Below are 72089 nucleotides of genomic sequence, written 5' to 3'. Positions count from 1 at the left end.
GTAAACATAGCAGAAGGCAGAATGAGGTACCCAGATCTGTGAAATGGAAAGCCAAAGTGAACTGTCAGTGTCCATACACAGAGGTTAAGAGGCTGACTTATACAATGTCCTACAGTAGTCAGATATGAGATGAGCAGTGCCAGTCTCTTACCTGTGTCTCACTGGAAGTACAGCATGATGATGTTGTTTCGGTTGTCAATATCTTCTTCCTCTGCCTCCTCTTCCTCACTGTCCACAGGCTCCACAGCTGCCACAAGATTATCATCAGGCCCATCCTCCTTCAGAAAAGGCACCTGGCATCGCAAAGCCAGGTTGTGCAACTTGCAGCATGCCACGATTATCTGACACAGCTGTCGGTGAGTAGTATAGGGAGCCACCTGTTAGATGGAGGCACCGGAATCTGGCCTTCAGGAGGCCGAATGTCTGCTCAATAATACGCCTAGTTTGCCCATGTGCCTCATTGTAGCATTCCTCTGCCCTTGTCCTGGCCTTCCTCACTGGGTCAGTAGCCATGAGAGGCCTTGGTAACCAGAGTCACCTGCAAATGTTGAGGGAAATCTGTTAGACACACACTAACCCTTAGGGACTACCCCATACCCAGACACCTATTCATATTGTGTGGGGACCTTGGGCTCACCTACTAGCCACACACAGTGCCTCTGGAGTTGGCCCATCACATAAGGGATGCTGCCATTCCTAAAAATGTAAGCGTCATGCACAGAGCCATTATACTTGGCATTCACATGGAAGATGTACTGGTCCGCCAAACACACCATCTGCACATTCATAGAATGGTAGCATTTTCAATTTCTGTACACCTGTTCGTTTCTGCAGGGGGGGGGAACAAAAGCCACATGTGTACCATCAATGGCACCAATTATGTTGGGGATAAGTCCCAGGGCATAGAAGTCAGCTTTCACTGTGGGCAAATCCTCCACCTGGGGGAATACAATGTATCTGCGCACGTGTTTCAGCAGGGCAGACAACACTCTGGTCAACACATTGGAGACCACTGGCTGAGACATCCTTGATGCCATGGCCACTGTAGTTTGAAAGGATCCACTTGCCAGGAAATGGAGCACTGACAGGATCTGCACTAGAGGGGGTATTCCTGTTGGATGGCGGATAGCTGACATCAGGTCAGGCTCCAATTGGGCACACAGTTCTTGGATTGTGGCACGATCAAGTCTGTAGGTGATAATTATGTGTCTGTCTTCCATTGTCGACAGGTCCACCAAGGGTCTGTACACCGGAGGATGACGCCATCTCATCATCTGCCCCAGCGGATGTGCCCTATGGAGAAGAATGGTGAGCAGAGGGTCATGTACCACATAGGTTGCCCAAGTGTTTTTGCTGTAATCTGAGTAAGTCCGTGTGTGGCGTTGTCTGTCCATATTTCTGCCCAAATGTGCTGTGATGCTGTTAGGTGCCATGCCATGTGCCACCCTGAAATGGCGGCTGCCAGACCTGTAAGGAGGGACAAGGGGAAATGAGGTAACTGCGCTAGTGTTGTGCAGCGTCACAGTAGGTGGTCGAATACCGCTGCGCAATTCAGCATTGGTTATCATTGGGCCCTATGGGTGCCAGGAGCAAATGAAGATGTACGGCAGCAGTGACGATACGCACCGCCGCCGACGTGACCGCCATTTTCTATCTCTTCACTCACTTAATACATGACCTTCAACAGGACAGGACCTACACTGGAAGTGCTGGTGTGACCTGTGTCTGGAAGCAACAATGGCACGAGTGTCTGGGGAAAGGGCCCCTGCCTTCACTTCGGAGGGGTTGGAGAGACTAGTGCATGGGGTCCTCCCCCAGTACACGCTACTGTACGGTCCTCCAGACAAACAGGTGAGTACACTGTGAGCATGATGCGTGGGCCATGAATGTATGGAGTGGTGTGGACGGAAGATACATATGTGGGAGTGGGTGGTGGGGGCTGAGGCCTGCTTGTGAGGATGGTGAGTGTATGTTTGTCAGTGCATGGGTGGGAACTGGTGGGTAATGAGTATGATGAACCAGACGGGGGAGTAACTTCCTTTCATCCTATACTTTTCCTCTAGGTCAGCGCCCACCAGAAGAAGTGTATTTGGCGTGCCATCGCCAAGGAAGTGCGGACCCTGGGGGTCTATCATAGGTGGAGCACCCACTGCAGCAAGAGATGGGAGGACCTGCGCTGCTGGAGCAAGATGACGGCGGAGGCCCAGCTGGGGATGACCTCTCAACGTGGATGGGGTGCCCATCGCACCATGACCCCCCTGATGTTCCGGATCCTGGCGGTGGCATATCCGGAGTTGGATGGGCGCTTGAGGGCATCACAGCAGCCACAAGTGGGTGAATACAGTCTCATTAGGTTGACTGAGCGCTTTATGAGGTGTCTGGGTGGGGAATGTGGGTTGTGGGTTCCCCTAGGCCAGGACGAAGTTGGTAGGGTAGGTCCCTTGTTAGGGAGGCTCTGTGGCACTCCAACCCCAATAGTGGTAGTGGTAGTGGGAATCTATAACTAGTCAGCCTCCTGTGGGTTTCAGGTGTGCAGCAAATGGTGTTACGCATAGTCCCCCATGGGCAGGTGATTTTCATACTAACTGCTAGTGCATGACCTAGTGCAATGGGCTGCTCCCTATGTGTTGTGTCCACCAAAGGTAGTGGGGTTGCTGGCATTGACCATGTGTCTCCTCTGTCTTCACCCCCTTCTTGTTTTGTCACCCTGTCCTTGTGTGCATTAGTATCAGCTGGCGGAAGAGCAGAGGCACTGGAGACGGAGAGAGCTGCATCCCACATGGCATAGGAGGGTGAATCCACCGACGGTTGGGGCACCAGTGGGACGGAGGGCAAGGGGAGCTCCACGACGGGGACAGGAGGGGACACCAGCGACAGTGACTCCTCCTCTGATGGGAGCTCCCTTGTGGTGGTGGCCACCTCTGTGCCCACCGCAACAACAATTACAGCTGCCAACCCCCCACCAGCACTGCCCTCCCAGCAGCCCCTCAGTGTGTTTCCTGTGCCCGCTCACCCAGGAGGGTGGGCATCTCCTTTGTCCCAGGCACCTCAGGCCCTGCCCCAGTCAGCCCTGCTGCCCTCAGTGAGGAGGCTATTGACCTCCTGAGATCCCTCACTGTTGGGCAGTCAACCATGTTGAATGCCAACCAGGGTGTCGAGAGGCATTTGAAGCAAACAAATGCATATCTGGAGGGCATTCATTATGACGTGGCGGCCCAATAGAGAGCATTTCAGGCTCTCGCTTCAGCACTGATGGCAGCCATTGACCCATGTTACACCAATGCATGGACACCCATCACAGACCTCCATGGACACCCATCACCAAAGCATGTCCAAGGGAGAGACTCACCCAGGACACACAATAAGCACTCACACAAGGGCCAAGGCGATATTGCACGCACGGTAGTAGAGGGAAACACACACATTGCACAAGATGGCACACACAGATACAATAACAATGCATTTATACCCCAACAACACCCCTACACAGCGTCACTGGACAGGAGGTGCCAGCCATATCTAGTCCCCCCACAGAAGAGGCCCACAGTGACAACAGCAGCTCTGCATGCCTGGATCAAGATGACCAGCCCGGCCCATCAGGGACCTTTGGACAGTCGGTTCCCCTGCCACAGTCCGAAACCACCACATAACCTCCCCCCTCAGGAATCACAACCACAGCACCCACCCAGCAGGCCCATGCCACTGTCCCCAGGACACATCAAGCAGCAGTGTGTCCACCACTAGAGGGACCCCAGGCAACCCCACTAACCCAGGACGATGAGGGACCTGGGGTCAGTGGCAGTGGGCACACGGTTCAGGGGGCAGAGGGCACAGTATAACAGGGAAGCTGGGAGGCCTGCTGTGCAACAGGGGGAGGACAGGCCCAAGGAACCCACTCTCCACAAGGCACTCTCAAACATAATGGGAGCATACCACCATTCCCAGGACACCATGGGCACGGTACTGGCCAAGTTTCAGGAGACCCAGCGGCTGCAGGAAGGGCAATACCTGGGGATCAGGGAGGACTTGAAGTCAATTAACACCACCCTGGTTACCATTGCAGGGGTGCTGGCAGACATGGCCAACACCATGAGGGAGACAGTGGCATACCACTGGGCCCCTGACACCAACACAAACGATGAACAGCCTTCCACGTCCGCCGGCACTAGTGGCCTGGAGGTCTCGCCACAGGACCAACAGGCCACTAACACCCCACCCCCTACAGAAGGAGAACCACCCCACACATGGTCCCTGTGATCCAGGCAGAAGACAGAGAACATTGCCAAGAACTCCACCAGGAAATACGATTTTTCTAATTGTCACCCTTCTGTCCCACTATGTCACCCTGTCCACCTTGAACTTCCATTGCTCCACTTCCTATGCCCCCTTGGACAATGCACCTGTGATACCAAGAGACTGGACTCTATCCTGGACATTCCTCCACCATCACCCCAGCCCCTTCCACATACCCCTATACATATTAACCCAGAAATAAACACCCTTGAATCACAAAACAATCTGGAGTCAGTCTGTACTTTCACAAATGTATAAATACAACTTCTTCATCAATGTTAATGTTCATTTGCACATACCAATGTATGACAGTTGTTGGGCAGCAGTAAGCATAGCAGAAGGCAGAATGAGGTACCCAGGTCTGTGAAATGGAAAGCCAAAGTGAACTGTCAGTGTCCATACACAGAGGTTAAGAGGCTGACTTATACAATGTTCTACAGTAGTCAGATATGAGATGAGCAGTGCCAGTCGCTTACCTGTGTCTCACTGGAAGTACAGCATGATGATGTTGTTTCGGTTGTCAATATCTTCTTCCTCTGCCTCCTCTTCCTCACTGTCCACAGGCTCCACAGCTGCCCCAAGATTATCATCAGGCCCATCCTCCTGCAGAAAAGGCACCTGGCATCGCAAAGCCAGGTTGTGCAACTTGCAGCATGCCACGATTATCTGACACAGCTGTCGGTGAGTAGTATAGGGAGCCACCTGTTAGATGGAGGCACCGGAATCTGGCCTTCAGGAGGCCGAATGTCTGCTCAGTAATACACCTAGTTCGCCCATGTGCCTCATTGTAGCATTCCTCTGCCCTTGTCCTGGCATTCCTCACTGGGGTTAGTAGCAATGAGAGGCCTGGGTAACCAGAGTCACCTGCAAATGTCGAGGGAAATCTGTTAGACACACACTAACCGTTAGGGACTACCCCATACCCAGACACCTATTCATACTGTGTGGGGACCTTGGGCTCACCTATTAGCCACACATGGTGCCTCTGGAGTTGGCCCATCACATAAGGGATGCTGCCATTCCTAAAAATGTAAGCGTCATGCACAGAGCCAGGATACTTGGCATTCACATGGGAGATGTACTGTTCCGCCAAACACACCATCTGCACATTCATAGAATGGTAGTTTTTTGATTTCTGTACACCTGTTCGTTTCTGCGGGGGGGGAACAAAAGCCACATGTGTACCATCAATGGCACCAATTATGTTGGGGATATGTCCCAGGGCATAGAAGTCAGCTTTCACTGTGAGCAAATACTCCACCTGGGGGAATACAATGTAGCTGCACATGTGTTTCAGCAGGGCAGACAACACTCTGGTCAACACATTGGAGACCATTGGCTGAGACATCCCTGATGCCATGGAAATGGAGCACTGACAGGACCTGCAATAGAGGGGGTATTCCTGTTGGATGGCGGATAGCTGACATCATGTCAGGCTCCAATTGGGCACACAGTTCTTGGATTGTGGCACGATCAAGTCTGTAGGTGATAATTATGTGTCTGTCTTCCATTGTCGACAGGTCCACCAAGGGTCTGTACACCGGAGGATGACGCCATCTCATCATCTGCCCCAGCGGATGTGCCCTATGGAGAAGAATGGTGATCAGAGGGTCATGTACCACATGGGTTGCACAAGTGTTTTTGCTGCAATGTGAGTAAATCCGTGTGTGGCGTTGTCTGTCCATATTTCTGCCCAAATGTGCTGTGATGCTGTTAGGTGCCATGCCATGTGCCACCCTGAAATGGCGGCTGCCAGAACTGCAGGGAGGGACAAGGGGAAATGAGGTAACTGCGCTAGTGTTGTGCAGCGTCGCAGTAGGTGGTCGAAGACCGCCGTGCAATTCAGCATTGGTTATCATTGGGCCCTATGGGTGTCAGGAGCAAATGGCGATGTACGCCAGCAGTGACGGTACGCACCGCCGCCGACCTGACCGCCATTTTCTATCTCTTCACTCACTTAATACATGACGTTCAACAGGAGAGGACTTACACTGGAAGTGCTGGTGTGACCTGTGTCTGGAAGCAACAATGGCACGAGTGTCTGGGGAAAGGGCCCCTGCCTTCACTTCAGAGGGGTTGGAGAGATTAGTGCATGGGGTCCTCCCCCAGTACACGCTACTGTACGGTCCTCCAGACAAACAGGTGAGTACACTGTGAGCATGATGCGTGGGCCATGAATGTATGGAGTGGTGTGGATGGAAGATACATATGTGGGGGTGGGGGATGGGGTCTGAGGCCTGCTTGTGAGGATGGTGAGTGTATGTTTGTCAGTGCATGGGTGGGAACTGGTGGGTAATGAGTATGATGAACCGGACGGGGGAGTAATTTCCTTTCATCCTATACTTTTCCTCTAGGTCAGCGCCCACCAGAAGAAGAGTATTTGGTGTGCTATCGCCAAGGAAGTGCGGACCCTGGGGGTCTATCATAGGTGGAGCACCCACTGCAGCAAGAGATGGGAGGACCTGCGCTGCTAGAGCAAGACGACGGCGGAGTCCCAGCTGGGGATGACCTCCCACCGTGGATGGGGTGCCCATCGCACCATGACCCCCCTGATGTTCCGGATCCTGGCAGTGGCATATACGGAGTTGGATGGGTGCTTGAGGGCATCACAGCAGCCACAAGTGGGTGAATACAGTCTCATTAGGTTGACTGAGCGCTTTATGAGGTGTCTGGGTGGGGAATGTGGGTTGTGGGTTCCCCTAGGCCAGGACGAAGTTGGTAGGGTAGGTCCCTTGTTAGGGAGGCTCTGTGTCACTCCAACCCCAATAGTGGTAATGGTAGTGGGAATCTATAACTAGTCAGCCTCCTGTGAGTTTCAGGTGTGCAGCAAATGGTGTTAGGCATAGTCCTCCATGGGCAGGTGATTTTCATACTAACTGCTAGTGCATGACCTAGTGCAATGGGCTGCTCCCTATGTGTTGTGTCCACCACAGGTAGTGGGGTTGCTGGCATTGACCATGTGTCTCCTCTGTCTTCACCCCCTTCTTGTTTTGTCACCCTGTCCTTGTGTGCATTAGTATCAGCTGGCGGAAGATCAGAGGCACTGGAGACGGAGAGAGCTGCATCCCACATGGCACAGGAGGGTGAATCCACCGACGGTTGGGGCACCAGTGGGACGGAAGGCGAGGGGAGCTCCACGACGGGGACAGGAGGGGACACCAGCGACAGTGACTCCTCCTCTGATGGGAGCTCCCTTGTGGTGTCAGGCACCTCTGTGCCCACCGCAACAACAGGTACAGCCGCCACCCACCCACCAGCCCTGCCCTCCCAGCAGCCCCTCAGTGTGTTTCCTGTGCCCGCTCACCCAGGAGGGTGGGCATCTCCTTTGTCCCAGGCACTACAGGCCCTGCCCCAGTCAGCCCTGCTGCCCTCAGTGAGGAGGCTATTGACCTCCTGAGATCCCTCACTGTTGGGCAGTCAACCATGTTGAATGCCAACCAGGGTGTCGAGAGTCATTTGCAGCAAACAAATGCATATCTGGAGGGCATTCATTCTGACGTGGCGGCCCAACAGAGAGCATTTCAGGCCCTGGCCTCAGCACTGATGACAGCCATTGACCCTGTGTCCAGCCTCCCCCCTCCAACTTCCACTACCCAGACCCAATCCCCTCTACCTCAGCCTATCCCAAGCACACCATCAGACCAGCATGCACACACATCAACACACAAAAGTGGCTCAGGCAAACATAAGCACCACACATCCCACAGGCACTCACACAAGCGCCATACCCATGCAGACACACCAACATCCACTGCCTCCACTGTGTCCCCCTCCTCCACGTCCTCTAACTCACTCCTTGTCTCGTCTCCACTCACTCATGCATCCACTACATCCTCAGGCACTACCTCCATCACCAGCATGCCCATCACTAGACACCGCTCATGTGCAATCACCACCCCCACTACCATTCACACGTCCCCTGTGTCCTCTCCCAATGTGTCTGTGAGCCCTCCTCCCAAAGTTCACAAACGCTGGCACACACCCACTCAACAGCCATCCACCTCACAACAGCCTCCAACCCATGCACCTTCACCCAAACTCAGCAGACATACACCTCTTACAACCATTAGCTCTTCCTCCACTCCCAAACCCCCTCCATCTTCCTGTCCAAGTGTGTCCAAAACAATTTACCTAGCTAACCTGGACCTCTTCCCTACACCCCACCTTCCTTCTCCTAGGGCCAGGATGTCTATATCCCAGCCCAGCACCTCAGCCACCAAATCTGCACCCGCTGTGGTCCCTGCTACTCCAGTATGGTCAAAGGGGGCACCCGTCAGAGCTGCCAGTGTGCCACCGACGGAAAAGAAGGACCACCCTATTCCACCACCTGTAAAGCTCAAAAAGGGACCGGCTTCAAGCAGGGGACAGTCACACCACCCACCCAGCAAGGCCTTGCACAAACACAGAGTGGACAGTGCCAAGGTCCCTGCAGCGGTTGACAAGATGGGGAAGGGCCACAAGCCAAAGGGCACATCACCTCTGGGCACGATGTCACCTGGGGAGGGGCTGGTGACCACCAAATCATCAGGGATGGCAGCCACATGCACCCCAGTCACCAAGCTCCTCCGACCGCAACCTGCACCGCCGCTGCCACAACGTCAGTCTGCAGCATCCTCCCCAAGAAACAGCCATCCAAGGCTGCCGGAGACGATATTGTGTCTCCATCCACCCCAACAGTCACTTGCACCACGGCCTGCATGGGCAGTATCTCTGCTGCAGCCCCCACACATTGCACTACCATCAGCACCGCCACGTGCACAGCCAATGCCACTCTGTTGGACGTCAGCCCCATCCCCAGTGAGCAACCATCAGAAACTGCAGGTGACGTCCTGGACTCTGGACACGCCACTTGAGACACCACCTCCAGCACTGACACGAACCAGCAATTGGCAGCCTAAGTCGCCGCAGGATGGAGTGTGGGTCTGCCTCCATGGAGTATCATGCTACCTGTTCCCGGTACATTGCGTGGCTGTGACACACAGATGAGACGAAGTCAACATGCCACATGCCAGGAGCATCTTCACTGGGCACAAACCCCCATCCAGAACCAGTGGAGAAAAGCATCCACTCACTCTATTCTTGGCAGGATGAAGCACTCTGGGCGCAAAGCCCTCTTCAGAACCAGTGGAGAAAAGCATCCACTAACACAGCCCTTGGCAGGATGAAACACTCTTGGCACAAAGCCCCCTCCAAAACCAGTGGAGAAAAGCATCCACTCCCTCTATCCTTGGCAGGATGAAGCACTCTGGGCAAAAAGCCCCCTCCAGAACCAGTGGAGAAAAGCATCCACTAACCCAGTCCTTGGCAGGATAAAGCACTTTGGGCACAAAGCCCCCTCCAGAACCAGTGAAAGACGCCACCCACTTGAGAGACTGTGGCTTTGTACTCCCCAGGACCAAGCAGTGGACAGTGCACCCACTTGAGAGACTTGAGAGACTGTGGCTTTGCACTCCCCAGGACCAAGCAGTGGGCATGGAGCCCCCTCGAGGAGCAGTGGTGTCGTACCACCATCCGGCTGAGCTGCCCCTCTTTCCCCCTGAGGTGTCTGTTTTTTTTTCGACCTGATGCCCCTGCAGTGTTCTCTCTGTTTTGAGGCAGGTGTCATGTGTGGGCTTCGCCCATGCTTTTTGGGACCACTGGTCCACGGACATTTCATGGGACAGTGTACGGACTTGTGTACTTGCTGTAAATATTTGTGTATACTGATTATTTACTGTTCTCTTGGGCTATCTGATTGTTTGAATATTACACTAGTTAAACTCATTTTGTTTGGTCCTTGCGTTCTTCCAGGGGGTGACGGGGTGTATCTGTGAAGTTATTGGATATGTGTGTGTGTTGTTGTGGGTGGGGGTGTTGTGTTTTGCGTGTGTGTGTGTCACTCTCTTTTCCCTCCTCCCCTCCCCTGTGTGCTAGGTGCAGTACTCACTGTGGTCGTCGCTGCCGCCGTTCGTACTCATGGTAGATGAGAAGATACACCAACATTGGTAACACCTGTAGTTCAGGCTCCATGGCGTCCTGGTTTCTCATTGAGTGTCGAGCGGTGAGTGGTTTCCCTTCCAAAGACTGTTTCCGCCGTGCTTTTGATGGCGTTGGTACCGCCCCGGAAAAGCTGGCGGATTGGTGCCTTGTAATAGTGTGGGCGGTACATTGTCTTCCGCCTGGCTGTTGGCGGTTATCGCTGCAGTGTTTTTTGCTATCGCCGTGGCAGTCGGAGTGCTAAAGTGGCTGTCTGTGTTGGCGGTTTCCGCCATGGTCATAATTCTATTTTTTTTTACCGCCGACCTATTATCGGTATTACTGATGCTTTATTACCGACCGCCAGGGTTGTAATGAGGGCCTATATGTCATAACTATGCCCACATGTTCTGATGATATATATTGAGGGTCTGGCCTACTAGTTCTAAAACCCCCTGAGGAGTTAAGAAAACGTTGATGACACCCATTGATATCTATTGGCCACAATAACCACCCGCCAGGATGTGTCAGTGAAGCATTAAACGTACCCTTCTGGACCCATTCTTCGAGCTGATTTTCAGTAGCATTTGTATATTTTTGCCCTTTATAAAACTTTGCGAGAGCAGGTATAATGTGCATGTTTAATTCCTTAATTTTAGCTAAGCCTAAACAACTTGTTTGTTGTACTGTTTCATTTAAAAAGATCATTTGTACAGGAAAAAGGCATGCTCTAAACAAAGCTTCCTTTCCCCTAATTTGCCAATTTTAAGTTCCCCATATACTTTTCAGATCGACTTCAGACAATATTCATAGCCTTTTATAGACAACCAGGAAATAAAGGATTCCGAATATATAAATTTTGTATTGGTCATAAACATATGTATATCTTTAGTAGGTGGTACCTTAAAATAATATGACTCAGCATTTTTCACATTGTGCCCAAAAAAATATGCAAACTTCTCAGAGTATGTTTTGGAACTCCCCAGTGGTGGAGTCGGACAATGTTTCCATTGTGTATAATTAAAAACTGTTTTAGGGCTGCTCGCTCTATGTATGAAATGGTGCCCATAATAATTATAGAAAAACATATCACCATAATTCTTTTTAAATTGAGAAACATCTTCATTTTCAAAGACAGTATAATATTGCAATTCAGTCATCATAGAATCAACTGTTTTCACATCCCAATCATCAGAAACAATGCATGATATTACTATATCATTCATTGATAATTTGAACACATACAGGGGCATATTTATACTCCGTTTGCGCTGAATTTGCGTTGTTTTTTTCGATGCAAATTCGATGCAAAACTAACTCCATATTTATACTTTGGCGTTAGACGCGTCTAGCGCCAAAGTTCATGGAGTTAGCGTCATTTTTTTGCGTGAACACCTTCCTTGCGTTAATGATATGCAAGGTAGGCGTTCCCGTCTAAAAAAATGACTGCGATGCTATTGCGTCGGATTTATACTCCCGGGCAAAAATGACGCCCGGGAGTGGGCGGGACTAAAAAACCCGCATTTGCACCGGATTTTAGCGCCTGGGTCAGGGCAGGCGTTAAGGGACCTGTGGGCTCAGAATGAGCCCAGAGGTGCCCTCCCAAGCCCCCAGGGACACCCCCTGCCACCCTTGCCCACCCCAGGAGGACACCGAAGGATGGAGGGACCCACCCCAGGGAAGAGAAGGTAAGTTGTGGTAAGTAATTTTTGTAAAAAAAATTTGTGGCATAGGGGGGCCTGATTTGTGCCCCCCTACATGCCACTATGCCCAATGACCATGCCCAGGGGACAGAAGTCCCCTGGGCATGGCCATTGGGCAAGGGGGCATGACTCCTGTCTTTGCTAAGACAGGAGTCATTTCAATGGGGGATGGGCGTCGTAAAAAAATGGCGCAAATCGGGTTAAGGCGTTTTTTTTGTCTCAGCCTGACTTGCCCCATTTTTAGACGCCCAAACGCCATTTTTCCCTACGCCGGCGCTGCCTGGTGTACGTGTTTTTTTTTAATGCACACCAGGCAGCGCCGGTCGGCTAACGCCGGCTAACGCCATTCAATAAATACGGCGCCCGCATGGCGCTTCAGAATGGCGTTAGCCGGCGCTAATTTTTTTGGCGCAAAACTGCGTTAGCGCAGTTTTGCGTCAAAAAGTATAAATATGGGCCACAGTATTTGAATGACCTCCATGGGACCATATATATCAAACATTACTTTGTCCCAAACAATCCCATCAGTGATTGGTACTGCGGAAATGTTCACAAATTAACAAGTCTCTTCGGACCTTATGAGATGAGAAATGTGGCTTTAAAACCTCCTCCGCCAGTTCAACTGTTGATTTTTCAGGAAGAAAGTGACCATGTATTGTAAGAAAAAGGTAATGACAAAACCAATCCAAAGTAAAAAGGCTAGCACAGTCAAAGAGAGCCATAGATAATTCCATGGAAAAATAAAATACATTTCTTTAAGCCAGTTTTTTAGCTTATGTGCTCTTGACAAATCAGCTGTGGAAAAGGCGAATGAGTCTGAGAAGTCATCATTGAAGTCGGAAATATATCCAGAGGCAGTTTGTACAAATGATGGAGCCGTGGTCAGTGGTGGAGTTGGTGTTTTCTGTGGAGGCACACTATAGATACCACCATCCGTCTGTGTTGGAGTTGAGTCATCTTGGTCAAATATTTCTAAATTGTTTGATGTTAGTGGAACTAATGCAAGATCATCTTTCACCCTCCCCAAGCTCAGAGAGGTGTTGGTGTTGATGTAAAGACTTGTAGAGGAACTTCTTCTCCAGTAGTGAAAGGGATTCGGGAGCTACTGGATGTTCCTCTTGGTCGGCTGTGCAGGATCGGCCACCTGGTTTAGTTTGACATTGTTGATGGAGACAAAACGATTTTCTTTGGCACCTGCCAACTATGGTAGAATTATAGTTCTGGTACCATGTATCCCTAATACTGGGACTGGTGCTCGATAGGAAGGGCCAAATTCCTTTTTCACAGTGACTTTCTCACGTACAAGATCCCCAGCTTTGGGAATCCAGCTGGTGGAGGTTACTGGCACATCCTTGATTCCTGTGGATGCTGCACTGATAAAAGAATTGTCATCACTGAACTGTTGCAATTCCTGTAAGACAGTGACACGTTCATTTATGTCAAAAGGTGTTTCTGCTGCCTCCACGCCAGGACCATCAAGATCCGGAACATACATTTGAGTTCCGAACAGGCACTCATATGAAGTACAACCCCCCAGGGACCTTTTAGGCAGATTATTTAGTGCTCTCTAGACTCCATTTAGGTGGTTAAGTCAACTACGACCTGTACCTAAGACTCTGGCTGTTAAGGATTGCTTTAAATCATGGTTTAACCGCTCCACGACACTATGTCACTCGGGATGTAATGGAGACGAGTACTGGAGTTGGACCCCCAATGAAGCCTTGGCGTCCCTGAATGCCCTTAAGGCGAAAGCAAGGCCCTGGTCTGAATAGAAAGCCACAACCGCATATGTACCGATAAAGACTCGCAAATCTTTAATAACAGTCCGAGTGTTAGCCGAGCGTTGTGGCCACACCCATAACAATCTGGAGCATGAATCAACAGCGACTAAAATATACTTGTATGCACTATCCGGTGTTGCGGGACCACAGTGGTCCAAGTACACACATTGTAACGGTTTGTTTGAAATCAAGTGGGGTGTCTGCGGCAGTCATTTGGCAGTGGAAACTTTAATTTGTTGACAGATGTCACAACAAAGGACATACTGCTTGGTCTCTTTGTAAAGACCTGGCCACCAATAATGGGCCTGCAGGATCGAAATTGTAGCCGCCACACCAGCATGGGCAGATGCCACCCCCTCATGCGCTGCTTTAATCAATTGTGATCTTAATGTCTCTATTTGGAATGTCTCGTACACCTACGCCTGGTATTTTAACCTCAGCGTTCAGCATACCTCCCATTCGGTAGTGATACTTATTAGGAAATCCTTAAGGATATGGCGTACCATCAGCCGTAGCTGTCACCGCAGCCCAAATGTCTGTGTCCGGTTTTGAACTCAAATGAGTCACTGCAGCTACAGTAGCCACAGTCACTGCTGACTTTGCGGCTTCATCAGCCAATGTATTTCCAGCAATGTGTATCCCAACGAGCTGGTGTCCAAGAGTATGTACAACATGGGCATTTGGTAGCATCTCTTTCAGATCTGCTACTTTCCCCCACCAACCTCTGTGTTTGATGGTGTTGCCTTTGGAATCTCTGAACCCATTCTGGTGCCAATAATGTAGATATTCATTAAAGGACTGGACACAATAATATGAATCACAGACAATCAGCATAGGCTGTGCAGGATCCGTGTGTTCCAGTGGCATCAGAAGAGCCTTTAGCTCTGCCAACTGTGCTGTGCAATACCCAAGGGTTGCGTAAAGGTATGTAGAGGACAAAATTTATCTCTCCCCATGTAGTCACTTACGACTGTGCAAGCAGCAGAATATTGGTGTTTTGTGTCAATTGCAGGTTGTGCTGAGCCATCGGTGTACATGACTATGATATTGTTCAATGGGCAATGTATTTGCTGGAACAACGGTATTCTATTTTGTATTGTAAAAATTCTTGAGTTTGTAATTTTGGGTCAAAAATGTAGTCTACATGAGTGGCTGTCAAAGACGTAGCCCATTGTATCCAACGTGGATGTAATGCTTTTGCATTTGGAACGCTAGCTTCTGTAACAGCCTCAAGGGCTGGGATCGGAGAGATGACAATAATGTGTTTTCCTTGGGCAAGAGGTCTTTCTTTAATGACAGCCATCTGCACAGCAGTGAGAATTTTCTCAGTGGGAGCAAAGCGTTGTTCTGCCGCTGAATATAAGTGTGATTTGTATGCAATCAGGACTGTCTCACCTTCATTAAATGTCACATAGGTGAAATTGATGGCCCTAGCTATCACTCTGATGACAAAATGTGTTTTGTTGTCCCTTGTGTGTAAGTGTTTTGCTGCAAGCATGTCTGTTTGCAAATCTCGAAGAATACGTGTATGTTCAATTGTCCAGAATTTACTTGAAAAATCAGGATGAATCACATCATATAAAGGTTTTATGCGTGTAGCATAATCTGGAATGTAAGTGTGGAGATCTTAGTATTCAATGTAGTATCTCCTTTAAGAAATCTAGAATGCGATGAGGTAGCAAGCTGAGGTCAGGAATGGAATGATGGGGAGAGAAGGATCTTAAGAGGAGAGAGAAAAGGATGTGCCTATGATTGCTGAAGGTGTTATGATCTTTCAACTGTAATAAAGAAAAACTGTGAAACGAAGAGGAATTCTGTGGAGTGAACTTTACATTGGCGACTATCACAACGCGAGCTTCACCAATAACTTCAATGACTTTCAACACGCGTACAGGGAAGCGTGTCTAACTCGCATTTGTCTAGCGCGCTAATTTAAGGAAAAGGGGCACACAAATAAAATAACACACAATAAATAAAAGAAATCTTACCTGCGTCTTCTATCGAGGAGGAGAAAAAGGAAGTAGAACCTAAGGAAAAAGGAAGTGAAATAAATGAAAGAGAAATAGAAAAAAGACTATTTCATTACTGGAATGGTAAAGAGAGAATAATAAAGGAAAGACTGAAGTGACACTATTTCGATTATTTATTTTATTTGTAAACTAAATATATGAAAATCTGGAAAATGAATACATAATTTACACAAGTGAAAATAACATACATATCCAACTGGAAAAAGTGACAAGTAAATAGTGTTAAGTAATATATATAAATAATGGGTGATCAAGGTATATCAGCGCCACCACCGTTCCTAGCAACTCCAGGTGATCCATCCATACCCTGGAAACAATGGAAGAAGATATTTAACACTTATATGTTAGCTATTGGGAGTGATCGATATGCCCCTCCGAGGCGCCAAGCCATATTGTTACATCATCTTGGAATTGAGGGCAGAAGAATATATGAGAATTTACCAGAGGTATCACTAGGAATGGGAGACGGTCAGCCTTCTAACGTCTTTGAGATGTCTATACAGATGTTAGACATACAGTTCATTCCGAAGACGAATCTTGTGTTACAACGTCATAAGTTTTTTTCCAGAGTACAACAAAGAGATGAAGATGTTGCATCTTATGTAGCGAGTCTAAGAGGTCTGGGGCTGTCTTGCGAATTCGATCATTTACTGGATTCTCTAATAAGGGACCAGCTGGTGAGGTGTGCGAGTGACAAAAGAATACGTGAAAAATTATTGATGAAGGATCCAAACTTGGAAGAAGCAATACTGATTGCTAAGAAAATGGAGCATGCAGCTGTATGGCTGCAAGAAATGGATGCAAAATCTATACAGGTTGAACAAGGAGTTATGGCAGAAGTTAATAAAAAAGAGGAACCTCGCGGTGCAACACGATGGAATAGAGGTGATAAGAATGGTGATGACGTAAAAATCAGTAAAGAGGAAAGGCGTAAAACACAGGAATGGAGAGTTATAAAATTTTATCGATGTGGCGCCCCAGGGCATATAGCTTCCAGTAAAACATGTGCTGCCAGGAATGCTATTTGTCGCAACTGTGGGAAAAGGGGGCACTTTGCCAAAGTTTGCAGATTTAAATGTGGCATGGATAACAAGATGATTCAGGAGGTAGAAGACGTATGTGAAACCATGGAAGATATAATCCTAACGGTTCATGGAGAATTGGTCTCTCACAACTGTGAGGTAATTTCACTTCAAGGGGTCAAGAAGGAGAGCACCGAAGCACTAGACAAGCCACATATCCAGGCCATGTTAGATGGTTTTCTGGTAAAGTTGTTGGTGGATTCGGGAAGCCTATTCACCCTCATCTCAAAGGAAGTATTTGATTCTGGATGGGCAGAATCCTCACGTAAAAATCTAATAATTCCTGATATAAGAGCTGTGGGATATGCAGGTAGAAAAATAGAGATAATAGGAATGTGCTGCATGACTATTTCCTTTAAGGGAAGAATCATTCAAGGGAAAGTGTACATTACAGACTTTGGTACAAATCTCCTTGGTTGGAGCCATCAGAAGGACCTTGGAATAATTTTAAATCCAAATGCAAAGGAACCTGTGTCACTTACTGAGGAGATAAGTATTGATGTTGTGATGGAACCAGTAGAACATGATCTGGTTGCAAGATATCCTGAAGTTTTCTCTTCTAAATTGGGTCTTTTGAAAGGATTTGTGCATAAGATTATAGTGAAAAAGAACGCTGCACCTATTGTACACAAGGTAAGAAATGTTCCAAATTTAATGAGGGAGCCATTAAAACAAGAATTGGAAAAATTGTTGAGAGAAGACATCATCGAACCGATAGAATCCTCAGAATGGTTGGCTCCGGTGGTCGTTGCACCAAAGGAAGATGGAAAAATTCACCTATGCATTGACCTTAGAGACCTCAACAAATGTATATGGGTTGATCGTCAACCTCTTCCAAATATTACGGAAATGTTATCAGTGAAAGCGAAGGGTAACATATTCAGTGTTTTGGACATGTTTTCGGCGTACCATCAAATAAGCCTGCATGTTGATTTGCGACATTTAACATCTTTTGTAACACCGCTAGGAGCTTTTAGATATAAGAGAATGCCCTTTGGGCTTGCCTCTGCGTCTGCGGTGTTCCAAAGGATAATGGAACGAATTTTTGGTGACATGACTCGTGTATTATGTTTTCAAGATGATATACTAATCGTAGGGGAGAATGAATCTGATCACGATCTTTTATTTCATGAGGTAATGCAAAGGTTAAAGAGAAATGGCCTAACAATTAAGAGGGAGAAGTGTCAAATTCGTAAGAGGGAAGTGACATATTTGGGACACACAATAAATAAAGATGGAATTAGGCCAAGGAAGAGCATTGTCTCAGCAATCGAGCGTGCTCCAGAACCAGCGTCAAAAGAAGAGTTGAGGTCATTTCTGGGTCTTGCAGAATATTGTTCCAAATTTGTTAAGAACTTTACAGAAATAGTTGAACCATTAAGGAAACTTATGAAGAAGGGAGTAGCGTATGTATGGAGTGATAGTTGCGAATGCTCTTTTCAAGAACTAAAAGATCAGATTTCGAAGGTTCCAACTTTAGGAATATTTGATTCACGTGCAAAAACCTTTTTAGCAACTGATGCTAGTAGTGTAGGTATTGGAGCTGTGTTAACTCAAGTTAAGGATGGTGAAGAACGCATCATTGGTTTTTGAATCTAGGAGGTTGCAGGGCGCCGAAGTTTCATATTCTGTGATAGAGAGGGAGGCCCTGGCTTGTTGTTGGGGAATAAACCATTTTAAATTTTATTTGTGGGGTTTACCCTTTAAGTTGAAGACTGACCACAAGCCACTTACCTATGTTTTTAAAGGGGGGCGGGGTTTAGAAGGTGGTATTACTCCGCGAATTTCCAAGTGGTTATTGTCGGTATTGGGTTACAACTTTACGGTGGAATTTGTGAAGAGTAATAAGAATGTTGTGGCGGACTTCTTGTCTAGAGCGCCAGTGGATGATGGTGAGTTTCAGGAAATGGAATCGAAAGATGTAGTGAGCACTATTTTAGGAGAAATGGCTATAACAGCACAAGAGTGGGAACAGGCAGAAGTTAGTGATGTAACTTTGCAAGTCGTGAAGGAAAGAGTAATTAATGGTTGGAAGAATGGTGATGAACAGGATTGTGATTTGGTAAGGTACTTTAGAATTAAGGATCAACTAAGTATAGTTAATGGGAGATTATTAAGAAGAGATCAACTGGTTCCACCTGTTAATATACGTAAACATATTATTGAAATTACCCATCAAGGACATCTGGGCAGGGGAACAATGAAAAGGAAGGTGAGACAGATATTTTGGTGGCCTGAGATGGACAAACAGGTGGAAGAAGCAGTAAAAAACTGTGTGGCGTGTGCCAATAGCGATAAGACCAAAGTGTTGAGGCATGTACCCCTGGCTCCTGTGAAGTTTCCTAATGGTCCGTGGGAAAAATTGGCTATTGATTTCATTGGCCCTATGTCTAGTTTGGGAGTGGGGTGTAAATATTTTTTGGTGTTAGTAGATTATCATTCTAAATGGTTCACTACCAAGGTAGTTGGGCACGTGAAAACTTCAGTAGTGATAGAATTCTTTGAAGAGGTATTCATGGAGGAAGGTTTTCCAAAATGTATTGTATCCGATAATGGGGTGCAATTTATATCATCAGAAATGACTGATTATATACGAAGAGTTGGAATCAAGCATGAGAGGGTAGCTCTTTTCCATCCGCAAGCCAATGGTCTGGTGGAGAGGGTAAACAGATTAATAATGGAAAATATACAGTTATCTCTGGCGAATCGACTTCCATGGAGAAAAGAGTTGAGTAAAATGATATGGACTTATCGAACATCTCCCCATTCTACAACGGGAGTATCACCTTTTGTATCATTAAAGGGAAGGGAACCTGGTGTGTTGGAGTGCCCGGTGTGGTTGAAGACCAATAATAACAGAGTGATGGTTGATAGAGAGTCAATAAGGGCAAGAGTTGAAAAGATGCAGGAAAAATGTGCCACGCATTACAATAGGAGGATGGGTGTGAAATCTTGTACAATACAAAAAGGAGATTGGGTGGCAGTAAGGAAGAAGGGTATAGTTCTTAAGGGAGAAAGCAAATATTTTCCTCCTCAACGTGTGTCGAATGTAAAAAAAAATGTGGTGGTTTTAGAAAATGGATCCACATGGGACATGGGGAATGTTTGCAAACTTAATCGTTGAAATATTTTTGTATGGTATTCTCATTATTGTATATAGTTAATTACATTGTGTTCATATTGATTGGTTGTGTTTTAATGAAAGGGGGGAGGTGTTTGGAGATCTTAGTATTCAATGTAGTATCTCCTTTAAGAAATCTAGAATGCGATGAGGTAGCAAGCTGAGGTCAGGAATGGAATGATGGGGAGAGAAGGATCTTAAGAGGAGAGAGAAAAGGATGTGCCTATGATTGCTGAAGGTGTTATGATCTTTCAACTGTAATAAAGAAAAACTGTGAAACGAAGAGGAATTCTGTGGAGTGAACTTTACAGTAAGTTCTGCCAAAATTTAGGAAACCCAATAGAGATTGGAGTTTTCTAATCATATTTGATGGTTTTAACTGTGCACATTTTTCTAAAAATTGTAGCGCTAGGCTCTTTCCATTATTTGACAGCTCATATCCCAAAAACAGGACGCTGAGGAAGGCAATTTTTTTTTTTTTTTAATTGAATTTGTAGCCAAATGCGGGCTACCCTTCTTAGATGTTGTAGTAGTTCATCATCCGTAAGATAGATATCATCTACATAGGACAATGCTTCAGGATCAATCTCGTGCAAAATTGCTGTCACACAAGCTGCAAACAGTCTTGGGCTGTTCTTATACCTCTGAGGTAAATTACATAATTTTTTCTGGGAGCCTAGTGCGCTGAAACTTGTTAAGTCTCTACTCTCAGGTGCTATATTCTGGCAGAAAAAAACATTGGAAATGTCCAGTGTTGTTTTGTATTTTTTCGCACTATATTGTTCATTAGTGCTTTGCTATGTGAGTTTTGTATAGCATAAGTGCGTGTATGACTGTTTAAGTGTCTGTAGTCTAAATCTATTCAATATGAATGGTCTGGCTTAGCTACAGGGATTAATGGATTATTCATTGGGGGGACACAGGGTTCAATCACGCCGTGGTACTCTAACTGTGTGATGATTTCTCTCACAAGTGCTTTAGCTTCATGTTTTATAGGATACTTGCTGCGGCTGAGTTTCACTTTTAATTAGAATTACATGGTAGGGGGATTCTTTGTCCCATCCTATGTGGTTTCTGTGAGAAGGAATGTTTAATAACGTCTTCTCCATATGGGAAGATACGGACAAATTCAGGTGGCCAATCTTGTTCGGCCAACAAAACATCATATATGTTCACCATGCAATCCCAAAAGATTGCGTCTATTATGCGTTCAATGTCTCCTTCTAATTGTAGTGTTACTTTATACACCCTATCAGGCGTGGAGACACGCATGTCCGCAGTTTCTACTTGTTTAAAGTCATCAGTTGCTTTCACCTCCAGATGCTCTAGAAGATTCCGGCGAACTATTGTGACCTCTGCCGCACTGTCTAGCAGTGCTAGAGCCCATTTCTTGCTCTTCAAGCGGACCCTCTTCCTGAGTGGCATATCTAACTGTGACTGCTGACACTTTTTTCTTTTTGAATTGTGTTTTTTGTTGTGTGGGTTTCTCTTCCTTTTTAACAGAAACCTCTGAGGAGCGTTGCGATTCCTGTCTCAGTTTCACATACTCTGATCTTCGCTCTGATCGCCCACCTTCTCATTTAATTTTTCCGATGAGTCCTGAAAGGAACGAGATTGGCATGTATCAGTATACTGATATCTATCAGGCGTTTTTATATTATCTCTATTTCTGATATTATATCTATTCTGCGGGGTCTCCATACGTGGAGATTCCCCCCTCTCTTTTTTAGGAGTTTGTTGCTTTTAATCCTAGCGTTTCTTATTACCCTCAGGTGCTTGCTTGGGGAAATCTTTACTCGATTTGCCCTGAAATTGTGGTTTAGATGGTCTGGCCCCTAAAGTATCTTGACCGATACTAGAATAGGTCTCTGCGATGATTTTAGGCAGCTCTCGTTCCTGATCCTGTTGAGGAACGTCAATGAGCCGCAGGCGCACTGCAAGCGCTACCGCTTCCCCTTTAAGATTACTTAGAATGATTGAGGATACTGTGGCAAAGTTGCCCATCAATTGCATCCCCAAATCTAGGGCCGGGGCAGCACCATACTCATCTTGAATTTGTTTCAACACCTCTGGTAAATTGTCAATTGTCGGTGTATCGTGTGCAGTTGTATAGCGCGCGGCAAATACCGTGCCCCAGGTATTACAGTTAACTACTGTAGGGACCATCCCAAAAGGCAAGCACATCATTAATATTCTATGTTTATCCTGAGGTCCCGAATGGGGAAATACTGCCTCCAGCGCATTAATATTTTGTGCTAACCAAAACGGAGTTTCCTCTAGTTTGGCGGGTACTTTGCCCATGATTGAATGTACAGTCGCAGGATTTATACCTGGCGTTGCTGCTTGTGGATGTGCTGGAGCAACACGTGCTGGGTTTGTATTTAATGTTTGCATTACGAATTGCAATAATCATCTATATATCGCTGTTATTTCAGTATATAAACGATGAACCTCGGCTACCGCTAAATTTGCAACTGCAGGATGTGGTGTATAGGTGGCCAATAAAGGCCAGGTAGGACCATCGTTACTTAGAGGACCAAAACCTTACTGGTAAAATTGTGTGGGGTAGGGCACCATGAAGCCAATTATTATGTTCTTGATAAGATAATGGTATTTCTAAATATGCATATGCTCTGTATTGTCCAGGCGCATTTGCAGGTGTATAATGGTGAAATGTATTTGTATTCCCATCAACTGCTGGAAATGTGACCCAAGAATAAAAACGTTCTGTTCTATAAGCTGCATGGGCATCCACGACAAATGTGACTGGACCCCCCTGGACATTTAGGCCATTTGCTAGTAAATGTGCAGTTAGAGGTTTCTCGTATTAACTGCTATTTGTACCTGCTGTGGATTTGCCATTGTAATAAAACTATAAGTTCAGAGAAGGTACACCAAAATAGGGCTTTCCTTTTAAAGTAAAAGCTTGAACAACCTCCAGCTGCAAATAGGATAGCCTATGCAGCTGGGGTGGAAATCTCAGTACCACGGACGTCTCTGCATATGTTATTGAGGCGTCATTATATATAATGAGACTGAGATACTCCAGATGACCAAAAATTAGAGCCTGACCAAACGCGTAGGCTCTCATTATTCTAATGAGATGACTGGATTTTGAGCGGCAGAATCGCCCACGGCGTGGGAGACTGAGTACAACCCACTTCATGTGACACCTGTCGCTCTAATATGGATTTTGCACCGGCTAACTAGCAGTGCCTCACCCCTACCAAAGGATATTGATGATTGGGCAGCCGAGCGCATGACATACTAGGCTTCTCAGAGAAGTCGTGGTCACTCAGGTCTCATCCGGTTCTCTCATTTATAATCAAGTCCATATATAAATGACAAACAGAAGCAGTGTATGTTTCAATAATGAATTTAATAAAAACGACTGCATCTTAGATAGCAAAGCGTGAGCTGCAGTAACCAGGACAACACAACATGACAGTATTAAAATTGTGACAAGAAGAGTGAAGCATAAAAACAATGCTATCATATTGTCACTATAATCAATGGATTAATGCCTATCTAAGTTATGATTGAGCACAGCATGGTAAGCTCTAATTCGGCCTTTCAGGTTCCACTGGGAAGACATCAACCCCCATACCTGAGCAAAGGCCTGCGATCTGTTTTAGCATCTGTAGCGAAGCATTCGGCAGTCAGCATACAGTCGTGGTTCCCTGGCTGGAATCTCCCTCTAACGTGTAAGGGACAAGGAAGTGTTTATATGATAACACAGCTGATAATCTGAGAAAATATCCCTACGTAAGGATGTGTATTTTCTACCAATGTTGGAGACTAAACTTCTACCACGTTCACTGGCAATGTACCAAGCTGTAGCCTTGAAGGAAGCACAGAGTGATCAAGAATGTCTTGTTTGAGAACAGAGTGCTGGACTAGGCGAAAACAGTTAGAAAGATGAAAATAAAACAAGACCGTAAAAATTGTTATTGTAATAATAATAAAACAAAGCTGAATAAAATATATCTAGGTTAGAGTGCACAGCGGCCTAGTGTGTTAAAATAACTTGCATAGAGCTATAACTAAAATGGCTACACAACACAACAAACCTGTCCCACACTTGAAGGTTTGAGACATCAAGCTGTCAAAGAAGAAGCAGGGGATTTCAGTGGCAGCCACAGGATGTACTGGGAAATCAACCTCATGTTTTCAGAAGCAAGGGAACCCAAACCTGGTGCCACCAGGAGATTGGTCATCCGTATGGAATATAGAGAGTTTTTGTTGACTTTGGCACATGACATTCCCCTTGGTGGACATCTGGGGCAAAGTAAATCCTGGGACAGACTGGTCCCTCACTTCCACTGGCCTCATATGTCAGAAGATACAAAGGAGTTTTATCGCTGCTGTGTCACTTTTCAAGCCAGTGGCAAGACAGGTGGCACCCCAAAGGCCCCCTTAATCCCACTGTCAGTGGTTGGGATATCCTTTGAAAGGGTAGGGGTTGATATTGTTGGCCCTCTCGCCCCTCCCACAGCTTCTGGAAACAGATTTATTCTAGTGGTGGTGGACCATGCCACCAGGTATCCAGAAGCCATACCTCTTAGGACCACAACAGCTCCTGCAGTGGCCAAAGCCCTACTGGGAATCTTTTCCAGGGCGGGTGTCCCAAAAGAGGCTGTATAAGACAGGGGTAGCAACTTCATGTCTGCATAATTAAAAACAATGTGGAAAGAGTGTGTTGTAACCTACAAATTCACTGTACCTTACCACCCCCAAACAAGTGGGTTGGTTAAGCATTTTAATAAAACACTCAAATGCATGATTATGGGACTCTCTGAAAAACTCAGTAGGAGATGGGATGTCCTGATCTCATGCCTCCTCTTTGCCTACAGGGAGGTACCCCAAAAAGGGGTGGGCCACAGCCACTTTGAACTCCTCTTTCATCACCCTGTTAGGGGTCCATTAACGCTTGTGAAGGAGGGTTAGGAGCAATCCCTGAAGCCCCCTAAGCAAGATATAGTGGACTATGTACTTGGCCTCAGATAAAGGATGGCTGAATATATAAAGAAGGCCAGTAGGAACCTTCAGGCAAGCCAAGAATTGCAAAAGCAATGGTACGACCAGACAGCTGTCCTGACAGAGTACCAACCAGGGCAGAAAGTGTAGATCCTGGAGCCTGTGGCACCAAGAGCACTCCAAGACAAATAGAGTGGGCCACACATCATAGTGGAGAAAAAGAGTGAGGTCACTTCCTTACTTGACCTTGGCACTCCAAGAAGTTCTCTCAGAGTACGTTATGTGAACCGCCTGAAGCACTGCTATGACAGGGCTGACTTAGCCCTGCTCATGGCCACTGATGAGGGACAGGAAGAAGGGAGTGACCCTCTCCCTGACCTCCTTTCTAATTCTGTAGCTGATGGTTCAGTTGAGGGGGTGGGCTTAGCAGATTGCCTTTCTCATTCTCAGAAAGAAGACTGCAGAAATCTCCTGGGACAGTTCTCAGAACTGTTCTCCCTTATACCTGGCCAAACCACATGGTGTGAAAACACCATTGATACAGGAAACAGTTTGCCTGTCAGGAGTACAATTTACAGGCAACCTGATCATGTAAGGGATTACATCAAAGCAGAGGGGCAAATTATGCTTGACCTGGGGTCATTGAGCACTCAGACAACCCCTGGGGCAGCCCAGTGGTATTAGTCCCAAATCCCCGCTCTCAGAATGGAAAAATAGAGATAAGGTTTTGTTTTGGCTGTAGGGGGCTCAATATAGTAACCAAAACAGATGCTCATCCAATCCCCAGGGCAGATGAGCTTATAGATATACTGGTATCTGCCAAGTATCTCAACACTTTTGATCTTACTGCAGGCTATTGGCAGATTAAGTTGTCAGAAGATGCTAAACAAAAGACAGCATTTTCAACCATTGGAGGGCACTACCAATTCACAGTAATGCCCTTTGGTTTGAAAAATGCACCTGCTACCTTTCAGAGGTTGGTGAATACAGTCCTCCAAGGTCTGGAAGACTTCAGTGCAGCATATCTAGATGATATAGCTGTCTTTAGCTCCACCTGGGATGGCCATCTGGTCCACCTATGGAAAGTTTTGGAGGCCCTGCAGAAAGCAGGCCTTACTGTGAATGTTTCAAAGTGCCATATGGGGGTGGGGAAAGTGGTTTATCTGGGACACCTAGTAGGTGGGGAACAGATCCATCCACTATGGGGAAGCTCCAAACCATTGTGGATTGGACTCCCCCTACAACACAGACCCAGGTCAAAGCCTTTCTAGGTCTCACTAGGTATTACAGGAGGTTCATTAAGAACTATGGCTCCATTGTTGCCCCTCTTAATGACCTCACCTCTTGGAAAATGCCTAAGAAGTTATTATGGATAGCCATATATCAAAACAGCTTTTGAGGAACTTAATAGGGCCATGTGCTCTGCACCTGTTCTAAAGAGCCCAAACTACTCCAAGACATTCATAGTTCAGACTGATGCTTCAGAGGTAGGGGTGGGGCAGTTCTTTCACAGATTAATGCAGAGGGCCAGGATCTATCAGTAGCTTTTATCAGCACAAGATTGATCCCCAGAAAAAAAGTGTTGGTCAACCATATAGAGGGAGGTCTTTGCTGTGGTCTGTGCCTTGAAAAAGTTGAGACCATATCTCTTTGGTACTCACTTCATTGTTCAGACATCCCACAAACCTCTCTTATGGCTTAAGCAGATGAAAGGAGAGAACCCCAAATTGTTGAGGTGGTTCATTTCCCTACAAGGTATGGACTTTACGGTGGAACATAGAACTGAGAGTAATGAGCCCAATGCAGATGGACTCTCCAGATAATTCCACTTAGACAAGGAAGATTATCTGGGCAAGGTTATAATTCTTGTCCCTTGTTTTAGTGGGGCATTGTGTCGGAAAGTACCCTCTTTCTTGGCATGGTTAACCCCATGTTCTGCCTGATGTCAGTGTGCTTGACTGTGTTCACTGGGATCCTGGTAACCAGGACCCCAATGATTATTCTCTCTCTCCACAAACCTCTGCATTCACCCACAATTGGCATAATGGTGGCCCCTTATAAGTCCCTAGTACATGGTACCTAGGTACCCAAGGCATTGGGTTTGAGGGGATCCCTATGGGCTGCAGAATATATTTTGCAACCCATACGCAGCCCATGCAAAGGCTTCTGCAGGACTGCCATTGCAGCCTGCGTGAAAAGGTGCAAGCACCCTGTCACTGCCATTTTCACTGCACCAGGTCACTTATAGATCACCCCTATAGCAGGCCCTCAAGCCATGAGGGAAGGGTGCAAAGTACCTGTGCGTGAGGGAACCCCTGCACTAGCAGTGGTGGCCCCACGGCCTCCAGGTCCATTTTCCCAGTGCAGGGACGCCATTTTACACGTGTACTGGACATAGGTGACTAACTATGTCCAGCTACATAATGGCAACTCCAAACATAGGCATGTTTGGTATCAAACATGTTGGAATCATACCCCAAGGCTTTTGCAAGCATTGGTTGTATGATTCCATGCAATCTGGGGGCTCCTTTGAGGACCCAGAGTATTGCAATTTCAGCTTTCTGAGGTTTTCCAGGCAACCCCAGCTGCTGCCACCTCACAGACAGGTCTCTGCCCTCCTGTTGCTTGAAAAGCTCAAGCCCAGGAAGGCAGAACCAAGGATTTCCTGTGGGAGAGGGGTGTTATACCCTCTACCTTTGGAAATAGGTGTTACAGGCTTGAGAGGGGTAGCCTCCCCAAGCCACTGGAAATGCTTTGAAGGGCACATTTGGTGCCCTCCTTCCATAAACCAATCTACACCGGTTCAGGGACCCCCAATCCCTGCTCTGGCATGAAACTGGACAATGGAAAGGGGAGTGAACACTCCCCTGCCCATCACCACCCTAGGGGTGGTGCTCAGAGCTCCTCCAGAGGGTCCCTGGGTTTTGCCATCTTCGAATTGAGGTTGGCAGGGAACTCTAGGAGCATCTGAGTAGCCAGTGCCAGCAGGTGATGTCAGAACCCTCCCCTGATAGATGCTTACTTGATTAGGTGACCTATTCCCCTTTCAGGTATTTGTAGGATCTCTCCTTTGGGTGGTTCCTCAGATTATGATTGCAAGACTCCAGCAGGAATCGTCTGCATCATCCACTTCGACTTTTCACTGAAGAAACTGCATCTGGACCCTCCAGGAACTCTACAAGCTGCAACAAAGAGGCAAGATTGTATCTTCAGCTCCTGCCAGCAACTGCAACTGTTTCCCGGTCGTGCATCCTCTGAAGACAGCCCATCTTCAGCCTGCATCAGAAGAGTGAAGGAATCTCATGTGGGGTGAAGGAGTCACTCTCCTGCTTCTGAAGACACTAACTGTAATGAAGACTGGCTGCATGGATCCCCTTTCCTGCTGAGCTGCATGGATCCTGCATCACAGGTGGTAGATTGAAGTGGTCCTGACGGTCCTCTCTTCCAGATTTCCCACTTTGGTGGAGGTAAGACCTTGCCCCCCATGCAAAACAGTACCCCTGTGCACTGCATCATTTGCAGTTGTCGAGGCTTGTTGGCATCCTTCCACCAAGACCTTCATGCATCTTGTAGCTCTGGCCCCCAGCACTCTATCCTGTGACGCACAGCTTCCTGAGTGGTTCTCCAGCAGCGTGGGAGCCTTTGTCATAGTGCTGCATGGGCCTCTTCTGCAACTTCCTTGTCCCCATACTGTGGGGCTTCTGTGTGCGCTGTCTTGTCTTCTGTGGGCTCTCTGACTTGCTGAGGGCCCCCTCTGGTTCCCCATCTTCGGTTGAGTCCTTCCTGCCATTTTCCGCTAACCGCAAACTTTGCGTGTGCCAAGGTTGTTGGCGGACTCCGACGACACAAAACCAAATGCAATCCTCCATCCGGCATGGGACATCACTTGCACCCTCCAGGAACCCGACTTCGTCTTCTTGGGTGCAGTGCTGACTTTTCTTCTTCACTAGTGGTTCTCCTTTTGCACCTTCATTCAGGTTAGCAGGGGCTACTGCTCTTCCTGGACGCTTCCGTGTTTCCTGGAATTGGTCCCCTTCTTCCATAGGTCTTCTTGTCCAGGAATCCACTGTTGGTGTCTTGCAGTCTCTTCTGGGTTTTGCATAATTCTTCTTCTCATTTCTGTGTCTGTTCAAGGAAAGTTACTGTGATTGACTCCTGCTTTCCTGGTCACTAGAGTGGATTCTAATACTTACCTTTGGGGTTTTCTAGTGCTCCCAGTTCCACTCTACACACTACACTTGTCTAGGTGGGAGAACAATTTTCGCTTTTTACTGCTCCCCCCTAGTCCCATATATTACTATTGTTATTTTCACTAATTGCACTGTTTGCTAACTGTGTTTTTATGCCTATTTCTGCATACTAGTGAATATAATGTTTGTATTACTTACCTCCTAAGAGAGTATAGCCTCTATTATATTGTTGGTATTTATGTCACCAAAAGAAAGTACTTTTATTTTTATAACACTGAGTATTTTCTTTCATGTGTGTAGGTACTGTGTGACTATGGTAGTATTGCATGAGCTTTGTATGACTCCTAGATAAGCCTTGTCTGCTCATCCACAGCTACCTCTAGAGAGCCTGGCTTATAGACACTGCCTACATTTCACTAATAAGGGATAACTGAACCTGGTATAAGATTTAAGTACCATAGGTACCCACCACACACCAGGCCAACCTCCTACAGCCACAAGAGGTTGTAACCACACCAACAGTGCATTATACATTTCAAGGCCTTCAAGGCCTTTTAAAATGTTACCATACACAAGGCCCATAAAGGGTAAACAACTCCTAGCTGTAGAGAGCTTAAAAATGTATTAAATAGTGGGAATGGTGATGATTTTGGGATACCCAAATTAGGACGAAGACCCGGAAGATGATCTGTAAATCAAGAGCATGCTGTGCATAACATTTTGGTGGTAGTTCCATTTTCTTAGGACAACCACAGGCTGACTTATAGTTGAAAAATTATTTTAAAGGGCATGCCCCACAAAGCATTATGGGGCGAGTTCTCTGTAGTTCACTGAATATTATAACAGTGGCTCTCTGGCTGTGCCGGGGAGAGCCGTGGTGAGGGATTCCTTGGTGTTTTTACTTATCCTTTGGCCTTGTGCTGCATTTTCCAGTTTTCATGGTGGAGAGATTGCCTCTGTTGTAGGACAGCATGGGGAGCCCACCCTCGGCTGCCCTCGCTGGCTTCCTGCGCTGGCAGCACAACTTGCGTTCCCCTGCAAGAGCCGGCAGCCTTTCTGTGAGTTTCCCCTCTCCAGTGGGCATATGTGTACTGCTAGGGGCCACCTTGCACTGCATTCTGGAGCCCAGGGATTTGGTCCTGGGCTCCTCCTGGCTCTGACAGGAGAGCACAACTGTGCTTCCTCGCATTCTTGTGTGCTGTAGACTCCTATCCTACAAATCTGCCCGAGCGATAGAGTCCCCAGGCGAGATGGGAACAAGGGGAGGGACTTAATGCACACCCTCTCCCCCACCATTACAAATGCAGCTTTTTGGCACCCTGGGGAAATTCAACTACACGGCAGCAGAGTTCCACACTCTCCGAGGGAGGAAAACTTAGGTCAAAGGTACCAATCTTTAGAATGCCACAACTCAGGCCCTGTAGGCCAATTTGGATGAATCTGGGCTTGTTTTACTCCTGGTGGTGTGCCCTATCCACCAGGGGCAGTTACAAAATACCTCCTCCCCTCCAAAGCAGAGCAGTCCTCCAAAAGTTGATCCTCCTGGCTCCCTTTGCCAGTCTCCTTGGTGGTCCCTTAAAGGAAAATGGGATGCATTTCAAAAAAAGAAATTAAAGTTTTCTTTGAATTTTTTTAGAGAGAGCAGTGGTCCATGGGCCTGTGCCTGCTGTGAAAAAATGTTGGAATTCCCGTTCACAAAGGGGAATGGTTCCCTAGGGGACTCCTGCTTGTTTGCAAATGGGTTACCACCTCCTTCAAGGAGTCAGTAAAGTATGAATCTTTTATAATTGCATTCCCAGTCACAAAACATTCACATACCAGTGTGACTCACTGTTAGGAAGGGACGTCCTTTACATGCCCCTTCATAAAATAAGACTGGTACATAGTGGAATGCATTTTACCGGCCGTTTGTGTCTGGCAAAATGCATCATACATCTGGCCCATAATCATTTACTGATTCTTAAAATGTAGTAGATTAATCCCAGACAGTTTTATGGCAAGCTCATAGCACTGGGTCTGTGAATGACATGAATGACAGGCAAAAGTGACCTTTGTGTACTAATATTGCTGAATTTATCAGCTACCATCCAGCGATCACAATATCCAACAACAGAGACTCTGTAAATATGGTCTACCAAACAAGTAGCTTACTTAGAAGGCCTAATTTCTTAAAGGGAATGAGCATCGACCATACAGAGATCAGAACTCTATCTTTGCTATTTATCTTCTGCATGGCCTTTTACAGTTATGCATATGCATATGGCAAACAGATGCTCTATACGTTTCTTCCCTTACCTCCGTTGGATAGGTCAAAATTAATCACTCATCTGTTCGGCATTGACTACTGGAATAGACTGTATACTTGGAACTCCCCAAGTCCATAGTCCCCCCACACTCCCTCTGCCCCTGCCACCCTGCATTTGGGGATTCCCTCTGCCCAGCCCAAAATATATGTGATCCACCCTAAAACTCTGAAAAAAGAACAAACATCTCAGGATCAACCATATCTTTCTACAGGCCCCTCCAGCTGAAATGGGATGCAAAGAGGTCCTCTTTACATTCCAAAAAATCTAAAACTATTTGTATTCAAATGCCACATGAAAGGATATTCCATTAATAACAAATGTGTACCTACTGTCTATATTTCTACTCCCATCTTTCTCCCATGCTCTGCACCCTTCTCCTAATGTCCTCTGTTTTCCTCCATGACATTTCTATTTTTCTCATCTCCCCTCTAAGTACCTCTCATTCTTGTCTAGCTGTTGCCCCTAATGTTTTCCCCACCTCCTGTGCCTTCTCATGTACAATTACTCCATTCCTTTGTTTCTTTTCTCTTTCCTTTTGTGGTCATGGCTAACTAAAATTATCTGTTTTACAAAGTCTTGTACCTCCCCATCCATACAATTCAATATGAGTTCAATGTATGTCCAATTGTTATTTAGTTACTTCCTTTTTAGTATTTAAGCATTATTTTGCTCTCCACAGTTTGTTGCACTTTTGTAGACTAACATCTCTCCGGTAGACAGGCACTGAAGAAGAATGCATAATACATTCATAAATAAATAAGTATTGGATGGGAGTAAACCAGCAAAGATGAAGACCAACATAAGAAAGATGGTGGTAGTATAGGCACTAAAGGCTCTGCTTGTCAATTGAAATCTGATCTTTTTGTGGCACCTGAAAGCTACAACACAAGGATATCTGTGCCATAATGGTACTTGACGGGAGTAAAATTGAGTGTCCAGCACCAACTAGACTTCCCCTTCATTTTTACATTACTCAAAGTTGGTATTCAGATCAGATTTTTGATATGCATGCTTTGAGTATGCACAATCAGACAGGAATCCAGTTCTGTCTGCTTTCATGTGTGGGAACAATTTGGTGCCAGACAGAACTGGCCGAGTGTCTGTGGTGGCATCATGGAATTCTGGGCTGAGCTAACTAAAAGCATTCTTGAGTACTTGAGGAAAGGGCTTTGATTGGACCTTAAAAATGAAGGTAAGTGTGCATCAAGTCTTCACAGATCCTTTAATGTAATTGATTCTAGGGTAGAATATTCATCCCGGGAATGTTAAGGACCACTCTTGTGCTAGATTGGGAGGGAGATCTCAGGCCTCTGTATTTCAACCGAAATTCAATTGAATCAACTCTGTTATAGTAGCTTTGTTGTAGTAGGAGGTTGAGTCTATGTTCAACAAGATTACTGGTGAACCACTAGGATCCCACTTTGAATGACAATAATGAAATGTGTAATCTCCTGTACTTTAACTGTAGAACTAGAAGATAAAACTGAATGAATGTGGATTTAAACGGGTCATTAGACCTGACCACCTTTGCTGTGGTATTCCCTCTGACTTTTTGCCTCCCTTACCCTGTTTTTGCTGAACCGCTTTTGTTGGCTTTAGGACTCTGCACACATTACCTCTGCTAATTAGTAGTATAGTGCTTGCGCTCTCCCTTCCAAACATGGCAAAAGTGGTATATTGGGGCTCATATGGCAGGGTGCATAGTATTTAAAAAGTAGGAAATGTGTACTTAAGATTTTCATGTCCTAGCACTGAAAAACTCAGAAAGCTGTTTTTAACTGTAGCCTAACTCTCCCAAGGACTAACGCTTGGTTACTGTTACCTTATTACACCTACCAAGAGGTAACTTTAGTTTGGGAGCAGATAGGGAAATATTTCTTCCATTCATTGAAATGTAATTTAAAATTTCTTTAATGATAAACTTACATTTCAAGATCATAATTCTTTTTAAAAGTTGGCATTTTCCTGCCTTAAAAAAATGTGCCTTTCTGACAGTATCCTAGATCACATGAATGTTAATGACTCTCCTGTGATATAATGTGTATTACTTTCAGACAAGGGATAACAGGTCCTTGGGTGTGGGGAAGATCTTCCTCTTCTCAGAAGGATGGCCTGGGGGCAAGGGGGGTTGTACCTAACCCTTCATGAGCTTCAAAGGATAGCCTGAGTGCTGTGTCCACTCCCTCCCTGGCTTCTGAACCTGCATGCCCGGTCGCTAAAAATTGCAGCTCAAATCTGAGCCTGCCTGCCATGTGTCATCTTAGACAGTTTGGAGCCAAGCCCAGGGGAAAGGGAAGCAATGACCAGAATCAGTTTATGGTTGGACAAAAAGATCAACCCCTGGCACTGGGTATTAAAGTGACACCCTCATAACCTGTCATAAGAACATTCCTGGACCTGTGAAGATTCAGAAGAAGGATTACTGTGCTATCTGAAGATGGAAGTTTGGGCCTGCTTGCATTAAACCCATGGTCTCAGAAGTGATGGCAAGGGTTTAATGCCAGACCTCCTCTTTAAGATATAGGGACACAACAAGCTTCTAGAGGCCTTCCCCTGAACTGCCCTGCTGACCAGCTTCAACTGAACCTGCTTGGACCCTGCTGCTGGCTTCTGCTGGAATGAGTCCTGGAACTCAAGAGGTGCCTCCCGGGGTCCTGGATATTTAGTTTATGTCAGAGTGTACTCCTCCAACCTGCAAACTGTAAGAACTGGACTCTAGGTGAAAATCCAGAGGTTTGAGGGTTTTTGTGACTGAAAATGACTGGCTGCATTGCCTACTAACTTGAAGCTCTCATGGTAAGCTGCTGTTTGTGTCACAAATTACCACGTGTGTCTCCTGCCAATGCAAAGCTCTGACAGTGACCTACTCTTTACACCAAAGATCTCTTCGCAGCTGCTGCCAACACAAAGCTCCAGCTAAAGCTTGTCACCTATCCTTGTGTCTGATCTGTGCTCCATCGCAGTCAGCCTGAACTTTTGACTTTGACCTGGCCCAACAATACCAGACAACAGAGGGTTGCACCTTGTGTGTATTAGTGCTATTTTTACCTGAAACTTTAAAAATTCATAATTCTGCTGCTAATGTATGGATTATTTTTGCGTAATTTAATTTATTACATTATCTCAATGTTTATAGATTTATTTGGGATTTTCTTGTGTTGTGTTTTCACTTCATTACTGTTTGAGTGCTACATTAATACTTGACACGTTGCCTCTTAGGCATGCCTGACTGATTTTCTTCCAAGCTACCACAGGGTGAAGTACAGGTTTATTCAGTAACTGTTTGTGGTTTACCATGACTGGGATTGTTTTTATTATTATAAGTGTTACTCTCACCCCTCTCAACTAATAACCCAGTTTTTTACATGAATGTACCTTTGGTGTTGCCAGAGGTTCAATTTCCATTTATACTACAGATTTAAGACTCAGACGTGTCATCATTTGTTAAAGTTAGAAACACAAAGGCGGTCATTACAACATTGGCGGTAAAAGCCGCTTACTGCCGTGCAGAAGACCGCCAACACACCCCACGGCTGCGGAATTCCGCCACAGCTATTATGACCCACAGCTCGGAATCCGACAAAATTCAGACACCCACACAAGTCCGCCACACCAAAGGTCAGTGATAAACTGGCGAAAGCAAAACCTCCACCGTCACGCCAACAGAAATACGCCCACACTATCACGACACACAAACCCACGCGGTATTCCATTGGCGGTACACACCGCCGCGCTCAAAATACACACACATTTCCAAAACACTACCACATTGGACAATTCCAAATACACACACCTGATACACCTACACACACCACTCCCACACACCCATTACAATATAAATCACACACCCACATCACCCACAAACCCCTACGATCACTATTACAAGAGAAGGCCAGAGAGAGACACCACCATCAACAAACTAGCATCCACAGGCACACAACACCATCACCCACAGAACTTCCACACACAAAACACCACACACCACTACATATCACCACACTTATCACCACACACTCCACCCCACACATCACCTACACCACCCCATGGCACGGCAAAGACACCCCAGGTTCTCGGAGGAGGAGCTCAGGGTCTAGAAATCGTCCGGGTAGAGCCACAGCTATTTGGAGCACAGGTGCAGCACACCTCAATTGCAAGGAAGATGGAGCTATGGCGAAGAATAGTCGGCAGGGTCAACGCAGTGGGACAACACCCAAGAAATCGGGAGGACATCAGGAAGAGGTGGAACGACCTACGGGGGAAGGTGCGTTCCGTGGTCTCAAGACACCACCAGGCGGTTCAGCGGACTGGTGGCGGACCCCCACCTCCTCACCCACAACTAACAACATGGGAGGAGCAGGTCTTGGCGATTCTGCATCCTGAGGGCCTCGCAGGAGTCGGTGGAGGAATGGACTCTGGTAAGTCAAACCTTTAACTACCATATCCCCCACCCTACCTGCATGCTATCACATACCCCCACCCCTATCACTCCAACTACTCACAAATGTACCAAGATCACAAACCACCCATCCCAACACCAAGCCCTGCATGCAACACCAACGCATGGACACCCATCACTAAAGCATGCCCACTGCACATACCCATACACCCCCCTAAACCATCATCATACAAGCCCCCACACAGGAATGCAAGCACTGGGGTACATGGCCACCCACCCATTGCACACCATGCCACACACAGATGCAATAATCATGCCTTTACACCCCTGCAGGACCACTACCCATCGTCACCAGACAGGAGGGTCCAGACATCTCCACTCCACCCTTAGAAGAGGCCCACAGTGATGACAGCACCTCTGTCCACCTGGATCTAGATGACCAGCCCGGACCATTGTGGGCCTCGGGACAGTCGGTTCCCCTGACACAGGCACAGGCCACCACAGACCTTCCCCCCTCTGGAAACACCAGCACAGCACCCACTCAGCGGGCCCATACCTCCGTCCCCAGGACACGTCAATCAGCTGTGTGTCCACCACTACAGGGAACCCAGGATAACCCACCACCCCAACAACAACAGGGACCTGGAGGCAGTGGTAGTGGGCACATGGTCCAGTGGACGGAAGCACAGGAACACAGGGGAACTGGGAGGACTGCTGTGCGACAGGGGGTGGACAGGCCAAGGGAACCCACTCTCCACGAGGCCCTCTCCTCCATCATGGAAGCATACCACCACTCCCAGGAGACGATGGCAACGGTACTGGCCAAGTTTCAGGAGACCCAGCTCATGCAGGAGGAACAGTATTTGGGCTTCGGGGAGGAACTCAGAACCATCAGCTCTGCCCTGGGCACCATTGTACTGGTGCTGAAGGAACTACTCAATACCAGGAGGGACACTGTGGCACTACAAGGGGCCCCTGACACTAGCATGGACGATGAACTGCCCACCACCTCCGCCGGCGCTAGTGGACAGGATGCCCCGCCACAGGACCACCACACCAGCACCCCACCCCCTGCAGAGGGTGAACCACTCCGCAAACGGTCCCTGAGATCCAGGAACAAGACAGAACACGATGCCAAGACCCCCGCCAAGAAATGAGACCACCCTGATTGTCATCCCACTGTCCCACTTTGTCACCCTGTGCATATTGAAACTGCCCCAGCTCCACTTCCTATGCCCATATGGGCAATGCACCTGTGAGACTAATAGACTGGACTCTGCCATGGACAATCCTCCGCCATCACCCCTCACCATTTAACTTCCCCTCCAATATTTTGTATTTAAATAACCACACCTAAAGCACCAAAAGATCTGGAGTCTGTCTGTGATTTTGAAATAGTGTATTTGCAATTACCGTGACAAAATGTTCAGGAAATAGTAATGTTAACATACCTATGTCACACAGATCTAGTCCCTGAGGAATCTAAGCAGATGACACACACCTTTGAAACCCACACCTGTGAAACCGTAAGGGAAAGTGACAACTCAGTGACCATACACTGGGTGAAAACGACAGACAGGATAGAGGTAGAAATGTTAAAGTACATGTAGTAGGCAGGAATGTATTCTCATCTGTGTTTCACTGGAAATATTGCTGGATGACTGAGTCCCTGTTCTGCATGTCTTCTTCCTCTGCTTCCTCCTCATCACTGTCCACAGGCTCCACAGCTGCAACAACACCGCCATCTGGACCATCCTCCTGCCGAAAAGGCACCTGTCGTCGCAAAGCCAAGTTATGAAGCATACAGCAGGCCACGATGATCTGGCACACCTTCTTTGGTGAGTAGAATAGGGATCCACCTGTCATATGGAGGCACCTGAACCTGGCCTTCAGGAGGCCGAAGGTCCGCTCGATCACCCTCCTAGTTCGCCCATGGGCATCATTGCAGCGTTCCTCTGCCCTTGTCCTGGGATTCCTCACCGGGGTCAGTAGCCATGACAGGTTGGGGTAACCACAGTCACCTAATAGCCACACACGGTGCCTCTGGAGTTGACCGATCACATAAGGGATGCTGCTATTCCGCATGATGTAGGCATCATGCACTGAGCCAGGGAACATGGGATTCACATGGGAGATGTACTGGTCTGCCAAACATACCATCTGTACATTCATGGAATGATAACTCTTCCGGTTCCTGTACACCTGTTCACTCCTCTGGGGGGGGACCAAAGCCACATGGGTCCCATCAATGGCACCTATGATGCTGGGGATATGTCCAAGGGCATAGAAGTCACCTTTCACTGTAGGCAAATCCTCCACCTGAGGGAAAACGATGTAGCTCTGCATGTGTTTCAGCAGGGCAGACAACACTCTGGACAATACGTTTGAAAACATAGGCTGGGACATCCCTGATGCCATGGCCACAGTTGTTTGAAAAGACCCACTAGCAAGGAAATGGAGCACTGATAGCACCTGCACTTGAGGGGGGATTCCTGTGGGATGGCGGATTGTTGACATCAGGTCAGGCTCCAACTGTGTACACAGTTCCTGGATTGTGGCACGGTCAAACCTGTAGGTGATTATCAAATTTCTTTCCTCCATTGTCGACAGGTCCACCAGCGGTCGGTACACCGGAGGATTCCGCCGTCTCCTCACATGTCCCAGCGGACGGTGCCTATGAAGGACAACAGCGAGCACAGAGTCAAACAACTCAGAGGTATGTACCCACAATCTACACAGAACACCATGCAATCACAAAATGTGGCCTGCATGTGTGTTGAGAGCAGGCCTAGGTATGTGTGACTCAGTTGGTTATTAGGCCATGTGGGCCCCTGAAATGGCGGCTGCCTGACCTCTAAAGTGGGACAATGGGAAGTGAGGTAACTGTGCTGGCGTTGTACACTGTTGTGGTAGGCGGTCAAAGACCGCAGCGCAATACTGCATTGGTTAACATTGGACCCTATGGGTTCCAGGACCGCCACAGACGTGACCGCCATTTTCTATCTGTTAAATCACTCGATACCTGATCTTCGACAGGAGAGGACCTATACTGCAAGTGCTGCTGTGACCTCGGTCTGGAAGAGGCAATGGCTCGTGTGTCTGGGGAAGGGGCCCCTGCCTTCACATCGAAGGAGTTGGAGAAGCTCGTCGATGGGGTCCTCCCCCAGTACACGCTACTCTACGGTCCTCCAGACCAACAGGTAAGTACACAGGGAGCATGTTGTGTAGGCTATGCCTGTGTGGAGAGGGCTGGTTGTAAGAAGGAAGGGGGCAGAGTTCTGAGTGAATGAAAGATGGTGGGTGCATGTGCCACATGGCAAGGGTAGGGATGGGGCCCACTCACTTTGACGGCGCAGTTGGTAATGACTTTGCTTCTTCCTCTGTACATTTCATGTAGGTCAGTGCCCACCAGAAGAAGGATATTTGGCATGCCATCGCCAAGGAGATCCAGACCCTGGGGGTCCACCACAGATGGAGCACCCACTGTGGGAAAAGATGGGAGGACATTCGCCGCTGGAGGAAGAAGACGGCGGAGGCTCAGCTGGGGATGGCCTCCCAATGTGGGATGAGTGCCCGTCGCACCATGACCCCCCTGATGTTCCGGATCCTGGCGGTGGCCTACCCGCAGTTGGATGGGTGCTTGAGGGCATCACAGCAGACACAAGGGGATGAGTACACTCTCATTCAGCTGACTTTGACCGCAGTGTAGTTGTCTGGGTGGGGGAGGAGGGCTGTGCGATTCCCTAGGCCAAGGCGAGTTCAGTAGGCTAGGCCCCTACGTAAGGCATGGCCCTGTGGCCCCCAACTCCACCTCTGTAGAGTGCCAAGTACAGCTATTCATGCACCTGTGTCATCTATGTGTGCATATGTCGTCCATAGCCTTGTAGGCCATTTCCCAGGAATTGCACTGTAGAGCCCAACAGCACGACGTAGAGCAGGGGGCTTCTGTGTCTGTCTTGTCCGCCAACGGTAGTGGTAATCCATGTACTCAACATGTCTTTCTTCTGTTCCCCCCCCTTTTTTGCGGTCTCCCTGTTCTTCTGTGCATTAGCATCATCAGGCGGAGGAGCAGTGGCACCGGAGCACGAGGGAGCTGCATCCCACATGGCCATGGAGGGCCACACTACTAACTCTGAATACACCAGTGGGTCGGAGGGCGAGGGGAGCACCACGGCGGTGGCAGGAGCTGAAACCAGCGACACGGACTCGTCCTCCAATGGGAGCTCCCTTGTGGTGGCAGCAACATCTGTGCCCCCCACTTCTACAGGTACAGCCGCCATCCCCCCTACCAGCGCTGCTCTCCCAGCAGCCCCTCAGCCTTCGCCCCGTACCTCTACAGCCACTACTTCCTGCACCAGAACACCCACCAGCACACCCCGCTCACGTGCAGTCACCACCCCCACTACCATTCACACGTCCCCTGTGTCCTCTCCCAGTGTGTCTGTGACGCCCCCTCCGAAGATACACAAACTCAGGCACACACCCACCCAACATACATCCACCTCACAACAGCCTCCAGCGCATGCACCTGCACCCAAAACCACAAAACTTACACCTTCTACAACCACCACCTCTTCCTCCACTCCCAAACCCCCTCCAGCTACCCGTCCCAGTGTCTCCAATCAACTTTTCCTGTCCACCCTTAACCTATTTCCCACCACCCCCGTCCAACTCATAGGTACCGAACTAGCACCTCAGCCACAAAATCTACGGGACCAGTGGTGCCTGTTGTCACAGGATTGTGGAGTGCACCAGCCACCAGGACAGGCAGTGTGGCACGGAGCTACAGCACAGCCAGTCCCCCCCTGTGAAGCACCAAAAGTTGGCCAGTGCCCGGCGGGAGAGGGGGAAGACTCCAGTCACCCAAGCCGCACTCAGGGGTCCCGGGGGGAGTGTGGCCTCAGCTGTGACTCCTCCCAAGGTGGGGAAAGAAGAAAGCCGGCAAGTCTGGGAGGAGCAGCACGGCGGAGAAAACCACCATCATCCCTGCTGCCCAGGAGGCCACCGCAAGTCCCATCATCGCTGCGCAGGAGGCCACCGCCAGCCCCATCGTTGCTACCCAGGAGGGACCCGCCAGCCACAGGCCAGCTGCCCAGAAGGGCCCCGCCAGCCACAGGCCAGCTGCCCAGGAGGGCCCCGCCAGCCACAGCCCAGCTGCTCAAGAGGGCCCGCCAGCCACAGCCCAGCTGCCCAATGAAGGACCGTCAGCCACAGCCCAGCTGCCCAGGACGGCCCCGCCAGCCACAGCCCAGCTGCCCAGGAGGGCCCCGCCAGCCACAGCCCAGCTGCTGAAGAGGGCCCGCCAGCCACAGCCCAGCTGCCCAATGAAGGACCGTCAGCCCCAGCCCAGCTGGGCAATAAAGGACCGTCAAGTCAAGCACTGCTGAACAGGGCAAGCACCGCTGAACAGGGCAAGCACCGCTGAACAGGTCAAGGACCGCCAAGTCAAGCACCGCTGAACAGGGCAAGGACCGCCAAGTCAGGCACCGCTGAACAGGGCAAGCACCGCTGAACAGGGTAAGGACCGCCAAGTCAAGCACCGCTGAACAGGGCAAGGACCGCCAAGTCAAGCACCCCTGAACAGGGCAAGGACCGCTGAACAGGGCAAGGACCGCCAAGTCAAGCACCGCTAAACAGGGCAAGGACCGCTGAACAGGGCAAGGACCGCCAAGTCAAGCACCGCTGAACAGGGCAAGCACCGCCTACTCAAGCACCATTAGCCCATGAGCGGCAGGGGCACTGACGCAACAGGGACCGTCACGGGGTGAGTGATGCACTCTGGGTACCAGTCCCCCTTCAGAACCAGTGGAGACATGCATCCACTACCTCAGTCCTTGGCAGGATGAAGCACTCTGGGCACCAGTCCCCCTCCAGAACCAGTGGAGACATGCATCCACTACCTCAGTCATTGGCAGGATGAAGCACTCTGGGCACCAGTCCCCCTCCAGAACCAGTGGAGACATGCATCCACTACCTCAGTCCTTGGCAGGATGAAGCACTCTGGGCACAAAGCCCCCTCCAGATCTAGTGGAAAAAGGCATCCACTTGAGAGACTGTGGCTTTGCACTCCCCAGGATGCAGCAGTGGGCAAACCACCCACTGTAGAGACTTGAGAGACTGTGGCTTTGCACTCCCCAGGATAAAGCAGTAGGCAACCCACCCACTGGAGAGACTTGAGAGACTTGAGAGACTGTGGATTGCACTCCCCAGGATAATGCAGTGGGCAATCCACCTACTGGAGAGACTTGAGAGACTGTGGCTTTGCACTCCCCAGGATAATGCAGTGGGCAACCCACCCACTGTAGAGACTTGAGAGACTGTGGCTTTGCACTCCCCAGGATAAAGCAGTGGGCAAACCACCCACTGTAGAGACTTGAGTGACTGTGGCTTTACACTCCCCAGGATACATCAATGGGCATGGAGCCCCCTCGTGGATCTGGCGTTGTGCACTCATTCGGCTGCAGTGTCCCCCCTTCCCTTCCCCCTGAGGTACCTGTTGTATTTCTATCTGATGCCCCTGCAGTGTTCTCTCTGTTTTGATCTGGTATCATGTGTGGGCCTCGCCCATGCATTTTGGGCCCAGTGGTCCACGGACTATGAATGGCGCAAGACCTGGACTACTAATCTTGGTTTATAATTTGTAAATAGTGTATATATGTATATATTTGCTTACTGAATTTTGATATATTACAATGGTTACACTCATTTCCTTTGATCTTTGCATTCTTCCGGGGGGTTGGGGGGTGTAACTGTAATATTTAGATATGCATTGGTGTGTGTGTTGTAGTGGGTTAGGGTGGGGGTGGGGGTGTTGTGTTTGTGTGTCCCTGTTTTTTCCCTCCCCCCTCCCCTGTGTCGTAGGTGCAGTAGTCACAGTGGTCTTCGCGGCCGGCGTTGGTGCTCCTGGTAGAGGAGCAGAAGACTATCGCAGGAAGAATCTGGAGTTCCGGCTCCATGATGTCCTCGTTCCTCGTGGAGTGTGTAGAGGTGAGAGTTTTCCCTTCGAAATTCCTGAATCCGCCCTGGAAAAGGTGGCGGATTGCCCTGTCATAATAGTGTGGGCGGTACATTGTCTTCCGCCTGTCTGTTGGCGGTGACCGCCGCGGTTTTTGTTTGCACCGCCGTGGCAGTCGGAGTGTTAAAGTGGCTGTCTTTGTTGGCGATTTCCGCCACGGTCGTAATTCTAAATTTTTCACCGACGGCCTGTTGGCGGTCTTACCGCCGCTTTAACACCATCCGCCAGGGTTGTAATGACCACCAAAGTTTTACAGGGATCTAAGCCCTATGGGATGCTGAAAGAACCAACAACGTGCCAACTAAGAAGCATTGCTAGTAATAGCAGTTTGAATGGCTGCACAAACCAGACAGTCAAACAAAAGAAAGCTGAAAAATACTGATTAACATTTACAAAACAGGTTTTATTGCACTGTATATGTTATGACAAAGTAGATTATTTTGTGTTTAGTGTAGCAGGACCTCTGTCAAACCTGGGATTGCACTGCCTCATTTGTATAAGGGGAAATGGCTAAGCTTCCAGCAGCCAAGACTTATCTATCTCTTCTATCAAAAACTTCTGATCCAGTGGCCTATCTGTCACAGGATCACATATAATATGCAGAAGAAGGTCCACCATATTTAGGAAAGGCCCACCAATACATAGATTTCCTTCTGAAGACCAAAGTGTGAGGCTGAATAAATAACAAACAGCTGCCAAAAGCTGGTTTGCCCAGTATTTTTGCTGAATTTCAGTTTTGCTGACTCGGTGCACCGCTAACCAGTGCTAATGTGCTGGTGCTCACTCCCTTAAACATGGTCAAGTTGATTTACGCCCTACTGCCATATTTAGTTTACTTATTATTCCCTTATAGAGTGGTATATATACCAATGGCCCATAAATTAAATGCTACTAGTGGACCTGTGGCACGTATTGTGCCACTCACTTAAGTAGCTGATTAAAACATGTCCTAGATCCACTATTGCAGCTTGAATGAGGTGCTAACCAACAATTCTACTTGGCAATTTAATCCGCTTGCTAATCCTTAAAGCCCCCTTTTATTGCAAATAAATCACCCTTAAGATAGGCCTTAGGTAGCCCATAGGCCATGGTGCATTGTAATTGAAATGTTATACATGTACTTTAAGCTTTACATATTCCTGTAGAAAAAAACTCCTACATTTGTTTATCATTACTGTGAGGCCTACCTGTTCCATAGGATAACACTGAGTTCCCTTATTACATTTAATAAGTGGCAACTTTTAATTGGGGGCAGAGGCAAGTTTCATGTTTGGTATCTATAAAATTGTAATTAAAATCTTCTTTAATGGTAAAGTCAGATTTTAATTTCAATTTTGAAAATGTAATTTTTTTTAAGTTCTCAATTTCCTGCCCCCAATAGAGGGATTAGGTGTGCCTAAACAGTCAGGAAGAGTGTAAGAACTGGGCATAGCCCTACTTGCAACTGAATAGGTTATGCTCTGCCTTCATAAAAAGGGCTTGTCACCTCCACATCATCTCTCAGCCAGCTTGGAGCAAGGGCAGGGGAGTCAAGAAATTCTGAGCCTTTCAATAGAAACCTCTATAAACGTCTCACAACCTCAAAGAAGGCACCAGGTATACAAATAGTGCCTAAAAGCTGTGGGAGTTGACAGAGGGAGTTCCTCACGTCTCTGCTCTCAGCCCAAAAAAATGTAATGTGTATCCTACTCCACTTGCCCAGTTAGCAGAAGCTTTAGGGAAAAGTCATATCTTATGCTGATAACACTCCGCTGCTGTTCTTGCGTGGCAAAGGAGAAGGGATCTCTGGAGCATCAGTTAAAACCTGCCTGACTGCAGTTTCCATTGGATGGCCATACACAAACTCAAATGCAACAGAGATAAAATGGAAATTCTAATCTTCAGTAATACCCTCCCAGAAATATGGCAGAATTTCTGGGCTGAAGATGCTCCACTCCAGGCCCACAGGGAGGCACTGTTAAGAACTTAGGGTTCAAATTTAATAACAGTCTATTCTTTAAGCCTCAAATTAAGTCTATGGTAGGCATTTGTTTTAGAATACTGCATTCACTAACAACATTCCTTGCAGTTACTTTCATTCTTGCAAGAATTTTTTTTTATCCAGGCATTGATAACCTCAAGATTGAAATATGGTAATGCCCACAATCTTGGTCTTCCTGAATACCTGCTTCATAGACTATAGGTGGTTGAGAACATGGCAGCTCACTTCCTCTTAAATTTGCCAGTTAGAACACACATGTACACACACTTTTGCACACTCCACTGCCTCCCTATCAGGAAAAGAATCAAGTCACTAGTGTTGGTCCATGGAGCACTCAACCAGACTGAGGCGGATTACCTCAGAACAAGATTTAGCTTCTGTGCCCCTTCAAGAAACCTGTGGTCTGCTAATAAATTCCTTGCTGAGACTCCCAGAATTCACTATGGTAGAACTGGGGGATGGTCACTTGACTTCATAGGACTAGCGGCATGGAATAAGCTCCACTTCGAGCTCTACACACCTGCCAATTCCACAGAGTTTGAAAGAAGGTTGCAAACCTGGCTTTTCGTACAAGAATAGATGAGACGTTCCTTTATTGCACTGTGATCTGTGCTCAACTCCGGCACACTCCTCAGTATAGCTGCAGGTGATGCAAGTCACTTTCATCATCATTCATCATCATCTCAGACCCACTCTTTAGTTAACTTTCTGGACCTGCGAGCAGAACCCTCAAAGGAGTGCTTTCTGCTAAGGCCTGTTCTGTACTCTACAGGAATGCTTTGCTGCACTTTGAAGGACTGCTTTGCTGCCTGGAGCCTATCTTGAACCCTCAGAGGCTAGCGCTGCTGTTTAAGCCCTGGATCTTCACCTGAACCCAGAGTGACTCGAAGGGCTAGTTTGCTGGCATTCTGCTGTTCAAAGCTACAGGGACATAAAAGACTCCCACCACCTTGAACCCCTACATGAACCCAGCAAAAGTGAGTTCTGATCCACCAAGTGGTGTCCCACCAGTCCTTGGCCCTGGAACTGTGAAGGTTGTTGGCTAAAAACAGCTCTTAGACCTAGAAAAGACCAAGATCAACCTGCTTGTCGATCTGCTCAAGTTACATCACCAGTCAGTCTGACTCCCCAGCTGCTACCACTATGCTGTTCTTCATAGCAGCAAGTCCTGTTCATCAGTCCTTCGCCAAAAGGGTATCCAACCTCCTGAAACTGTCTTCAGGTACAACTTCCTACCTTTTAGTGTTGGAGATTTTTGACTTTGAAAAAAAGACTAAGGGCCTCATCACAAGTTTGGCGGGCTCACCGTCAGCCTACCAGGCACGTGGAGAGGAGACCACTGGAACGCTGGGGGTCTCTTCCCTGGCCTTATTCCAATGTTTCCACCAGGCTGACTGGCCAGTGGAAACAGTGGGGCAGCTTTGGCTCAGCTGCTTAGGGAGCTGAGGCCAATGCCGTCACACAGAGGGTTCCCCCAGCACCCTCAGGATGCACAAAGTCTGCCGTAGCATTGTCATGGGAAGTGCATGGGCTCCCCTGTGGCCCACAGCACTGCTTCTCCAGCAGCCTTTTCATGGTGAGGACCCACCAAGAAAGGCCGGTAGAAAGTGAAGTCCTGATCCGCACGGCGGTGCTAAACTCAGTGCCGCCGTGGCTGACCAGGACTTTGACCGCCACCATGTCATCAGGCTCAATGATCCTGGTGGTGGTGGCAGTCCCCTGGAGGTCCAACCATCAGAGTTGTAATCTGGCAGTCGGACTGCCATGTGTGCGGCGGTCCGACCACCACCACAAGTTATGTGACTGCCAAACTAGACACAAAGTTTGAACGTAGACATCTTCATAGTGACTACATCCAGAGGCTCCCAGACGACGCACTCTCTCCTCGGAAATCACAAGCAGCTGTGCCCCACTGAAATTTAAGTTCTCAGAACATTTTTCTTGAAAAATCTTTTATGTCTGAAGGTATGCGGTGACTGGGCGCAATCCACTTCTGAAACATAAATCGCTCTCCATCGCGATCAGCCATATTTTTTTACTTTGACCCCATTTCACACAACTAGATGTCTGAGGTTGGAGCTCTTATCTTGTAAGTGCTAGCTTTTGCTAAAAATGTCAAAAATTCATAACTTCAATTCTACTGATTGGAGTTTTGCGTTTTTGGTGCTATCTAATTTATTCACTTTTACTCTATTTTTCTAAATTGGTGTAGGATTTTTCTTGTGTTGTGTTTTTACTTTATTACTGATTGGGTGCTGCATACATACTTCATGCAATGCCTCTAAGTTAAGCCTGACTGTGTTTTGCGCCAAGCTATCCAGGGTTAAGCCCAGGTTAACTTAGTGACTTTTGTGTTTCACCCAGCAAGGGATTATGCTGTTGCCTCATCAAAGCTCACACCCAAACTAACCAACAGCCCAATTTCTTACAACTCCCACGTGGTTGATAGAAGGAATTTTGTCACAATTGTCTGCCGCAGTGTTGGGCACTTTAAAATATGGCATGTCAGCTGCCAGGTGCACTAGCCACAGGATCTAAAAGATGCCCCTAAGTGTAGAATATTAAACTTCTGCTATTATGTCACAATACAACCAAACATGTAGGCAAAGTAGATGCTAAGGAACCCATAAAGGTTTTTATATTAAATCCGTCAAAATATCCTTTGTAAGCAAGTGGATTATTGATTGCAGAGGGCAACTGGTAACATTAACCTGAACTCACTGCCCTGGTAACTCTGGCAAAGAGAGCATAGGCTTAATTTAGAGCAATGTGTAAATTATTTATGCAATAGCAAAACAGAGATAAAGTTATAACACCAACCAATAAAAATCCCACGCTGAATTAGAAATATGGAGTTACATTTAATATGCAAAATGAGATCAAAAGGACAAAAATAGAATAAACTAAACTGTAGATATATATATTTTTTAAATGTAAGAAAAAATAGCACCAAAAAGTGCTAAGCACCAAAGGTAGTCCATGGCAGTAGTGGTCCAGGACCTAGGCATGATTTGAGGCCCACTGCGATAGAGGGCGGGTCGGAACATCAAGAGGATTGCTGCTGGTGAAAGTCTGAAAGTCAAAAAGTTTGATAATGTTTTTAAATTGAAAAAAGAGGCCATTGTCTGTCAAAAAGAGTTCTTTTGACAAGTTGCACTGCAAGTTTTACACTGCACCAGTCAGGCTACAATGGTAGGCCTGATGCCATGTTTTATAAGCACATTCTGTGGATGACACAATAGGTACTACAGTCTATAGTTAGCATTTAATTTCAGGGACCTGGATGATATTTCTATACTAGGAATTTATAGTTAGGTTAAATGAGTCAAGAGGAAAAAATGTATGTTATGTACACATGTTGAAAAGGGAAACACAGACACTCTACTCCTGCTTAGCTAAGATAAACCGCACAGAGTTCAAAAATCTGCAACAAATCCTGAAAAGGGCATACATTCAGATTACCATGCAGAAAAGGTGGATTTCCAATATATTTTATGAATGATTTTAATTGCAAGCTTTTGTACAGTGGTTTGTGTCATATTTTAGGGCTACATGCAGACAGATCAGTTCACTAATTTGTAGAATGTGTTGTATCCATAAATATAAAATGGTGTAGACACCATTTATCTCAACTACCTGTGTGGCTGCCACACTTGTACAAGGTTCAGAGGAGAATCTATAAAAGTGTCAAGTTATGGGACAACAGAGAGACACTTGCAATTACACACTGGAAATAAAGAGTCATATAACACAATATAGTTCATGAAATAGGAATCCAGTATTCATGCAGTACTTTCACAAAAAAACACTTTTCACATCATCCCATATAAAACTCAAGTTAACTTATTCTCATAAGACTGCCAGAGTGAGAACTCATCTTCTGTTGCCATTTCATTGTAGTTCATTAAGTAATGATTCCAGAACTCTGTGCTCAGGAAGACACAGACTCATAAAGACACTTGAAATCTAGGTCCTGTTAGCTAATTATTTTTAATGTATATTTACATATCAACTGTAGCAAGGTGAAGGTATTATAGTGTATGACTAGGTAGTCTTACCATGGAATACAATACCCAATAGTGGACCTTGGATTCACTCTTGGTAAACCTTAGCACAGTCCTGATAGTGTGGCAAAGTGCAGTCAGACTACTTAGAGCAACATGTGTAAAGCATTTCACAAACTTTGTAGCTTTTGTTCAACCAGAGTTATGAATTGTTACGTCTTTGGAAAATACAGTACTTTTCAGATTTAAAGGATTTCCTTTGAAGGCAATGGGGGAAATAGCAGTGTGCACTTGGGCATTTCTAGGGTGAGTTCCGATGAACCCTCGGGAACTTAAGGTTCTGCGAGGGCCTAGACCAAGAGTTAACAGTCAGATGTTTGTTACCTTGCCCAAACTACCCGGTTGTAAAGTGAATTGGCTGTCCTTAGTGCTGAATGGGTCCACAGTGGCCGGTGGGTTTTGCACTCCATTGCAAAATTAGACTTGGAGTTAGACTCACACTCTACCCTTGGGATGTAGAAGTCTTTGGAAGGCCAGGACGAGGAATCAATTTTTGGGTCTTCACCACCTTGTCTGGTGGCTCCGGGTGCAGAGGTAGCTCCTAGCTGTCAATCACCAGTCGGTCAAGTCACTTCTGCTTTGCTGCTCCAGTCGAAGTCACTTCCTTCAGGGTGCAAACCCACAGGAGGGGGGGTCGTTGGCAATTTTGGTTCCTATGCTGGGGGACAGTCTGGAGTTGGTGAACATCCTGTGACAGTCATTTTCGGTGCAGGTGACAGACAGGCCTTGGTAGCTGCAAGGCTGGTCCACAAGATTTCTAGCAGCAGGAGGTCGTTTGGTAGGCTCATACACTTAGAGCCCGTCGGGTTGCAGATCTTTGTCCTCAGCACTTCCCTACTCCTGCAATTTGCATGGGATGGTGCCACCAATCAGGGAAGTCTTCTTTGGAGTTTCGGTGACCATGGGGGTCCCTCTGGTTCGGACCAATTAATTTTCACCACTAGCACACACTGGCTATGCGGTTCCAGTACTGGTCTTCACAGGTCACTCTGTGTCCTTTTCTTCACGCTGGGGCTGGAGTCCAGGTCCTTTTGTTGGTGCAGGCGTCTCTTTGCACTTCTTTCTTCTTGTAAAAGTAAGATGTAAGTTTTTGTGTCAAAGGAGCCCCTTAAATCCTCGTTTGGGGGACATTTAAGGGTGTGAGGGATGTGGCGAATGGGCTACTGTCCCTGCAGCTAGTCCGCCTCTGCAGTGACAACTTCCTGTAGGGAGTGCAACACTCTCTACCCAGAACACACTATTTTAGGGGTCTGCCAAGATGGCAAAACCCTTCCTGGGCTGTGTAGACCTCCTAGCCTACCCTCAAAGGTCTGGCTAGTTTGAGGGAAGTTCACACCTTATGCATAGCTAATTTCCCACCTGTCTGGTGGGCGTGTCAGGAAGGCTTTGTCCTCCACTGAGGGGACAACTACTTGCATATCAAAGGCGGGTGAAGCCTTTGAGGCTCACAGCCCTGATGCTTTTCTCACTAGCCAGCCTGGGAGGAAGGAGGTGTGACCTACTTCCTGCCCAGGCCAATTGTCTTACGTCCTGCCAAGGTGCTAGCACCACCAGCAGGAGGTCAGACTTATGCCAGACGGTGGCAGCAGCGGCTCAGGAGAGCCGGCCAAAACAGTAACTTGGTGGGGATCCTGTAAGGGTGCCACCTGGACATCTGCTTTTTAATCCTAAACATGGGCATCATGTTCAGGATTTAAAATCACATTGTTTGATATCAAACAAGATGGGATTCGACTGGGCCATTGCAGAGCTGGACATCAGATTCCAGCCCATGTGATCCAATGGATCGCCCGTTATTTTGGCCAGCATTGCAGTGTAAATGCCAGCACAAGGGCATATGTGCTCCTACACATATGCTCTCACTCATGGAACAGTGCACCCTGGGCTACAGGCGGCCTACTGTAGTGAATCCTAGTTTGTTTTAATGGGATAACAAGAGTTAGTTTAGCCTTTGGCTTGCAGACTCATGCCCCCGTCACCTAGTGACTTTTAACCTACTTAGCTTGCTCTACTCATGCCCCCGTCACCTAGAGACTTTTAACCTACTTAGCATGCTCTGTTTTAGCCCATTTATTTAATTAATTGTTCTAAGATGGCTGCTGTGTTTACAGTTAGGCCATTTGTTTAAGTTTATGTTATCAGTGTCACCACGCTAAGGCGTCAAATCAAGCGACAAAGGCAAAGAAACTGTAGGTGTTCACATTAGGTACTTTCCCTCTTCACGCTTTTGAGGGAATTGTTTATATTAAATACCGTCCGAAGTATGCTGTGTTATCTGTTGTTTGGGAACAACCTATGTCAGGGGTCCAAGTAGATCTGTATAAATACACCTCACTTTAAACAGATAATCAGAGGGATTCCGACCAGATACCATCGCTGCTATTGATGCTGCACATTGCCTTAACGCTGACCCGGACTTCGTGTTCCTACAGAGTCTGAGCTAAAGACCTTGTTCCAAGGTAACAAGGGTTGCGGGCTCTTCTCAGGGACATGGCATTGGCTGATTAGGTTTAACATACCCAGCTCTCCTTTAGGTAGAAGGTTAGGCCTATCAGAATTGGGTAATAGGACATATTACACACTCTGGGGGTTATTCTAACTTTGGAGGAGGTGTTAATCCGTCCCAAAAGTGACGGAAAAGTGACGGATTTACCACCAGCCGTATTACGAGTCCATTATATCCTATGGAACTCGTAATACGGCTGGTGGTATATCCGTCACTTTACCGTCACTTTTGGGACAGATTAACACTCCTCCAAAGTTAGAATAACCCCCTCTGTGTCTTTCTATGTTACTGCAAGATGGTGGCGGTCTTTATAATCATGACTCTTGTTTTTACAATTCTGTCGCTTGCACATTTCATTATCCTAATCATTGCAGCCCATGTGATTTTCCGCAGATTGCAGATTGTATTAAATAAAAACTATTGAAACATTACTGCATCTTCGTTATTGCCTGTGTTTGGTTGAGACTTGTTGTAGGGTAGGCATAGTCACCTACAAACATAAGTACTGTCATCCTTAAACCAGCAGTCTTGCTTAGAGCAAGAGTCCAACTACAACACTACCTTAGGGGTGACTGACCTGTCCATGGGCAGTAACAGGTGTAGGCAGTGTCTCACTCTAGCAGCCAGTTGCTCTTGCAGGCTGACATGGCAGCTCTGCAGTCTCTCTTCTACTTGGGTTACTCAGGGTGGCACAATCAGTGCTGCAGCCCTGGCACCCCCTTCACCACCCTTGCCCTTGGTACCCTGGGTACCATTTACTGGGGACTTACAGGGGTAATAAGGTGCTTGCCAATTGCCCTATGTAATTCAACATTTACTTCAAGGGAAAGAGCATTAGTACTGGGGCTTGATTAGCAGGCCTCAGTACACTGACAGGTCAAAAACAACAGCATCTAGCAGTTCAAATGGGGGCAGAAAGTGGGGGGGCATCTGTAAAGAATCCCAGTTTACTACATCAACATGTGAAAATAAATGACATGCCTCGTCCAATGTTTCCAGTAATGTAACACGTAGTTATTTGTTATGTATTGTTTTTAATAATCCATAAATTCCTGATTTCTGATTTCCACATATTATCAATTTGTACACAAATTTACGAATAAGTATTTCTTCAATGTTTGCAAGACCAATGCATTTTGAGTTGTCTTCAGTTCTTCATCAGACCAATCTTTTTGGGTATATTGTTGCCTTTTTGCAGCACGTTCCCAAAGCAAACAAACACATGTTAAGATAAAAGAGTTTCCTGTACTGATTTCAAACTAAGAAGTGAGCAATTAACAGATGTTCTTTCATCTAATCAATTCACCAAAGGCCCTGTTTATGTAGGAATAAGGGGGACTCAGAGATTCACTGACTTGAGGAGCCATCAGATAATAATGGGCCAGTCAGAAACAGCTTTTGCTGAAATCACCCATTCTGTAGTGTAATGAAACACCCGTCTCTTGCATAGCAGAGCCACTTAGTGAATGCAAGGGCAGGGCAGTACTAACGACGAAAGGGCCTATTCACAAAGGCATTTTTGAGAATGGGAAATACTACTTCTATAGAGCTATTGCCCATACTCACAAATGCTATTCACAAATCACTGGGCAGAGGACCCCATCTAGACATAGTCGAAAAACTATGGCCCTCATTCTGACTTTGGCGGGCGGCGGTCGCCGCCCGTCAAAATCAGGCTGCCGAAAGACCGCGGCGGCCATTCTGGCTTTCCCGCTGGGCTGGAGGGCGACCGCCAAAGGAGCGCCCGCCGGCCCAGCGGGAAAGGCCCTGCAACAAGGAAGCCGGCTCCGGATGGAGCCGGCGGAGTTGCAGGGGTGCGACGGGTGCAGTTGCACCCGTCGCGATTTTCTCTGTCTGCAATGCAGACAGTGAAAATCTTTTGGGGCCAGTGGCATGGGCAGTGCAGGGGCCCCCAGGGGCCCCACAACACCCGTTCCCGCCATCCTGTTCCTGGCAGTAAAAACCGCCAGGAACAGGATGGCGGGAAGGGGGTCGGAATCTCCATGGCGGAGCTGCTAGCAGCGCCGCCATGGAGAATCAGCCCATGCAGGGGAAATCCGTCGGGAAACCGCCGGATTCCCTTTTCTGACCGCGGCTTTACCGCCCCGGTCAGAATGGGCTGGGAAGCACCGCCAGCCTGTTGGCGGTGCTTCCGTGGTCCCCGGCCCTGGCGGTCTTGGACCGCCAGGTTCGGAATGACCCCCTATGTGTGCAATTAGAACTCGGGAAATCACTAATGCATTAGGATTAATGTAGAAGCTAAGAGTTCAGATAACAAAGGCTTATTAGGTGTCCTCTGTGACCATCTCCACCTCTTAAATAAAATATTTAGGGCCTATTTACAAGTTGGTTCATGCAACATGGTGCAAAAGCGACCCAAACCTTGAGTGAGATTTTTTACGCCAAGAAGGCCACTTTGCATGGCCCTGATCGGCTCCATAAATCTGGAATAAGGCAATGGGGAGCAGATGGCTTTGCTTCCTTACTTTTCCCTGGAAAGGCATTTAGTGGGCATTGCATCGGTGTTCTCATACAAGTCCCATGTTTTTTGATGCATTCACAGATTTTCCAGAACTGGTAAACCTGGGAATGTGCCAAAAAGATATGCATCCCCAGAAGAGGCATAATCAGAAGAAATATCTTTATTTCTCCATGTTATTTCCTCTTTCCTTCTGCAGCACGCATAGAAAGAGGAATATGTGTCTCAAGATTGTTTCTGTGCAGGAAGGTGTCCCTTTTTTGGTGCTAGGTTGTCAAAAGGGAGCCAGCGCAGAGGAAAAGGCAGGAATGCACCATTTTGCCTTCAATACAGTGCATTCTTGCTCTTTCCCTGTCACGCCGTGCAGTGCAGCATGGTGAATTAGAGAGCTTCCCGGCGTGACTTTTTCATGCATCGGCCCCTTCTTTTTCAGAAATTGTTTTGTTTCTGCATTCAGGCCGAACTGATGATAGAACTATTAGACTCTGTGAACAGCACATGGCCATGCATTTTAAAGGCCGACTAAACAAGATTCAATGTATTCATACTACAATAGCTTGCACTCTTTTTAAAATGGAAGGAACATGTCTCTCTATCTCAATTGTGTGTCAGAATGTCATCTGAAATAAATATGACAATCTGTTGGAAATGGGGTTACTGGTCGAGGAGGGTGGAACTCTATTTAAGCAGGAACCACAACCTCCTGTGAAACACAAGCAAAACCAAACTATCCTGTGCTTAACCCTCTGGGAGCTTAGTATAAAAACAGTCAGAGTTAACTTAGAGGCAATGTGTGAAGTATGTATGAAGAACTTCGAGCAGCAATAATATGAAAACACAACACAAGAAAAATCCCACACCAATGTAGAAAATTAAGTAACATTTACTAAATTATTTGACACCAAAAGGAATAAAAATCAGTAGAACCAGAGAAAGGCAATTTTAAAAGGTCCAGGTAAGAGCCTAAAACACAAAGGGCCACTCACAGTTTTTACAGTTATGCAAGACTGTGTGAAAGTCACAAGTTCAGGCTGACCAGGATGGAGCGCTGGCCAAATAAAAGAGCTAGGTTAGGCCTTCTAAAAGAGTTACCTTCAAAGTCCAGCGTGAAGAATTCTGTATGCAGTGGAAGGGGCCGTAGAAGGAGCTTCATGGATGGTTGTTGATGTAATGCAAAAATCATGTCAGGGGAAGAGTGCAGTCATTGCTGCAGGTTGGCATTGATGGTCATCACAAACTGTTGATGCTGTACCTTGAAGTGCAGATCTCACGCTGCTGGGCATCACTGTGAAATTAAGAGTCGGGTTGGCCACAGGTTTGTGTTGGTGGATGAACAGGCAGCAAGATTTTGCCATGAGCAGACCTATGTGTGAAGAGCTTAAAACTTCAGGATTTCTCCTATTTTTGGAAAGGAGCTCAGCTGAGGCCACACCAAGGGTGTAGAACCTGGGGGGCACCTCTTGAGGGTCAGAAGCACACTCCAGCAGAGGTCAGCAGGGCCCAGGCAGGTCCAGTTGCAGATACATGCATCAGGGAGACTCTAATCTGGCTGCATGAACAATGTAGAGGTGACAAGCCCACTGTGTGAAGCCAGAGCACAGTCTATTAAGTAGTAAGTGGGGCTGTGCCCATCTCCACCACAACCATCCTCTCAGTTGATGGCCCATCTAGGAACACCTAATACCTCTATTGTGTGGCTGTCTGGGAGGAATAAATAAAGTCCAACTGTCAACTATGCCTACTCATGTGTCCCTGGATCAGTCTGCAGGGACCAAACATTTTAGGGTACAATGCCCTAAGATAAGACTGGCTGCTCTGTGTCATAGATATCAGGGGTTGCACTGAACTTTGAATTACAAAAACGTTTTACTGGATGTAACAAGTAACATGTTTCTTGAGGTGGACTATCATCCACCCCATGTTATAGGTGGTAAAGTAATGAGAAACAAGTTGTCACTTACTCAAATATCTATGAATGGCAGAAAACATATTTAACTTGTTACTATGTTTAAACTTTAGTAAAGTGTTGGCACCACAGGTTAAGCAGCTGAATTACTTTTTTTAAGATGTTATGATTGTATTCCACTCAAAAATAGTTCACCTTTATATAATTTAACAAACATGGAAAATGATAGACAAAAATCATGTATGCATTTAATGCCCATTGAACATGCAACCAGCACTGTTTTAAACAGACAAAAAGTTTTTGTGAGATCTGGCATCCTTGGCATGATTTCCCCATGGATTTTCGCCTCTGCTTCCTGTATTTTTGACTGTGTGCTGGATTTTGTTTTTGCTGGTTTTTGGTACTCTGGGCGCTTTACCACTGCTGACCAGTGCTAACGTGCAAGTGCTCCCTGTGTAAATTATGATTATGATTGGTTATTCCTGATTGGCTTATTTGATTTACTAGGTAATCCCTAGTAAAGTGCACTACAGGTGCCCAGGGACTATAAATCAAATGCTACTACTGGGCCTGCTGCACTGTTTGGGTCACACACATAAGTCGCCCCATAAACATGTCTCAGACCTGCCACTGCAGTATCTGTGTGTGCAGTTTTGCACTGTCAGTTTGACCTGGCAAGTGTACCCACTTGCCAGGCCCAAATCTTTACTTTTACTACATATACGTCCACCTTAAGATAGGCCCTAGTTAGCCACTTGGGAAGGGTGCAGGGTATTTAAAAGGTAGGCCATGTACTGGTGTGTTTTACATGTCCTGATAGTAAAATGCTGCCAAATTTGGTTTTCACTATTACAAGGTCTATCTCTCCCATAGGTTTACATCATGGGGATTGCCTTTAAATATATTTTAAGCCCAGTTTCCAATTGGGGCAGATAGAGATGTAGAGTTTGGGGTCTTTGAACTCACAATTTAAAAATACATCTTTTGGAAAAGTTATTTTTAGATTGTCTGTTTGAAAATTACATATTTAGAAAGTGGCCATTCTCTTGCTTTACCATTCTGTGCCTCTGCTTGGCTGCTGAATCCATGTCTGGGTTAGACTGACAGTTGGGCTGTTTGTGAGATCACTCTAGATAGTAACACAAAGGGAGCTGAGGTGTGTCATGCATATCCTGATGAGTCTTCTTGGGCTAGTGCGGAGGGAGGAGCTGTCACCTACACTTGAAAGGCTGTGTATATCCCCTCACGATACAGTCTCCAACCCCCTAGAGTGTGGCTGGGCCAGGGCCCGGAAAGGCAGGGTCTTGTGCACTACAAATACTTTCTTTTGAAGTTTGCCTACTTCAAAGGCAGAAATGAGTATAAGTAATGGTCCCAAAATCCCAGAGTTTTAGAACACTTCTGGATCAAGAGGAACATCTGCCAAGGAGAAGAGCTGAAGAGCTGTGAGGAGTACTGCCCCTTTTCTGTGTGTGCTTTGCTGGGTTGACCTGCAGTTACTACTTCTACCCCAGCGAGGAGAAAGACTGGACTTTGCTGTGTATCCTGCTTGTGAAGTTACTTCAAGGACTTGGACTGAGCTTGTCTTCTGTTAAGTCTCAGGGACTTTAAAGACTTCCTCTGCCTACACCTGGGCTCTCTTGTTGAGGCCCCTGACTTGCCAAGTGGTGCCACATCCAGTACCTGGGCCCCTGGAACAGGAAGCTGGCAGAACCTGAGTGAAGATCCATGCACTGGAGCTGAGCAGCAGAAAGATCTATGCAGCACCTTTCTCGCTGCTGTACAATCGACGCAGCACCTGCCTCACAGCTGCAGAAATCGACCCATCACCAGCTCAGCACAACTTCACTGTTGCTGTGCATTCCTGGGCTTCAAAATCTTCAAAATCATTGCACGGACCCAAGGCTGATTGTCTGGAAATTGACACATCCCTTCTCTGTGAGGAAAGAATCAAAGTATCACTTACCCAGTGGAGAAAGAATCGACGAATGGCCTCAATAGCGAGTAAGGAATCAGTGCATCGTATGCTTTTCCGATGCACTCTCGCCCCTGCGGCTTTATTTTTGATGCATACCAGGTACTTTGTGCTAAAACAACACATCTATTGATTCTTATTGATTAAGACTTGTTTTGCTTTAAAATTTGATATCTTTACTTTTGTATGTTGGATTTTTGTCTTTTTAGTCTTGTTTGTTTTAGATAAGTGTTGACTATATTTCTAAACAGCTATGGAGTCCTTTTGTGTTGTTTTTACTGTGTTACTGTGTGTTTTTGTACAAATAGTTTACACATTGCTTCTGAGATAAGCCTGACTGCTTGTGCCAAGCGACAAAGCGGGTGAGCAGGGGTTGTCTGAGCTATATATCTCCCTTACCCTGACTACTGTGAGTTCCCTACTTGGACAGGGTGTAAACTGACTGCCAGCTAGAGACTCCATTTCTAACAGTTACTTAAAACATAAATCACCAATTATATTGCAAACTGCATAACTGAAAGTGATAACCTTCCTTAAAGCTTTAGCATGTATAGTTGCTTCATTTTTCAGTCATTTAATCTGCAAAACATATTTTCCTCAAATGTTCCCGATTTGTAAATCTTGGAAACTTAATTTAAAAAATACTTTTTGTATATCAGTCTGCCCTTCCCTTATTCATAATTGTTGCTTAGTAACATATTATTGTTCAATAAACTTCAAATGTTTGGGATGAATTGTTCCTGTTCCCATACTAAAATGAGGCAAGGGTCCTGCACTGTCAATGCTCTTATGTCACTTTCCATAACTAGAATGTAGTGACATGAATCAAATTGCCAAGATATGCACAAACAGGCCCAAACTGTGCGCTTCTCACTAAAACCATTCATAACAACAGTTAGCAGATGGTAAGAAGTAATTTAAAAGGGAACTATCTAAAGCCCAGCTCCTTGCATGCTGGATTCCTTGACAAATTTAATGGAGATAATAGTACACTTTTCAGTAATGCAAGGGCAAAGATTCTGGTTTATTGAGTGACTTTCCCAGATTGTGCCATAAGGGGTAAAAAAGGCAAGAATTACCTTCTCTTCAAATCATTTTCAATAATTCATGTAACTATTAGCTCGGGCTAATTGTAGATAATCTAGAATTGCTCAATTTATCACCACCACTGGAAAAAACAAGTTATGCAGATGATATGATTTGCTGCATTGATAACATCCACTAGTTCCTGGAGGATGGCCACCAGATTATTTAGTATCTTGGTAGCCTGTGAGGTTCCAAGATAAACAAATGCAAGACTGAGAACTTTAATTGAAATTTTGAAGATATGTGTCCAACCATCAACGAGGAAATTTCAATATCTAGCAACATATATTATTGAATACTCAAAAATATTCCAAATGTAGTCTTAGAAAATTGCTTAACTAAATTATGAAACCCCATCAAAAGTGTTAGCTTTTGATTCTCACTCACTTTAAGTGCATTATCACTTGTGTTAGACCTGTTAGCTTTAGGGGCATATTTATACTCCGTCTGTGCCAAATGGGCGTCCAAAAGTTTGGACACACATTCGGCGCAAACGTTGCCCCATATTTAAACTTTGACGCCCAAGCCCGCAGATGTCAAAATCCCGACGTGTGCGTCATTTTCTGTATTCGGGAAAACACCTTGCGTTAATCATATGCAAGGTAGGCGTTCCCGTCCAAAAATGACTTAAACGCCTGTGCGTCGTATATATGCTCCCGGGCAAAAATCCTGTACGGCCGGGAGGCTGAGGCGTAAAATGACGCACAGCCCGATTTGCGTCAAAAATTTATGCCAGGGTCAGGGCAGGCGTTAAAATGGGGCAAACACACCTGTATTTAATCAGAACACACAGAAGCAACAGCAGAGCAGCAAAAGGGAGACATGGAGGTGCTTCTCATCCAGCGTGCATGCAGACGCAGAGCACAGCAACAACAACAGCAGCTACCTCAACACCAGCAGGAACCCCAAAGGCAATGCAGAAGCCAGGAGAGGATATTCCGCACCAGGACAACCCTTCATGGTCTCAGGGAACATGACATCATCCAGGGGTACAGGTTGAACTGGCAAGCCATTCAGCAGCTGGTGCGCAACATTGAGCCACAGTTGGCACCCAGCTTGCTGACACCCCGCACCATCCCAACAGAAACCAAGCTGCTAGTTGTACTTCACATGTTGGCAAGTGGCTCCTTTCAAACCACTGGCGCCCTGGTTGCTGTGATATCACAGCCATCATTCTCCACCTTCCTGCCCAAAGTACTGGATGCCATCATCGGACTCGCACCCCACCACATCTGCTTCCCAAACACACAGCAGAAGCGGCAGGAGACAAAACAGGGGTTTTACCTCATTAATGGATTCCTACGCGTCCTTGGTGCCATTGACTGCACACATGTACGCCTTGTGCCACCTGCTGCAACTGAACACCTATACCGCAACAGGAAGCACACACATTCCATCAATGTGCAGGCCATTGTGGATCACCAAGAATTGATCACCAATATCGTGGCAAAGTATCCTGGGAGTGTCCATGACTCATTCATCTTCCGTCACTGTACCATAAATCAACACTGCCAGGATGGATGATATGGCAATGGACTACTTGTTGGTAAGTACAGAAACCTACTTATATACACAATGCACAGCAACCCTCTAGGACAAACAACACATACACCACGACAGCGACATGTGAACAGGAACACACTGAGGTTGTGACACCGCTAGGCATGTTTGATAGGTCTGCAGTGAACGTGTCACACATCTGAAATTAGTGTACAGTCTAATGTCAAGACGTCAATGATCACAACGTATGGAGAGGTTTGGCTAATTGTCACCTTGCAAATTGTAAGTGTCTTACTGATGTTTAAATTAATCCATTGTATATGTCTAAAAGTATTTGATGTCCAGGGTACATGGATGGTAACGTGTTACTACCACTGTCAAATTGAATTTGTGTATGGAACTATCATCTCATCCCGAGTGAAGACACAGGAACACCTCTATCACAAGTCAGAATGCTAAGGAGTGCACACTGTACTGCAAATCCCAAAACATACTGCTGACAACCGGTCAGCATGCAAACACTCGTTCAGCCAAGGAAACAACCCAATGCAGATGGTACATCCTAGAAGTCTAGGAATCAACACAATAACACAAAAGAGTCACAGACAACACAAGACAACTACTGCCATGCAAGGTGATATTAATGGGGCAAGCTACATCAATATGATCCCAATCATTTTCTCTTTCAGTTGATCAGGGGTATGGGATCCAGCCATGGATTATGTCACCATTTGGCAACCCAAGCACTGCAGCAGAGCGTGCCTACAATGAGGCACATAGGAGGACACGCACCATAGTCGAGAGGACCTTTGGCATCCTCAAGTTGAGATTCAGGTGCCTTGACATCACTGGTGGCAGCCTCCTATATTCACCAGAAATGGTCTGCAAGATCATTTTAACATGTGCCATCCTGCACAACATTTGTGTACAAAGGAACATTCCACTATTAGAACCAGAGACACAAATGCCTGAAGAGGAGGATGCTGGGCTGCAACATGAGGGGGAACAACAAAACACAGCTGCTGGATTGCGTAGGCGCCAACATATTGTGAACAATTTATTTTGAAACAACTCACCATCACCACTGTATCAACATATGTAAATAAACACTGATAATAATCACCATATCATGGTCTGGGTACTCATTTTTGCTCACCTTTATCTCTAACTATCAGAATAGGAGTGTAGCCTCGTGGAGCATTGCTGACATACCGATCAGGTCACTGAAATTTCCAAAGCAATTGTGATGCATATTATACAACAGTCACATTCACACACACTGTAAATGACATATATCCTGTACATTTCACCTTTGAAGGGCAATAGCAGAGGACCACACCTATTTCACACATACGTGTTGGCAACATGGTTCATCACAGCATATGGCACACAACTAAGACACCATCAGTCAATAAGGGAAAAAAATGCCTCATATATGAGGCAGTGGATGCGCTATTGCATTGCTAACAGGAATGTATGATCAGACCCTTGACATCAGTAAGTCGTACAGCACCTATCTTTGCAAGTACTATCTGTGACTAGAGTTCCATATACGCAGAACATAGACAGCACAAGTGCCACACCTATGACAAGTATTGTGCACATGACATTCCATGTACATGTCAGCCCATGTCCTAATTCCTGACACACCCATGCTCCTGGTCTCACCCCACCTGTCTTAAAAGGTCCCTGGAATGGTAATATGTGTACCCAGATATTCCCTCCTCTACACACACACAGACTAACAATAGTAATCCAGTGTGCTTCACTCTTTCGTATGGTATGCCATCGTCATAGTACATCTGTCTGCATGGACGTCAGGTTCAATAATGCACTGGCTTATAGTCTCTAAGCCCTGTTATCACCTGTGGTTTGCTTCCCATGTGAAATATACTGTTTACCATTTGAACTCAAATCTCACCTACAGGACTTGGGAGAAACTGATGTAGCACACACCTGTGAGCACCTCCATGCAGCCCACCCATTTGAACATGTACTGCCCTTGCAGATGCTTTGAACAGCATAGAAGCTGCCATTTTGTCTATTACACTGTTATGCATTGCTAGAAAAATAAGCTGTGTAAAACAGCCCTTAGGTTTATGTGTAACCTTCCAAAACACAGGACAAACACAGTTTTCCATGTCAACTGTCTTGTTCTTCCTCCGACCAGTCTTAGTCAGACCACTGAGTATGTACCTTGTGAAATTACTGTATCCTGATTGACCCTGTATCCTGTCAGCCTGACTGGCACCTGTCTGTGCATTACCCTAAGGGTTCCTTGTTCCTTGTGGCTACATATGTATCACACTTTCTTTCCCAACCCTCACCTTCCTCCGGGGGTATTTTGTCAGGTGGTTCTTCAATGCATACTCAAATACAATGTATAGCATAATCTGCTTATTTATCGTACCATAATTGGGAACTTGTCACCAAATACCCAAATCATGGCCTATGCCTTGTCTGGGTCTCATGTATCCATGAGCGTTAAAGTGTGACAGTGTACCATGCCCGTATGCAGGGATTGGGTATGGTGCCCCCAGCAGAACCAGCAACGTCAGATAATGTGCATGAAAAGTCCACACATGTTAGGACCCTGACAGTTCACACACGGAATCACATTGCTCACAACATATTGATGGGCTGTGCGTGCTGGATAGCTGCAAGATTAATCAACACAGAGGCTATGATGTGCCCAGATGCAGTAGGAACTTTACAGGCCAACCTGTGTACAAATGTTGTAATGACAGCTGCCGGAACATGACTCCTTAGATATGATCTCACTAGGCACACCAAGGTTGCCCTGTTGACAGTCTCATAACACATCTGCAGTGACAGGGTGGGACTATCCCTATGTAGGTTCTTATGTCCTCATAGGCTTTACTTCCATTGATCTCCGAAGGATACTCAGTAGATACGGGAATAGCCGCCACTTACTCATGATGAGACCTGGACGCAACTGTGACAACATAGACCCATAAAAATATACAGGATCAACATTGGACCACACACATGAACCAGACACCTCTGTGCAATTGATCACATGCTGCTTCGTCTGCTGGTCCACCACTGCCACAGGAGAGTTGTGGCTCAGTCATATGGCCACAACTGTGGCATGATATTGCATGTGTGGTTCACCTTTGGCTTTCCGTGTCAATAACATGGTACCCACTTAGTCTGTACATGTGCCTGACTCACTGTGGGTTCACCAACAAGTGCCTAGGAAGCAGTATCCAAAATTCCAGGACATGTGATGGGCAAGCTTTGGACAATTGACATGAACAAGCGTCTGCCAACTATTCGGTGCATGTTTTGTCATTTGTGGTGTTTACGTTACCCAAAAACTAGAAAGTGCACACAACAGATGTTACTACATGTGTGACTAACACATGTCCTCTCTCATTTCCACATTGACTTGCATCTGAGGGTTGGACACATTGACTTCACATTCACACAAGCATATTTTCAATGATGCATCTTGTGATGCACACACAGTGGGTCAACAACTACATTAGTAGCCAATGCACACACATTGAGCCATAGGCATTGAGGTATTGTACTTATGTGCGTCACCTTGCTATCCTCTCCTGACGTCAAACATGCACAATTTGTGCAATACAGATATGTAGGCCACACGTTTGGCCATCTAGTTGATCAGTCAAGAGTGAAAATCCTGTAAATGAAGTAGGGGATCATGGTCCGCAGTAGAATGATGTCTCACAAGTGCCCATACACCGTCATGACCAAAGTGGGTGCAATCAGCCTATCTCAGTTTTGTCACAAATGTAATATAACATTAAAATTGTAAAATGACCCAAACCCAGTTAATGACCTGAAATTTTGACGCACCAGCGTAAAAAAATAACACTTATGCCCGAAAAACGACGCAAAATGCCCTGAAAACACGATTGACTCTTCCACACTGTACCTCAGAAAATTGGTTAAGTGTTAAACTATTTCCAAACATATGGATGCAGGCTCATTTCTACACATGTGCGTCGAAAGAAATGATACCAAGACTGTATGCGTCAACATTTTTTGACGCATAACGATAAAAACGCCCGGCATTTTAGGCAGTAAGTGATGTCATAGGATATCCTGTTTACAGATTATGTACAGTGGGTATACTTTCACTTTGCAGTCTGTGATACTTCCTGACTGTGTGGCTGTGCTGAGAGGTTTGTCTGGTCAAATTGTGCTTTTGTCTCCTGTGTGTTCTATTTCTTGTTTTTTTGTGAATAAAAAATTGTTGTTGTATCCTGTCTGAATGCTTTTTTGTACAATTGTGTTGTATAGTACTGTCTTCGTTTTGTTGGGAGTCTGTTGTAGGTAGTGTTAGTTTGGGTCTAGTTGGGCTGGGTTAGTTGTTTAGTTTAAGTTTTTCCTATTCTACTTTCCCTCAATTCTCCTTTGTTCCCCTTTATTCCCTATTTATCTTTTGCTGCTAAGATGTTGGGTAAGGCTCATCCTGGCACGATGGGTGAGGAGAAGCTGGGTGGTTTTATATGGCTGGTGTGCCATTTCCTACCCCTTATGATTGAGGCAGGTGGGCGGGTGATAAAGGGGTATCACACTGAGGCACGGAAGCTCTGGTGGGCAAAGGTCTTGCAACACCTGCAATGCATTTATCGGACACCAAGGAATGACCATCAGCTGAAGCACTGCTGGGCTGCCCTCATCTCCAGGGAGCAAGATCTGCTGGTCTACCTGGGGATTGTGATTGGTGTTCCTGTTAGTGAGTACAAATCATGCAAATGTGCACATTTAAATGTTCTCTAGTGACATCAGATGATTTGTACAATAACTGCCGGCAATGTTGTTGAGTGTGTGGAATGCTTCGGAAACATACAGGGTCATTTATGGACTATTTTAAGGACCACAATTGCTAGCTGTTAGGAAACAAGAGCTCTGCAAGCTTACTGAATACTTTTGCATTATGTAAGTTGGTGCCGCCTTTGTGTCAAACAGCAACACAAATCAGGAGCCAATTATGTATAGATATAGGTCACATTTGCCTGTGAGGTATGGAAATTTCCGAATCATTCATAACATTTGTTTATGCAACAGCTAGACTGACTTTTGAAACACTACATGAGGCTGAAAATGAGTGCAGGCTTCACGTCAATTGATGATAGCAATGTGGCCCAAACATATGTCTCATGTATGTCTGGTGAGTGTGTAAGAAAAGCGATCACGGAAATTCCAAAAATCTTAGGTATTATTGTGGCCCTCCTTCATTTCGGATACATGTCAGATCTGGATTTGGACACATAGGGAACAAGTTCTAGCTGCCCTCAGCTAACATCTTAGACTGGTATTTGGTGTTTGTTGTTCTACCTTTCGTTTAGGGATGGCTGGCCAAAGGTATGCACATGGGTTCAAATCTCCATGGTTGGTGCAACTCATCATAGCTGGGCCACATCAAATGAAGAAACTGTAACAAAATGAGGGATAACAACTGTCCCTGCCCCTCTGTACATTGTACTTGTGTGTCATAAATTTGTCATGGTCACAATGGCTGGTTGACTGATGCACTCCTCAAGGAAAGTGGCGTTGGATGTCTCTCTTGGAGACACATGATGAGACAAATACACTCCGTTATTATGTCTGCTCAATAATGAAGGAGCATGTTTGCCACCAGATGATAGTTAGGGGCACTGCATGTGTGCAGATATGTGTGTAACACTCACTGGAGACCCATGGTATGTACATGTTATGCGTGCTATATCGGATGCAGTATCATCATGTCTGAGTGGCTTTACTTACTTATGTAATCTTACACATAGTATTTGTCTTTGGAATTGTTGTACAGTGCACAGAAATTGAGCACATTTCTCCCTTCCATGCCTTACAGGTAGACCAGCACCCTACACTGTTGGTGAGGTGGCTAGATTCAAGGACCCAGACAACTCCAGTAAGTGTTGATATGTGTGTTATGTGTTGTGTTTGCTGGTGATGTGTGATGGACTCCTGTGTGTTGAACACATAGCAAGGTGTGATGCGCTGGCCAATCTTTTGTTTTGTTCCATGAGTGGAATTTCATTTTATCACCATCTTTGAGTTGGCCAATCCTTATCCTATTGTCTTATTTAGGGATTCTAGGTCAGTCCTGTAGGCCCTTCAATGTGAATAGGGCTGAGTCATGTGGATAACACTTGTATCTGAAAGAGTCGCACTGGACCTAATTTGTGATTTTGTCAGCCAGTCAGACCCAAATTCTCCCATAATGGGGCTGCAAAATGCTCACCCACAGACGTCTGCTTCCCAATTCACTAATATAATTATTAAACTGTAGGTTGAACTGCCTAGTAGCATGTAGCTCCACATGTAGTACTACAAGTATGTGGCACTTGAGTGCAATGGCCAAGGTGTGCATGCAACTCATGGCCAGGGGTGTTCTTGCATCTCTGTGTTTGTTGTAAGTCATGGGTTACTGGTAGTAAATGATGTGGACAAAGGTCTGCATTTCCAGACATGTGTGGCGCTGGGATTGGTCAAGGGTTTGCTGTCTCCTATTTGGAGATACTCCTTACCTGTGGTGTGTGTGTTAAGCCAAACACATGTCCAGCTTTCCTAAGCTTCCTGGGTGTCCTTGTTGTTTGAAATTGTTAGTTGTTAGTCCACCCCCCACCCTCAAACACAGGCATGGGTTTCTGAATAGTATACCTAGGTCTGATGATACAAGTTTGGTACACCGACATGTAAATCAGTGATCCTTTTGGCTGAACCTAGTATGCACACTCATGTTTCACACATGAGTACTATACTAGCAAGTCCATTTACAACTTGCAGATCACGTGGCCCTAGATTTCCATCCCGTACAATGACATTTGTAGCCCTGGGATTGGCGGAGGATGTGCTGCATGAATGTTAGCTGACAACTGGCAGAACATAGATGTCAAAATCATGCCAGTTGTTACCCATCTTGTAGGGTTTGGATGTGCTATGTGTGATATAACCTTTGTAGGCTGGCTTGCCATGTACTTCCTCAGGGACAATCAATGATCTGTATGATGATATGAGCTGTTACAAGTACAATAGATGTATTGTCTGATTTACTTCTTGTGCCATTTCACACAATGCAGTTCCTAATGTTAGTTTTTCTACTTGTCTTCACAGCTGCAAATTTGACACCCATCCAGGTCAGGGAGTTTCAATGGCGGGCAATCAGGTATCAGTGCATACCTCTAGTAGAGTCTGGGTACCGAAAAATGGCCTGCAAATACCGGCCCGAACGGGCCTGCGGAGCCTGGAGGGCATTCCCACAAGGCGCCCCTTCTTTGCTCACCACAGCCACCACCAGCACCACCACCACTACCACCCAGGTGGCACCACCAGCAGCTGGGACCGTTGCGGCACCCACCTCAGCAAGTGCTCCAGGCCCTAGCACAGCACCACCTGCAGGGCATCCCACAGCCATGGACACTGCACGGCCCCACACTTCCTCGGCTGGCACCCTACCACTCCAGCTGCAGCTATTGACCCTGCTGCTTTTGTTCATATGCATCGTAAATTGGACTGTGTCCTGCGTACGATGAGTCGACTGCGGCAGGAGGTGCGACATATCAACCGGCGGGTGCGGTCAATAAAGGCAACCCTCCGGAGGGCCAACCTGTAACAGTGCCGTCAGACATGATTTCCTCCCCTCCCTCCTCTTTCCTGATTCTTATACTTTGTGGGTTTAGGGGGCTTAGTGTTAGGTTATTATAGGATGTTAGTTTAGTTAGTGTTAGTGGGTGGGGGGTCCTGAATATTTCTACTGTTTCTTTTTTAGTGTGTGGGTGGGGGGCAATGTTGGGGTTCTTGTGTGTTAAAAAAAAATAATATATATATATATATATAAATATACATATATATATATATATATATATATTTGTTTAGTATAGGATAGTATGTGTTTAGGTTAGTATCTGTTGTCCTCCATGTGTCCCATCTCATTAGGGGGGTGGGGGGTTGATGTTTAGAATGTTTCGTTAAATGTGATAAGTAAGTTTAGCTTAGGTTAGTTAGGGACAGTTGTGGGTAATGAGTAGTTAGAGTAGATTAGGGTTGGTAAGGCTTTTCCCAGAGTTTTCACTTCTGTTTTTACTGTTTAATAAATATGTAGTAAACATTTACAGTACGTGTGACATGCTTGTAGATCAGGGCCTTGGCATGAGTGTACAGTATTTCTTTTGTATTACATTTTGGGGGTGATTATAACCTTGGCGGACGGCGGAGGCCGTCCGCCAAGGTACCGCCGCCAAATGACCGCACCGCGGTCAAAAGACCGCGGCGGCCATTCAAACATTTCCTCTGGGCCGGCGGGCGCTCTCCAAAAGAGCGCCCGCCAGGCCAGAGGAAATGCCCCTGCAACGAGGACGCCGGCTCAGAATTGAGCCGGCGTAGTTGCAGGGGTGCGACGGGTGCAGTTTGCACCCGTCGCGTATTTCAGTGTCTGCATTGCAGACACTGAAATACACAGCGGGGCCCTCTTACGGGGGCCCCTGCAGTGCCCATGCCATTGGCATGGGCACTGCAGGGGCCCCCAGGGGCCCCGCGGCCCCCCCTACCGCCATCCTGTTCCTGGCGGGAGACCCGCCAGGAACAGGATGGCGGTAGGGGGTGTCAGAATCCCCATGGCGGCGGAGCTCGCTCCGCCGCCATGGAGGATTCCCCCGAGCAGCGGGAAGTCGGCGGGAGACCGCCGACTTTCCGCTTCTGACCGCGGCTGAACCGCCGCGGTCAGAATGCTCGTGGGAGCACCGCCAGCCTGTTGGCGGCACTCCCGTGGTCGGTGGCCCTGGCGGCCACCGGCCGCCAGGGTCAGAATGACCCCCTTTGTGTCCTATGCTGCAAACAAATCCCAACTGAGCTGTAACATTGGCAGCTACCCCAAAGCTACCTTGCAAAGATTAGACCATTCATTGCAACCACCTATCACAGTTACTATGGATCCCAACGTGTTTTTTCCATTAAGTATGTTTTCAATGTCACATACAGTGCTTCCAGATTTATGATTGGGGACACTGTGTTATGTCTGACGCAGTCTGTTGTCCAAGGAAACCCTTATAAGGTGAGTGGTAGTAAGCTCTCTTGTAGTATAGTGTACATGACTTACATAGATCATTTGTTACACTGTTCAGCATGATTACTTATTTGGATGTAAACTCATACACCTCCATTCATGCAGTTTGGTGACTGTTCGCTTATATTTGTGGGCAATGTTACATGTGTTAGTTTTGCATTGAGGCAACATTTTAAAGGCACTATTTTATGGTTTAGATATCCCTTGAGGAAACATTATTCTGTCCAGCACAGCATTATGGTGTATAGTTTCTCTTTTCCTCAGATATTACCCTCAGGAAGGGCAGAGTATGGTACAATCCAGGCCACTGTGCATAGTTATCAGCCTACATTATTTCAGGACAGTTGTATTGACAAGCTATGTAATTTGACAGGAGGCAAAATTCAGTGGTCTACTGCACGTTTGATGTGTCACATTACACAGAGACAAAGTGGTTGGGTAAGTGCTAATTATTGAAAAGTGCTGTAGTGCTATATATACATTGTCCATGATTGTGAGTCCATTATAGTGACCTCTTCCATTGTGATCCTATACAAGTGCTAAAGGGAAATTCATTGGACATGCTGGGGTGAAGTGTCAGACAGTGCAGAGGGACAGGATTTGCCAATGAGTTAGTGAGAGACAATCACAAGACAGGCTGACAAGATAGACAGTGGTTTGCAGAACAGTGCTTGAGTACAGTTGTTGCAAGACTGGCATGTTACGAAGCGCAGGACCTTCGTAATAGGTGGCCATGTGGCAGGGACTAGTGCTTCCGGGTACTTTTACGTGTAAAGGTGATCTGTTCCATGTCTTCATCATCTGATGTGTGTGTTGCCTCCTCTGCCCTTGGTGATGGTGGTTGTGAAGGGGCAACACAGACCTCAGTGTGTGTAGGCGTGGAGTCAGACATCCCGGTAGCTGCTACCTGTGGGGGTCTTAAGGGCAGTACTGCTGCAAGGAGGATCTGCTGGTTCTTAAGAATAGCAGCCACATCACGATGGTAGGCAGCCAGGTCGGCCCTGAGGGGGTCATGATTGCATTCGTGCAGGCAGTGGAAGGTTTGGGGTGCGAGGTGTTGTGGCAACTCCCTTACTGAAGTGGTGAATTCCTTTAAAGTTTGTTGTAGTCCTTGCAGGATGGATGTTAGCTCTTGCATGGCTGCTGCCTGATCTGCAGATGACATCATGCACGAACGCAGCCCCTCAAGGCTGGCTGCCATATTTTGCATCCCCACCTGCACCTCCTTGGCCAGCTTCCGCTGTACTCCGACTACAGTTCTCTCAAAGCTGGTGCCTGTGTCATATGAGTCCTCAGCTGTATTGGAGCTGGCAGGTTGTACAATTGGAGTTGTGGGTGGGTCCTCAGTGATGGCTGCTTGTTCTGTGCTCCTCCTTGTGACTGAAGGTGGGGTCTGGAGGATTCCAAAGACATATTGGAGGGTCTGGTGGCTGATGTTTGTCAGCTCGTCATCCATGTCATCAGGGTAGTCCTGGACAGGCATATCCACAGGAGATCCATTGTCCTCTGCAATGAAATAGGGTACAATTAGTGTGTCTGTGTTGTTGCATTTGTGATGTGACATGCCTGCCTTGTGATGATTTTACATTGTGATCTTGGTTCCTGTTCATTGATCCAGACTTTCAGATGGGCATTCTCCCAGGCCTATGCCCCACCTGCATGTCACATGTATTGTGGTCAGTTAGTAGACTTGTCAGCATCACATCTTCTAGGTGTTGGTTTTGGCCAAATAGTGAATTGCCACCTTCTTGTCCTACTCAACCCTCCTTCTACTTCCATTCTCATGGTGATACCTTTCACTGGCTGTTGGTGCTCTGATGGCACTAGCAGCACACTTAACAATCTGGACCTGCCCCAGTCTCTGATCTTTCACATCCACTTATATTTAGTTGAAATGTAGCGTATACTATGCATAGCATTGTTATGGCACGATATGGATGTCAGCATTGTTAATGTGTACAGCTGGCATTGGGGAACGTGTGGTACATTGGATTGCCCTGATAGTCGTAGCAGTGTCCTATTTCCTCCTCTGACTGTGCAGGTGTATTTCAGTGACCAGTTACATGTGCCCTCCCCCTCAATGTTGTTGTCTGAGCAGTATGACATTTGGGATGTTGCATTGTGATCCAGGCACAGGATGGACCCTGACATATGCAGCATGGGTGTGACATTAGTGCTGTGTAGCTCCGAATGTTGATGACATTGGCTGATGTTTGCGGCAACTATGGACATTCACATTTGACAGGACTGGACCATTTGTCTTGTTTCAAGGGATTGTTAACGTTGTCATCCTAAACCCTCTAATTTAGGTGTGTATGATCCATGGGGACGTTACTGCCATTGGCTACTTGACCAGCACACACAGAGGAGGTGGTAGTGGCAACTGTTGTCAATGTTACATTCCAGTTGTCGGTATGGCTAGATGTTGTTAATTGGGCCCTAGTTAATGTAGGGGGTATAGTGGCTGATGTGTGACGGGATGTCAGTTTGACGTTGTGCCCTTCCCACCTGGCGTGGCTTTACCTTTGCAACATCGTTGGCATGGCAGCATACCCCCATGAAAATGTTTTTGGTGTTGTGTTATGGTGTGCCCCAGCTTTTCTCTGTACAGGCCATACCCCCGTGCCGTACCCCTTTACCCATGCCACTCCATGTATATGATGACTTACATGCATTGTG

Source organism: Pleurodeles waltl, chromosome 4_1 (genome assembly GCF_031143425.1).
Source record: "Pleurodeles waltl isolate 20211129_DDA chromosome 4_1, aPleWal1.hap1.20221129, whole genome shotgun sequence".
Classification (NCBI taxonomy): Eukaryota; Metazoa; Chordata; class Amphibia; order Caudata; family Salamandridae; genus Pleurodeles; species Pleurodeles waltl.
This window is presented reverse-complemented; position numbering follows the sequence as displayed.